This window comes from Botrytis sinoallii (genome assembly GCF_014898435.1).
Source record: "Botrytis sinoallii strain Bc 23 chromosome Unknown BSIN_014, whole genome shotgun sequence".
NCBI lineage: Eukaryota > Fungi > Ascomycota > Leotiomycetes > Helotiales > Sclerotiniaceae > Botrytis > Botrytis sinoallii.
The window spans coordinates 1,263,568-1,324,515 of NW_024066041.1; the positions used below are offsets into that span (position 1 = coordinate 1,263,568).

Below are 60,948 nucleotides of genomic sequence, written 5' to 3' on the forward strand. Positions count from 1 at the left end.
ATATAAATAAAAAAAATAAATAAATAAATTGTATTGTTGATCAAGGATCTGATAATAATATAATCTCCCCAGCACTTGTCAATCATTTAGATCTACTATAATACCAGATTGCCTCGAAAAACACCATTTCTATGGGAACAGCCAATAGCGGGAATACTGGATTGAGATAATATATTACTTTTAGCTTTATAATTGAAGGTATTCAACGTATTGTATATACTTTTATTCAACCCGATAATGAGAATCACCCCAATAAGAATAAAAAGAATCTACTTCTCGGTTTATTATGACTTTATATTGTTAAAGGCTATATTGATATTTTCAATTGTACTATTTCCATTAATAATAAGGATCTTTCGGAATCTCGTATTCTTATTCAAACTTCACAACTAGTGCAATCATTTTCTCATTAATTAGTTCTTTATTTGGCAAACTCTAAATATTAGATTGCTAAACAAAAAGTTAAGATTTCCATAAAGAGTGAACTGTTGAAATCAAGCTATTTCGATATAAATACAGTATATCCTGAGGAAAAGGTTTCCTTGTCCGATTATAACAATATCAAAACTGTTGAAAAGATCTTTGAAACTGAATCCGATTTCACAGAATCCTTAACTTCATTTAATTCTTTAAACTTTTAAATCCTAAATATAACTTTAAACTACAGAAAAAGACTATTTCCCAATTACCCGAATCCTCTTTGCATACAAGAACTAGAATACTATATTCTTTAAAGAATATTATATAGATATATAAATCCGATATTCCTATTGATATACTTGAATCTATGAATTTTTCATATAAATCTTCCACTCCCCAACTCAAATTGAAATCTCTTCCCGGAAATCAGTTTCTTGCACTTTCCTCTCAAATTAAACCAAAACACCCTATTCCATCCGACCACATATATCCTACTGAGAGATAACCTATTCCTCGACCATTATCCACGGATTCGATTGAATTAGTGCAAGAATGGTTTAATATTAGCAATATACATATTGGCCCTTTAACTACAGAAAAGCTATGATAACACGTCAAGCGTCTTTTATATACTTATAGGGATTTAAATACAACCGAATTAAGATATATTCCCCCAACTACTCTTTTTACCCATCGGATATATTTAAAGAAGAGCATACTCCTATACAAATGCAAGTTTCAACCTTGATATAGTTCTCAACAAATATATTGATTGAATAAAATCATTCAAGATAATTATAAGTATTTTATATACAAATACACTATAATAGCTAATAGCAAGTTATCCGACTGGTTTGCAATACCTCTCATTATCGAAAAGCCCAGTATTATATATCCCATATTATCTCCTTACGAATCTGGTCCGGAACGATAAGTCGTTTTCGACTATTCGCAAGTGAAAGAAGAGATATCTGATAGCTACTGTATATTAGCTCAAGAAGTTCATGAATATTTATCTTACCCTAGTTATACGGTTTTTATATAATTTGATCTTAAACATATATATTAAGCAATATCTCTCCATCCCGTGGATAGATATATTTTTGCTTTCTCTATAGGAGATTCCGCTCAGATGCAATCTACCTGTATTCCATAAGGTACTCAAACTGTATGTTTTTCAATATTTGAGCTTTTATATACTATTTATAATTACATTCCCTACCTTCCAGAGAAACACTACTATTTAAAGAACGGCGTTCTTCATACTAACAAATATCCTTCTATTCTTGAATCTAACTCCCCAAACAGTTTAGCTTTAATCAAGTTCTATATGAACGATATATTTTCTGGATATAAGATAGTCAAAGATATTTACAATACCCTTACAAACCATCTCCTCTCAAAACTAACTTTCACTTAACTATATCTTTCTTTTAAGAAACTATATATATTTATAAATGAAATAGAAGTTTTAGGTATACTTTATCAAGTGGGCGATATAATAGTTACTAAGCCAGCCCGAGCTATTAAGATTAAAGACTTTTCTACTCTAAGGAATCCTATCGAAGTTTACAGTTTCCTAGTTACTATTCAGATGATCCGTCGGGGTATTAAGAATTTTGCCGAGATATCTTATCCTCTCTTCCGTTTTACCAGCAATATTAACTAGCAATAGGAACTATATAAGCAGCTTGCTTTTGAGTTTCTACAAACCAAGTGTTTTGAAATAATCGAATCATATAATATCGATTATTCCCTTTCCATTAAGATATATACGAATTCTAATGCTTTTACGTTAGATTGCTATATTATACAGAAACGATACCCCCCAAAAATTACCTTAGGACCTTTAATTACATACCCCATCTTATATAACTCATTTCTTCTTACTAAGACTTAAAGAACCTATAATATTTATAAATGTAAGCTTTTAGCAATCATTAAGTTCGTATACAAATATCACTATTACTTCCATTACCCAAGATCTTACAAGATTTTTATTGATCATATATTATTAACAAGATTTTTGTTCCCTAAAACCGAAACTCATGAAATCTATATCCACTGGGCTATAAAACTATCTGCTCTGAATATCATTATTGAATATATTAAAGGATTCCGCAACAAGGTTGCAAATATACTTTCCCGTATTATTTTCCCCGATTCGGATTACAAGCTAGATCCACTTTTAGATTCTCTCAGCTCATTCCAAGAAAACGATGGAAACCCTAAATAAATCTGGAAAAACGAAATTGATGGTTATGAAGAATTCCTTTGTTTGTATGAGACTGAATGACTTCAAGCTATTATAGATCATAATATATTATAATCTTTTGGAGATGATCTGGATATTGTAGTATTAGATCAACTTATGATTGTTGCTAACAATGTTTCTTTTGGATTAGTTTTAAGCAAGTATAAGAATGATTTCTGGTATTATGATATATTTAATTATATTTTTATTAATATATTCCTCGACAGGATTTCTACTTTCGAAAAAGTATCTTTTCTATACTATACTAAGGATTTTTTCTTGTTCGAGGGCAAACTTTTTTATATGTTCTATAGAGTTGATAAGTGTTGTGTATAAAGACATAAGGTATCTGATATTCTATTATATATATATAATTAAGAAGGACACTTCGCTACAGAATTGACTGTCAAAAAGCTTAGAAACCATTATTGGCCTTATCTAGTTTCAGATATTAAGTAATATATTTTAGATTATTTGAAGTGTATCAAATATAATATTCGATAGTATATCTTTCACTTAATATCTTTTAAGATTGATCATCCACTCACTTTTATCAGATTTGATTTTATAGAACTACTTCTATCTATATTAGTTAACAAAGCTCAGATTCTAAATATGACTTAGCCTGTAGTACAAAAACTAATAAATATGGGATTTATCACTGAAAATATAGATTATGATGATAGCATATTCGATAAAGAAGGATATCTCAATTTCACTTATATTTTATTAATTATCGACTACTTCTCTCATTATATTTGGGTATTCCCGATAGTTGGTATTATAGGAATAGAGACTATTAAATATCTAAACTGATTTTTTAATATAATTGGAATCCCTATTGAAGGAATACACAATTCCAATACATATTTTGAAAACAAGACTCTATGCAATTTTTCTAAAAAATCCGGTATACTTCTCATTTCTATAGTTGTCGGAGCGAAAAAGTTGTCCGGAATGGCCGAAAAAGGAAACGATCTACTTCAAAGAATACTTAAAAAGATCGAATCTGGTATTACTGATTAACCATTTGAGATTTAAGCTAATATTAATTCTTTTAATATACAAGAAATATCTCATTTAGGTTATTTCTCTTACAAGATCATATTCGGCTTTCAATTAGTTAACCCTTTAAAAATCGAATACCCTTTTTATAAACAAAAGGAAGTATAGAGTTACCTTTTTACTATTAAGAATGTTAACAAGAAATTCCCTCTTGAGATACACCATACTAAAGTTTTCGAATTTATGTATAATCAGGAGCTAATTAGATAGGAAGCTTTGGAACAATCTGACTGGAAGAAAGCTATTAATAAGGAAAAACACGATATGGGCATATGAGGTAATTTTACATATCAACCAGGAGATATGGTAATGCTGTATGACGGCGTCTCAGCTAAAAAGAAACTATATCCCTTTTATTATAATCCCTTTATCATTGTCGGTTTTGCAGGAGATTATCAGAAATCCTATAAATTGCAACAAATCAATGGAAAAGCTATTTGCAGATCATTTTATATTAACTATTTAAAGTTTTTCAAGTCTCGAATCGGATATCTACACATACCATTCGAGGACGATATACCGGAATATCAGAATCTACAAGCTAGCACTTATAAGTCCACTCTTCCATCTAACCTACAAGAAGGAGTTGATGCATGGCAAGTTGTACCATCTGTCTTGTAGGATCAGTCTTTTCTCTTTTCCCTTTTTAGGAAAGGATAGAATCTACATTCTAACTTTGCCCAAAATAAGTAAAGTTATATTAGAATAATAAACTATAAATACTTTAGCTATTAATTCAGCGAATTCTATTGTCTATTTAATTTAAATACAATGATAAGCTGGTATATGAGTGGATTTCCATAATGATTGTTGATTGATCAACAGAACAAAAGGACTAAGTATACTATATGGTTATTATGATATATATAAAAGGAATACGGAAATAGGACTTATTTTAGCTTAACTAGAGCATGCATGCGAGAACGCATATCTTGTAGGATCGGTCTAGAAAGCAGGCTAAACGTATTAGGCGTATTATGTAATCATCTTGATTGATATAGTCAACTGGATTGTACATAGCTTTCAATAAAATACGCACTACACTTAATACTAAAACCTTACCTACGATACACGTCTTTTCTAATACTGAACCCCCTTTGAAGATAACTTTTCGATTTGTTTCGATAAGTATTCCAATTAAAATAAATTGATTATTTCGAAAGTTCTTAATATATCAGATATCTCTTAATATAGAGTTTCTAATAGTGGCTGTTCTATATATAATGCTTATAGAATATATATTATTCATAGTTTTGACTCTTTGTAGAGTATCTCATTATACAACATTAGAGAGATTTTTAATAGAACTAGTAAAGTTGTCAGAAATAGACAGCAAGTTACACATAAAGAGTGATATATTGAAATATGTATATCAAATCTATATATCCGGGAAGTCCGAAGAAGGAGTTTTATAGTAGTGTTTATATGCTATATATATACTATACATATGATTTCCAATATCCCCCCTATAATAGGAATCTACTATCTAAATTATATAAACTCTTTATATATATATATTTGTAAAGAGCCTTATTAACTCCTACGACAGTGCCAACATTCTAGAGTTGTTTGTAGTATTTATATTTCTAATAGAATTCGATAGTTTTATAATTTAATATTGTATTGTAGTATAAGAGTATTCTTTGTCTGAATCCTATTTTCCCTGCCTATATCAGATTGGATCCAATTCATTTAATAGTTCGAATATCAATTTGCTTTTGTAAAATCCTTTTTGTATATATCAATAGATTACTTCGGATTTGTTATCTTCAAATCGTAGGGTTACCTTTTTAGTATAATAAATAACCCAAATCCAATCTCATATGAATAGATCTCCAGCTTATCTGTTATCTTATATAGTTTTCTTAAAATAATCAATTTGATCAATTTGGTCAATTTGGTTAATTTATAATAAATTGATTAATTCGATTAATTTGAACAATTTTTGATAAATTCGATAGATCTGGTGAATATAGTGAATCTGATGAATCTAATGAAATTGTTGAAATAAGTATATTTGGTGATTTTTATTAATTTGATCAATTTGGTCAATTTGGTTAATTTGGTCAATTTGGTTAATTTGGTTAATTTGGTTAATTTGAGTTAAATCAATTAAATCGATTAGGATGACTAATTTGACTAAATGTAACTATTGATTTTCTTTGATGTATTTGTATTCAATATTCCAAATCCAATTCTAGACCTTTTTTATAAATTATAAAGCCAGGGTATATAAGCTGTTTTATAAGAATATCGGCTATCTGTTTAGTTTCTGGAATCTATATAACATATAGTCTTTTGATATTAATCATATCTTTTCAAATATAGTATTATCAAATATCAATATACTTTGCTTTACTATAGAATTTATTCTTTTGTATTCAATCAACTTTATTAGTATTATTATAATATAAAGTTAGGATAAAGGATTTTTCCTTAAAGTATTTTCCTAAATCTTTCACTAGCTTTTTTATTCAAGCTAATTCTTTTGTATCTTTGTTTACTATTATAATCTTAGTTTTTATTATACAGAAAAATATCGATTTCTGTTTTGTTAAAGATTATACTATAGCTTTTCTATATCTAATAAAAGCTATTCCTTAAATAGATTTTCTGTTAACTATAAATCCCCAAATCGAATCTATATAAGCTCAATATTTATATATAAATATATTTAATTGATTTGAATAGATTGTGCTTATTGAGTATATGTTAATAAAATATTAAAACAAGTATTTTACAAGTATTAGATAATTTTCCCCTAGTATATATATAATACAAATAAGCTAACTAATAGCATATACTATATCAAATCAAATATAATTCGAGAGATAAATAATACTATTAACAATCTAAAGATATAATATTATATTATCTTAATAAAAAAATTCATTTTTGTTTACATCTTATATAGCTATATTAGAAGGTAAGGGCAAATTTTTTGTATTAATGAGATCGATCCCAAATTTTTGTAAGATCTTTTTTGTATAATTCAATTGATGTATCTTAAATAATCGATCTCGTTGATATTGTTTTATTTAAATGCCTAGGAATATATTGATTTCATCTAAGTCTTTGTATTTCCATTAACTTCCAATTATCTTTTTCATCGAATTCATATTAATGCGATTTCCTATTATTAGCAGATTATTTATATATAATAGGATATACACTCCCTTTCCTATAAAAAGATTCGGATCTGCTATCGATTCTTTAAGTCCAATCTCTTTAAGAATTTTCAAATTACAATCCATCAAACTCTTGGCACTTGTTTTAGACTATAAAATGACCTTTTCAGTTTGAAATATAGTTTGCTTTTGAGTTTGATTTTAGGGAAGATTTCTTCGAAAAATTCTAATACTTCTATAAGGATTTCTGTATCCATTAGCTTACCATTCAAGAAAGCAATATCAACATCTATATTATCAATCTCTAGATCTTTTATTACAACTTTTACCAATAAAGTGTATAATATCGAGTATCTTATTATATTAACAAAAGTCTTTTGATAATTTATTCTATATTCTTGAAGATATTCCTTAATTATTAATCTTACTTTTCTTTTAGCCAACTTATCAAAACAATCTAGTTTATTTCTCAAAATATATTTACTATTTAATAGCTTTCGGCCTGTGGGTATAGCTTTATTCATGATTTCAAAGATATTATTATTCTTAAAACTCTACAATTCATTTTTGATTGCTTTTATTTATATTTAAGCATCCCCTTGTATAATATCTTCGAACTCTATTGATTTCTCAAGTATTGAATTATAATTATTAATTGGAAGATCTTTAGAATATGCGGAGGCAGTGTGCAATATAACTATATATTGAATAATCTGATTACTAAAGATCTTTCTCAGCTATTTCTTGTAACTTTCATTTAGAGTATTTCGAACTAAAGTAGTTGTCGGAATAGGCCTAGCTCTTGAAATCTCTACAACTACTTGTACTCTTTATTTTGAAGATAGAGATATTTGCACATTTTGTGCTGAATGTTTAGTTCCCTATAATTATTGCTATTATAATATTCGTAAAGAATAGATTTGAGTTTTTTTTTGCTTATTTTGGATCTAAACTTCCTTTTGCTCATTAATATATACATTTTCTTATATATCTTTTTGTACTGCTAATTGTATTCTTCTTTTTATAGCTTTTTGCTTATCATATAAATAAGATTTCCTTTTCCTCTTTATTCCAGGTAATTCTAAAATACTTTTTTCTTTGAATTTTTTAAATAGATATCTATATTTATTAAAGTCAGTATCTACTATTCTAATAATAATTTTGGTATAAAGATTGAAAAGGCAATAAATATTATTTTTATTTATTCCAATTATAATATACTCTCCTTTAAGTATTCTAAATTTGAATTTCTTAGTTATCAAATCTGATTGCTAGGGATTTCTGGCCCACACTTTATAACCAAATATCCTAAGCTTCTTAAAATCAGATTGTCTACTATATATAGCCTCATATAACATTATCAATATAAAGAATATTTCTACCTCTCCAAAAAGTAATGTTTTAATAAATAATCTATTTTTTAAATACACAGCATATTTAATAATAAGTTTTTATATATTAGGCTTGATATTTGATTTGCTTAACAACAATTTTGCTATAATATTAATATCTTGAATCTTCTTTTCGGTTATTCTATTTATAGAATACTTTCCAGGGGATAAGGATTTGAATATCAGTTCTCTCTTTCCAATCTTTATTTGAAAGAATATCCCAAATTCATTTTTCCTATTATCTGCTTTAATAATAGTAACCTTGTAATTGAATTCTTTCTCAATCTAATTGATAAGATTTATTAATATAAATACAATAATCTCTATAGATTTATCTTTTATAAATCTAAATCAAATTCCTTTTATTACATTATCAACAATTGTAATAAAATATCTGTTTCCATTTTCAGAAGGTTCTTGAATCCCTAATAGATCCATATATAAGCATTATAGTTTTATAGATATACAAATAGCTATATGTTTGTTAAAATACTCATTCATTCTCTTTGTAAGATAAGGCTTATAAGCTTTTCGATTAGCACTTTTCTTTTTTTTAGTATAATATAATCCATTTGAAGCTTTTTTTAGCTTATTCATTTGATTATAGTTGAGATGATTTAAGTGTCGATATATAATCTCAGCTTTATTATTATTTGCATTAATCTTTTTTGTTTCTAAATCTGTATCCGCCATATATACTTATTAAATAAATAGTTATTGAATGATATAACTGCTATTGATATGTTTTACAGTTATTTCTAACTAACTATTTTTCTAGTATAATACTGAATCCCCTTTGAAGATAACTTTTCGATCTGTTTCGATAAGTGTTCCAATTGAAATGAATTGATTATTCCGAAAGTTCTTGATATACCAGATATCTCTTAGTATAAAGTTTCCAATAATAGCTATTCTATATATAGTGCTTATAGAATATATATTATTCATAGTTTTAATTCTTTATGGAATATCTTATTATATAATATTAAAAAGATTTTCAATAAAACCAATAAAGTAATGAGAGGCTTTCGAATCAAGAATCCATATATCATTTTGGATTTTGGCATATATTGCAATATTAGGATATAGGGAATTAATATATTTGTTTGCTATAACTATTTATATAAAATTATTATTCTTAATATTTTTATTTGAATATTAGACTTCTCTAACTTTATTATATTTCCAATAAGTATCTTATTAATATCCTTTCTTCTTATAGAATTTGTAAGTATAAAATCCAGTCTTAATAGTTTTACTAGAATTTGGTAAAGTATTGTTGTCTTTCTTAAATATATATTTTCTTTCATTCCTATAATATTCTTTATATCCTTTTTTGCCCCTTCTTTAAACTTTCTTATTATCTCTTTCTCTTATATTTCCTTATATAATATTAGTTATTACTAAATAACTTATTGTATTTTAAGGAATTCTCTCAGCTTGTTATAGAATATATAATACATCTTATATATTTATATTTGATAATATAATAAAGTTTCGCTATGTCTGTCAGATTTCTGTATCTAGTAATATATTTAAAAGATGAGAGTAGATCTTTATTTCGGATAGAGATTATATTGTTATAAATAATTTATATTGATAGTTGAGAAGTCGATTGAAGAAGAATTGAATTGTTTCTATTTTAGGATCGAATTACTTGCAGATAAATTGTTACCAGAGATTCTGAATATATTGAAGATTCACATTATTATTGAATATTAAGAGTTTTATCCAGATTCCTACAATATCTTCTGTATTGATTATATATATGAGTTGAAAATAATATATAAAAATAATATAGGAATTGATAATAGAGAATATAATTCCTACTTTTTTATTCTATTTAGTGATATCGGCTTGACTGCTTGCTGATTTTACACTTCTCCCTATATACAAGGATAGTGTAGATACTGTTATTATAGTAATTCGAATAGCTTTATAGAAGTTTATCTAGTTATGATTATTAAAAGTAACTAGTGTTCCCTATTTTGTTTGAATTATATTAACAATAGTCTTATTTGTTATAATATCAAGAGTGAGAATAGCTATAAAGGAATAAGAACTTGAGACTCAGAGGATATAGAGGTATAAAATGAAGCTTATAATAATATGACGCTCATAACCTATCAGAAATAAATAGTAAGTTATATATAAGGAGTTATCACGCTAAAAGTGATATCACCAAGAGCATTAAGCTAATTGGGTTTATATAGGCATATTCTCTCGTGACACACCCCCGAGATTGCTGACTAGCTGGTTGTGGGCAGTAATCTCTGTACTAGCCTCATTGAGTCATACGCAGATCTCCTTCTATTTCCATATGATGCCAAATCTAGGTTCTCTTCTGATTGGATACAACTAGTATTAGGTTCTCCCTGGATACATCTAATAGGCTGAGCGGAAAATAGTGGGGCAACAGAGCAGAGTCCTCACATTAGCTCTAATAGGCCAAGATCAGATGACTAATGTGGTTCTGTTGAAATACCCTCTTATAAGTGGGCCCACGGAAAACCACTACAAGAGAGTACGGTAAAGTGAAGAATTATGCCACTGCGCTATAAACGCATACCGGGCTCATAACTATCACGCTAAAAGTGATATCACCAAGAGCATTAAGCTAATTGGGTTTATATAGGCATATTCTCTCGTGACAGGAGTAATATATTGAAATATGTATATCAGATCTATATATCCGGGAAGTCCGAAAAAGGAGTTTTATAGTAGTGTGCATGTGCTACACACGTGCTACACATGTGATTTCCAACAAAAGTAATGAAAAACTCCCGAATCAAGAATTCATATATTATTTTGGACTTTGATATATATTATAATATTAGAATATAGAAAACCAGTATATTCGTTTGTTATAGCTACTTGCACAAAATCATTATTCTTAGTATTTTTATTTGAATACTAGGTTTTTCTAACTTTATTATACTCTCAATAAATATCTTATCAATATCCTTTCTTCTTATAGAATTTGTAAATATAAGATTCAATCTTAATAGCTTTATTAGAATTTAGTAAAGTATTGTTACCTTTTTCAGATATATATTTTCTTTCATTTTTATGATATTCTCTATATCCTTTTTTATCCCTTCCTCGAACTTTTTTATTGCCTTTTCCTTTTATATTTCCTTATACAATATTAACTATTACTAAATAACTTATTATACCTTGAGGAATTCTCTTAACTTGTTATAAAGCATATAATGTGTTTTGTGTATTCATATTTGATTGATTGATTGATTGATTGATTGATTTAGTTTAACGTCCCGTTCCAGTTCATGATTATATAAAACGGCTAGGCTCTAAAAGCTTAACAATACTAGTGAATATCTATAGTAAATATAATCAATTTTGGGGGAGTAAAAACAAATATTGGGGTGCTCTGCCCAATCTCTATTCGAAGTGCAAATAAAGATATAATGTTTTCATTCACTAGGATCTTTTCCTCTTCCTTCTTTTCCTATCCCTAATTCTATTAAAGTATTCCGATATCTAATCCTTTTTCAAACTTGGAATTCAATTTGTTATCCTTTCCTTTTATAAAAAATAAAAGTTATCCCCTCCCGAATTGTTTTAAATATAATAAAAGGTCCTCTTGCTAATAAAATGAAAATAGAAAACACCACTTTTCTTTTAACTCTATCTCTTTTAAACTAGTCCTTTATATATCTTTATAAGCTTAATATCCTTTAGTCCTTATTAGATGTATATAATCAAAACTGTTGAAAATAATGGGGTAAAATCAAACCCTAAGTCTTATAACCTATACACAAATCAATTCGAAAAATTCGAAAATTCGAAAATCGAAGGAAAAACGTTATATTATATTGATGCCTAGAGTATAGAATTAATTAAAAAGCAATAGTATTTTCTATATCGTAAAGTCGTATTCGAATAGCTGAAAGCCAAAAAGAAAGAAAGGGTTATAATTCGAAGAGAACAGCGACAAGCTCTATATTGAAAAGACTTTTTCAAAAAAAAGAAAAGGCTAACTTTCCATATTATACCTATAGAGATAATAATAAAAGGCAGATGTTGAATCTGACTAAGGCTTTTATAATCTTTATATCTATATTGTTTTGCTAGTATTTATTTTTTTGTAAGGATTGCTATTATAAAATCGTAATATAATCCTTTCTTTCCTATATCTTCTAAAACTCTTTTTCTTCTAATTCTTCCAATTCCATCTATAACTCAATCTTAGCTCTACAGACTCTTGAAAAAGAACTAGAGGTTTGTAGAATACATTGCGTACAGGTGTTAAGTCTTCGCATCCCGTGTATTCATATTTAATAATATAATAAAGTTTCATTATATCTATTAGATTTCTATATCTAATAATATTGTTGGAAATCACATGTGTAGCACATATGTAGCACATGCACACTACTATAAAACTCCTTCTTTGGACTTTCTGAATATATAGATCTGATATATATACTTCAATATATCACTCTTTATATATAACTTGCTATTTATTTCTAATAGATTATAAACACCATATTATTATAAGCTTTATTTTATATCTCTATATTCCCTGAGTCTCGAGTTCTCATTTTTCTATAGCTATTTTCACTCTTGATATTATGGTAAGCAAGATCATTATTGATATAATTCAAATAAAATGGGGAACACTAGTCACTTTTAATGGTTATAATTGGATAGACTTCTATAAAGCTATTCGAATTGCTATAATAGCAATATCTGTACTGTTCTTATACATAGGGAGAAGTGTAAGATTAGTGAGCGATCGAGCTGATATCGCTAAATGGAATAGAAAAGTAGGAATTGTATTCTCTATTATCAATTCCTATATTATTCCTATATACCACTTTCAACTTATATATATAATCGATGCAAAAAATATTATAAAAATTTGGACGAAACTTTTAACATTTAATAATAATGCAAACCTTCAATATGCTTAAAATCTCTAGCAATAATTTATTTGTAAACAATTCAATTCTAAAACAAAAACAATTCAATTCTTCTTCAATTGACTCCTCGACTATCAATATAAATTATCTATAATAATACAATTTCTATTTGAAATAAAAGTCTATTTTTATTTTTTGAATATACTACCAAATATAGAAGTCTGGCAAACATAGTGAAACTTTATTATATTATCAAATATGAATATACGAGATACACTATATACCCTATAACAAATTGAAAGAATTCCTTAAGATATAATAAGTCATTCAGTAATAGCTAATATTATATAAGGAAATATAAGAAGAAAAGGCAATAAGAAAACTCAAGAAAGGGGTAAAAAAGGATATAAAGAATATTATAGGAATGGAAGAAAATATACATTTGAAAAAAGCAATAATACTTTATTAAATTTTAGCAAAACTATTAAGGCTAGATCTTACACTTGTAAATTCTGTAAGAAGAAAGGATACTAACAAGATGCTTATTGGAAATACAATAAAATCAGAAAAGCCTAATATTCAAATAAAAATACTAAGAATGATGGTTTTATATAAATAGTTATAGCAAACAAATATATTGATTCCCTATATCCTAATATTACAATACATGCCAAAATCCAAAATGATATATAGATTCTTGATTTGAGAGCCTTTTATTACTTTATTGATTTTATTAAAAATCTCTCTAATATTATATAATGGGATATTTCATGAAAAGTCAAAACTATGAATAATATATATTCTATAAGCACTATATATAGAATAGTTATTATTAGAAACTTTATACTAAGAGATATCTAATATATTAAGGACTTTCGGAATAATCAATTCATTTCAATTGAAACACTTATTGAAACAGGTCGAAAAGTTATCTTCAAAGGGGGTTCAGTATTATACTGGAAAAATGGTTAGTTAGAGATGGCTGTAAGATACGTTAATAGTAGTTATATTATTTAATAACTATTTATTCAATAAACATATATAGTAAATACAGACTTAAAAACAGAAGAGATTAATGTGAATAATAATAAAGCTGAGATTATATATCAATATTTAGATTATTTTAATTATAATTAGATGAACAAGCTAAAGAAAGCTTCAAATAGATTGTACTACACTAAAAGAAAGAAAAATGCTAATTGAAAAGCTTGTAAACCTTGTTTTGTAAAAAGGATAAATGAGTATTTCAATAAATACATAGTTATTTATATATCTACAAAATTATAATGCTTATATATAAATCTATTAGGAATTCAAAAAACCTTCTAAAAATGGAAATAAATACTTTATTGTAATTATTGATAATGTAATAAAAGGAATTTGGCTTAGATTTATAAAAGATAAATCTATAGAAACTATTATATTTATATTAATAGATTTTATTAATTAGATTGAAAAAGAGTTTAATTGTAAGATTGCTATTATTAGAGTAAATAATAGAAAAGGTGAATTTGGGATATCTTTTTAAACAAAGATTAGAAAAAGAGAATTGATATTCGAACCTTTATCTTCTAAAAAATACTCTATAAATAAAGTAGTCAAAAAGAAAATTCAAAATATTAATATTATAGCAAGATTGCTATTAAGTGAATCAGATATTAAGTCTAATATATAGAAATTCATTATTAAATATACTATATATTTAAAAAACAGATTATCTACCAAAGTATTATCTTTTAAAAAAATAGAAACGCTTTTTATATCGATAATACTATATAAGGCTATATACAATAGATAGTCTGACTTTAAAAAGCTTAGGATATTCGATTATAAAGTATAGGCTAGAAACCTTTAGTAATTAGATTTGATAACTAAGAAATTCGAGTTTAGAATACTCAAAGAAGAGTATATTATAATTAGAATAAATGTTCATAATAAAGAAGCAGGCCAGTGGAATGCATGTAATATTGACTATGTAGATTAATAGTACTAAGGTAAAATCTAACTATGAAGTGGAAGTGATATATGCATAGTAGTATAGCACATATGCTACAACTTCCAATACTTCTTCAGAAAGCGTATTCTCTTAGTTTCTATAATTAGTTTTGAAACCCTAATATATTCTTGAATTTCTCAAATATTATTCTTGCACATAGTTTTGTTAATCCATCTGTAACCATATTACTTGTATTAACATATCTAGTATTGATTAGGCGTTTTTCTGTGAGATTTCAAATAAAATAATGATATATATCAATATACTTTGATTGCTTATATAGATATGGGTTCTTGATTAATACTAATACTCCTTGATTATCTCCAAGCATTTGAACTTCGCTATTGCTTTCGATATATTATAATCGTTTTAAATTTCTCAAAAGTTGAATTATCTATTATTCTTGTTTGGTGAATATTGTTATAGAAATATACTCAATTTTTATATTAGATATAGTTACAGATATTTGCTTTTTGTTTGTCTATAAGATTAGTTCACTATAAAATATTATTATTCTATTAGAAATACTTTTCGATTGGTTCTATTACTTGCCTAATCTGTATCGATATATATTTTGATAATTCGTTATAGAAGGTTATATTCTTTACAAATATCTAATTAAACTCCCCCAGATCCAAAACATAGTTTCTATTTGATAATCAACCTCAAATATCTCATAAGGTTTTTGAATGCAATACTGTGATATTTGACAGGATTCGACATAGCTTATGCTAATCTCCCGAAACTGAATGCAATATCCGGTTTAATATAAACCATAAGATGAATTGTATTGCCGATTGCTTATTGATATTTGTTTATATCAGTAAGCTTATTATCTGGAAGTATTGATTGCAATTAATTGTAATTCAAGATTAATATCTTCTTTGAAATATATTGACTATAGGAGATCCCGAAACAAATAAGTATTACATCCAGATACTCTTCTTGATTTATAATTAACATTCTCTTAGATCTATTATGAATAATATACACTCCTAAGATCTTATTAATCTCCCCCAGATCTTTGATATTGAATTAAACCGAAAGGTTGTAATAAAACCATTTAATATCTCGTTTTTATATAACAGCAATAACAATATCATCTATATAAACTAGAAGAAATAGCTATCACAAATGATTGGTATATAAATATAGGTCTGAAAGACTTTATACAAAATCTATTTTGATTAATTTTCCTTTTAGAAGAAGACTCCAATTTTTATTAGCTTGTTTTAGTTTATAAAGACTCCGAAATATATATAGAATATAATCGTAACAAACTTGAATATTTTGAGAAAGTGCTAAATAGATTTCTTCTTTTAAATATAATTTGATAAATATATTTTTGATATCAAAATAAGAACATTCAAGATCTTCTTTTATAATAATAACAAGGAAAAGATAAAGAATATTAAATCGAACTGTAAAAGCAAAGGTTTTATTATAATCTTTACCTAAAACTTAACTAAATTCTTTAGCCATTAATTTGGCTTTAAATCGCTTTATCTTATTATCTTTTGTTTTGATAATAAATACCCATTTTGTTGAAACTAGATTGCTTTTTTTATAATAAAATAAATTCTTCTCAAGTATCATTCTTGATCAATAAGTTTACTTCTTTTTGAATTACAGTTTACCAATCTTTTACATACCTTTTATTTATTATTACATCTTTATATATATTTGATATCCTGATCCCTAGTATTTCTATTACTAGCAAAATGGTTTCAATCTTTATTAGTATATTCTTCAAAAGAGTTAAGATCTTGGAAGCAATTCCATTATTCGTTTTCATCTTGACTTAATGAATATTTGGAATTGCAATTATAATATGCTCGATTGATTCTAACACTAGCTCATTCAAGAAGACAAGCAAAGATTAAATAATTTTGAAGATATATCCTTTTATATTGTTATCGTTATTTCTTTTTCTTTTTCTGAAATCATATCTCGAATTTGATAATGTTGAAGTAGATATAGATATAGATACTATAGATAATAAAGTTTCATAAGGTAATATAATCAAATCCAATAATATAGAATTAGAAATTGAAGTAACTTTAAATAAAATAATCTTTATTTTTTTATCGTTTTCCTCTATTAATTTTAATAAATCATTAATTACTTATCGGATATTTTCATATTCATCTTTATCAAAGTATAATATTTCAATCTTTATTTATTCTGATATTATTATTATTATTATTATTATTAGTAATTTTCAACCGGGCCGTATAGGCGAGCCTCCCAGGGGGCATTACGGTTAGGCTAACTACGGGATAATCTCTAATTTACATAATTCCCCTTTTCTAAAAATAAGGTCTCAATATTTTCAATAGTTTCCCAAGTAATAGCTAGTGCGTTTGTGCTTTTGTCTCCAATTCTCTAAACGCCTCCGTGCGCGCTTTCCGATCTTTTATATAATGTTTTGATTAAGAGCTACTTTATCCTGTAAGGGTAGTTTTTGTATATATTCTAGTGCAGCATAGTGTATTGCATATATCGATTTTGTTCTTTATAGCCTTATTATATCGATTGCTTTTTATTTTATATTTGTGTTTACCCGGATTGGTTAATCCATTTTTATTTCCTTTTTCTATTCTTCTAGTAGTATTCTAGGGTATATATTTCTGTAGAAGTCTGTTATAGCAATAAATTCAGTGAACTTGGCTAATGTGTGTATTAGCTATTTCAATAGTTATTCTTGAGCTGCTTGGTTGTAGGGTGGGTATTTAGGCCTAATATCTGGGGATCAGATTTTGTAAATCGTAAGGACTTTGTGGCAATGCATAATATACTTGGGGGATTTGTATACACCATATAAGCAATGGATTGTTGTTTCTTCATATTTAAATTGTCGGTGATAGCTTTCGAAATTATTGTGTGTTGAGCGGATTGTTAGTATGCGGTGGAAAGTAGCTTGTAAAAGTTCTAATTCATTAGGGTATTTGTTTATGCTCTTTAAATTCTATTTCTGATATTATTTGGAGAGTATTAGTTTCTATTTGATCTATTATATCTATACTATCGATTCCATAGTAGTTTTTGTTATAGAGCTAATATCACTTATTATAAATCGATTTGTATATCCTAAAACTGATTTTCTTGTTTCTTTATCAGTAAGTGTATTTGCATGTTTATTCTTTTCGATCTCTATGTGGCCTGGCGACCATTTGATTTGGATTGAGTGTATTTACATCAATTTGTAACATTTAAGAAAAGCCCATTGTGATATAATAAAGGCTGTGCCTCTCATTCCCTATATTACCAATATATTATTGATACATATATAGATTTCCATTTATTTTATACTAATGATATTTCTGATTACTACTTGAAGACCTCGGTATACCCCGATTGCTTCCGCATCGAATATATAAGAGTTATAATGCAATTCATTGTTTCTTTTGTATACTATTATTTGTTCTTTATATACAACATATCTATATCCTATTCGCTTATTATTCTTGTTAATCTATTCCGATCCATTAGAGAATATAGTAATCTGATTGTATATATACTTATTCCACCATTCCTGAAACTGCTTTGTTACTCTTTTTTTTGTAAAGCCTTTAATAGAATCTATTCAATATTCTGATGTATAGTAAGGTTTTATTAAAATCATTTCCTTAATTCAGGGAAGGCACTGACTAATTACCTAAACCTTTATTCTGACTAGCTGTAATTAGTCTTCCCTACTGCCAAAAGAGTAGGTGGCTTTTATTCCTCAATAATAAAGAGAGTGTTTTGGATTAATAGTTTAGACACAAAGAACTGCTTTTCATTTTATTTATTCTAATACTACTTCTGCTAATAGAAGAGTGCTATCCCTCATTATTATTATATTCAGGATTGTTCGCCAAACTGGGAGGACTCCTCTGATTGCTATTTATAGAATCTTGTTGATAGTTAGAATTGCTTTTTCTAATTGGGTGTTTATTATTATTAATATTCCATCTCAATACTATCTAGTGATTTTTGTTTGTTTTGTATACTATACCTTTGTCCTATAGAATAGGGCTGGGTATAAATAAGTGATTACTGTTTTTTGTAAAAATACTACTAGAGATCCGTTTATGATCCAGGCTAGCCCTTAAATATAATAAGCCAATTTCTAGCCTTTAACTACTTGTATTTCGATATACTGTTTGAATATAAATTTGTGATCAAATTATATGCCTAGCTATTATAAAGCCAATCCTAATATAATCGGAGAGATAATGCAATTGCGGTTTATTTCGTATGTCGGATTGATAGAATACTTGTGCCGTATTATATAGATCATCTTTATCTTTTTGGGTATAAAGATTATTTTGTTTCTAACTCCCCAACGGAATATACTTTTTACATTTTTTGCTAGTATTGTAATGTTTTGTTGAACATTTGCTGATAATTAGTATAAACAAATGTTATCTGCATACCCGAATCGGAGTTTAGGGTCTTACTGGAATAGCTTTGTAAGATAAAGTATATACAGGACTAACAAAAGAAATAAGCCTTATAGAATATTATATTCCATTATACTATAGCCAGTTATTGCTTTATTAAATCTAATTTTGAATTGTCTTTAGATTAAAAAGGAATTGATCAGAGTGATTAGATTTTATAGAAACCCCTGTCCCCTCATTCGTCTCAGAAGTTTGTTTTTAAATAGAATATCGAATGCTTTTTGTATATCTAATATAACCATTATAATCTTGTGATCTTTATTAAACATTACTTCTATATTATAAACAAACAATATTACTAAATCTATAGCTAATTATTTCGAAAAGGTACTATAATATTATAGATTAAGTATTTCTTATATTAAAACTATTCACACTAAATATTTTACTATAATCCTTTTAAGGCTCTTCCTAATACAAAAAAGAAGAATGATAGACTATTATAATTATAGGGATGTTCAGTCTATCTTCCCCACTTTTGATAATATAATTACCTTTACTTGCTTCTATACTATAAAGAAATAATTAAATTATAGATATTTATTGAAAATGATATATAGAACTGAATCTATTTTTGTTTAGATAGCTTTTAGTAATTTCATTGTAATCCAGTTTGTTTTTGGGAATGTATTCGAAACCCCTATAATATTACATTCCATTTCCTTTATAAAGATAGACTCCCTCCAAAATAGTTTTTTTCTATTTTGATTGTATTTGGAGTTCAAAAGATCATCAATAACTTTAAAGTATTATAGAATCTCTAAGCATAACAACTCAGCCTTTTCTTCATCCAATATAGTAATATGTTGATTGATTGATTGATTTAATTTAACGTCCCGCTTCAGTCCATGACTATATAAGACGGCTAGGCCATAAGGGCACTAGCGAGTAACTTTTGAAATACACAATGGGGATGGAATATTGGGGGAAGTGAAAACAAATACTGGGGCATATTGCCCACTATTGTATGTAGTTCATACAATAGGTTTTGAAGAGGGTTTTACTCTTCTCTTTCTTCTCTTTCATCTCTTTCCTCTCTCTCCTCTTTCCTCTTTTGTATCTCTTCTTCTATTTCTATAGTAATATGTTCACCTACTATAATTAGTAAAGAATAATATATAAGGCTTAGATTATACCATCCGATTATTTTATATAGATTTCGATCTGATTTTATTTTATTAAGGAATTTCCTTTAGTACCCTCTTTTGACCTATTATATATACAATAAGAATACTCTATATTTTATAAAGTAATTGCTATTAATTATACAGCTCCAAAAATATATATCTCAAACAATCATACAGTCAGGTATTTATTAGAAGATCAATTTTCCTGTCTTCCAATCTAATCTTCCTGTCGTTTTGATTATTTATTATAATACCTTCTATATATTTTCGATAACTCGATCCAGAGCTATACTTGTAACTACTATCTATACCTCCCGTTTGATTCCCATTATATTAGCTGATATTATTCTTTGAAATAGAAATAGATCTTCTTTCCTAATGCGATATGTATATTGAAATCTCAATACTAAGTTCATTCTTTATATAATGATAAGGAAAGTATTATAATCAGATTCACAATATATATCAGCCCTTATTTCTATATATATTCCTAGGATATTGAAAAAGACTAGATCGATCACATATCCTATTCTATATATTACTTAACCCGAGATATTCGTAAACTTGAGATCTCTGTTATTAGACTATTCTACAAGCCGATTACTATTATATACTATATTTATATCTAGCTCGAATAATATATAATAAGTATTGAAGTTTCTCCCAATAATTGTATTTCTAGTTGGTATTAGATCAAGAATTATTTTCAGAATTCTTAAGATATTCGATTTCCTATATAGATTTAGTAGTTTAATTCTATTTATAGAAAGTTATATATAGTCTTTATATTTCTCTCCTATTAATTATAGTATTTATAATCTAGTTTCAATTCTGATATATATTATTACTTATGGGTATTCCTACTCTTTCTTATATATTCCATTCTTCTTTCAGGAGGTTATTAGGGATAGATATTAATATTCATTATATATTTGAGTATGTATGTTAGATATTCAGAGCTTTTATATATATATTACATCGATCTTTTCCTCAAATGCTTATTGTAATGCTGCTACATGTAATATAAGGTTTTTCCGTATATTTATCCAGATAATAAATAGCAAATTCAATCTATTCATATAGATCTTTCATTGTTGTATTATGTTCCCTAGTTATAATCTGATTACTTAGAGTTTCAAGATTGAGATTCTTATTAATCTTTATTGCCCTACTATAGATAATATATTAACCTTGCATATCCCGCTTTTCATCTATTAAGCTCCTTGAGATATTATTCGCTTACTCTCTTCCAATATTGCTTTTCGAATTACTATTATCTTTATATCAGGAGACTATATTTATTCTAGATTTCCTTTTTCTTCTTTATATTATTACTAATATTTGAACTATTATTGTTAGTACTAAGGCAATAATAATACTAATCTCCTCTACTTATTAGATAATCTAGATCTATTTTTGATCTAGATGTATTATCTTGTTATTTACCTACTAAGGCTTAATAAGGCAGTTATCATAATCCATTAGGAAGGGCTTGCGGTATTCTGTGTATTGTATTAGGTAATTATAATTCCTAATTGGCTTATAAATAGATAGTGGGTATGCGTACTTTCTATATACTACTTTTTTTTTGTATTTTCAGCTTTTATAATATTGCTAACACCCTGGGTTATATCTTCCCAAAGCTTGTTTTCTATTTGCTAGAAATATTCGAATCTTATTAAATAGATTATAACAAAATAACTACTCCTAAAAGAATAATATCCAGGTGATCCGATTCTGCTCATCTACTCCAAACTTGAATCTCACTACCCATACTAAACATAATCCCATCTAATACCAGATTTCTTCCCTTATTTGTTTTTCCCCAATCTCTATAGGCATTCCCAGAATCCAGGTGATCCGATTCTGCTTATCTGCTCCGAGCTTGGATCTCGCTATTTGTATTGGATATAGTTCCATTTGATACCAGATTTCTTTTCTTATTTGTTTTTCCTCAATCTTTGTGGGCATTTTTAGGAGATTGGTAATAATTATTAGGATCTTTAGTGCTATATATGTATACTATAGTTTATTGATTGCAAGATCTATAGTTTTAGTAGCTGCTATAGCCTGTTGTTTGTTTGCAAAAAGGATTATACAGGCTTCTAGAGAAGCTGTAACTGCCCACCTAGTTCGAATGAATGTTATTGTCGCAATAGCTCTAGCCCTTAGAGTAGCAATCTCTGGGATTGCTTTTACTAATACCTATCTGATTCCTTATAAGGATGACTTTATCTTGATTCGTTTGTTGAGTTGGAGGAAAAGTCTTTTGTCTATGTGTTTTAATCTTAGTGCTTTATTGATCATTTGTTTGGGCCCATTTGCAGCCCCTGTTTTTACAGTTGAACTAAAGGGAGTAGCGATTGTGGTTTGGGGGTTCGAAGTATTTTTATATATATTTATATAGTTGGCTTTATACTTTCTATTGTTAGCTTCGAGTTGAAGGTTTTTTTTGTATTATTTGTAATAACTATTAATGCTTTATATACTAGTTTTCTTATTACTTGGTTTAGATTCTATTCTGCAAATTGCGCTATGAATTGTATAAGGATTGTCTCGAAGCTGGTGAGTACTAAAGCCTTGTCTGTAGTGTGCTTCCGTTGTATATCGATTTTCTTCTGAATAGCTGTTTTTATAGTTGTTTTAATGGTGTTCTGGCCGCTCTCGAATGAGCTTGAAAGGGGATCAGTGTTTTTGTTGCTAATCTGTGTTTTCTTCGGAGCGGTGGTTGAAGAACGATCATCGAGATCGATTGGGGAGTCTGCTGTCCCTGTAGGTGACAGCTGGCTCGCCGGCCCTCTTTGATTCTGCTGCGATAGCATTCTCGAGCCAAGCAGCTCGGAGCGCTATAGCGATCGTATTCTGATATTAGTAAGTATATTTCTATTGAGTTTATGATTATTCCATTTAATGATATTAATGGATCGACTAAAATAAACAATGATTCAAGGATATTCTTAAATCTGCTACAAGATCTATAATCAGATTCTATATTCTTGATATCTTATAATCCGATTATATAATTTCTGAATTTGAAATCCAGATCTCTTTTTTTATAGCTTTTGTTAATTATAATATAATAAGAGTAATAAGTATAATCTAATTCTAATAAATAAATCTTTATATGCTTGATAATATCTTTTGAGTATTTTAAGAATATCCCAACCTTTATTGTATCGCGAAATTTATTATGCCTTTATTCTATTGAAATAATTTTGGGATTGATATAAGTATAATATCGATTCCCTCAGATTTTGTATATATCGATATCTGGTAATATACTTGTAAATACTTCAAGTAGGCTTTAATCGATTTCATTTGTATTTAGATCAATACTAGTACAATTTCGAATGTATATATTGTATTCAACAATTTCATTCCAAAATTCTAATAGTAAATGAGTTTCTTTCAATATTATTCTTATATCTGTTTCTATAGTGTATATATTATATTTGGCTAGATCATTTTAATAAGACAATACAATTACTATAACCTCTAATTACATACTAATTTTCCATTCTCAAATAGCTTGAAGAAGCTCTAATATATTATCGGTTCTGATAGCAATTACAGCTATTTCTATAGTAAGTTCAATCTTTTGTTTCCAGACTTTCAATAAGGATATTGTATTGCTTTTCTATTTCAATAGAATAACCCAATTTATCCTTATAGCGTTATCTATAATAAAAAGGAAATATCTATGTTCTTGAATAGTCTTTAGGAAAGGGCTAGCAATATCGAAATAGATTAATTCCAGTCTTTTAGATTTTTGTATATTTAATTAGCTTAGAATTCTATTAATCATCTTTGTAAGAATATATACTTTACAAATATTAAGAATTAAAGGAACCTTGATTGATCTTTAGAATATAATAATTTTATATAGATTTCTGATTTTATCAGAACCGAAATAATTGAAGTATTTATATTAAAGAAGATATCTTTTTTTTCTGTTATAATTAATTCTTTAACTTCCCCTTTTGTTTTATTAATAATCTCTACAAAAAATATAAAGAATACAGAATCCTTGTATCCTGGTTTTATATATGAAATAATATATATCTTATCTTTCATTATGATTTTGATAATCTTATTATTCTTATTATTTTCTAATATGAAATATATCTCTTTGAGACTGAATATACCCTTAAGCTTTGTTTTACAAATTCTCTTAGCTGAGAATAGGTTGACCCTCAATCCTGATATATATAGTACTCTAGCTAATAATATCCTTATCCCATTCTTATATATTATATTCACTATTCCTTGTTCATCCAAATACATAATTCCCTTACTAACCATTATCCTTTGTCACAAAGTATAGATTAAACTTCTAAAGAAAGAATGTTGGTTAGATATATGTAAGGTAGCGTCGGTATTAATATACCACTATAATAGGGATATCTTATTAATGCTTTTTTTGGTAAAATAATAATACTTAGAATCAAACTTGTTATTAATAATACTCTTAATAGTATTAGAGCTTGATTCAATGATATAAATCTTATACTCTCTATGCTTTTTGTCTCTTTACAATGAAGAGGTAGATTGTTTTTTCTTTTGTTTATACTTTGAATTGGATTTCAAAAGATATTTGATGTATTAGAGCTGAAAGCATTTTAGAACTGAATAATTAGGTTTGTTATAGAGTTTGTAAATGACAATGGATATATCGGACTCCAAGCTTATACTAGTCTTGTACTAACAATGAGATGAAACATATTTCCTTCTTTTTACAAAATATACTAAATCTTTAGAGTTCTATATCTCGACTTCTTTAACCTATAAATGCTTGATCTTATTATTAATACTTAAAATAGAACTAATAATACGAATTATATTAATAATAACTTTATACTCATTAGAAAGAAATAAAATCAAGCTTTAAAAAAGTGATTTATCTATATACAAAGCACCAACTAAAGTGTTTACAGATAAAAGCTTTCTTCGAAGATTCTTAAGCTTATTCTATACACCTATAATAGTTATATCAAAGATATTATCGAAAGAAAAGATCTTAATCTTAAGGAGATACTCGTCTACTGTTATATTATCGATTCTGGAGTATTTGATAGCTAGATAATCCTAAAGTTTCTTTATTATATCATATTTGTTTATTAAAGCCTTATCATTATTAGATAATGAACAATAGATATAAGATAATACACTAGTATTATCCTTAAGAAAGATAGCCTTTTTATCGATATTGAATCGAATCTTTATTATAGTATTATTATTACCACTAAAGACTTAGAGTTTTTCAAAATCTTTGGCTAATCTATTAGCATTTACAATCTGTATATATTTCTATAATATTTTCTTGTATATATAAAACCAGCCTTTTTCTTAAAATTGAATTCTTATTTGACAAATCCAGTATTCGTGATTTTCTTAAATAAGGGAAAGGATATACTTGAAGTAATCCTTAGATTTAGTGTTTTTATTTATTTTGAGATTCTGTAAATAGGAAATTTGCATTAATAATCTAAGTATATTTTGATAATGAAATAAAAAAGTGAAAGAGGAAAGGAATTGTTTAGATTGCACTATTCCAGTTTTGGATATACTAGTATTTGTAAAGAGAAATTCTCTTCAAGGCAGAATAATTGAAAACAATGAATTTTGATTTATAAATAATGATTTTTAAAGTAATATCGAATACTATATAGTTGATAAGCTTTTTAATATCAAATTGGAATAAATAATCCTTTCAATAGTAACTCATAGTTTTCTTATTTAAAAAAAAGGCGCGATATAAATGATTACTTTGTTATCGTATTTGAGAAAAAGAATACAATATAAATAGTTATTTTGCTATCACTATTCAATAATCTGTTTACTATATACATCTCGTATATTGACATTGTATTATATAAAAGCTTTTTGTTATTAATCTTTACTTTGATAATGTAAGCTATTCAAAAGCTTTCAATCTTAATCTTATTATAAAGCTACCGGGCTTATAATCTGTTTATAATAAAGAAGCAGACTAGTGGGAATACATATAATATTGACTATATAGATTAATAATACTAAGGTAAAATCTAACTATAAAGTGAAAGTGATATATGCACAGTAACGTAGCGTATATGCCACAACTTCAACAATAAATGGAAATAAAATCTATTGTTTTCTCAATCTTTATATCAAAACTATTATTAGAACAACAAATACTGACTTTAATAAATATAAATATCTATTTAAAGAATTCAAAGAAGAAAGTATTCTAGAACTATCCGGAATAAAGAGGAAAAAGAAACCTCATTTATATAATAAGCAAAAAGCTATAAAAAGAAGTGTATAATTGATAATACAAAAAGATATACAAGAAAATATACATATTAATAAGCAAAAGAAAGCTTAGATCCAAAATGAATAAAAGAAAGCTTGAATTTATCCTTTGTGAATATTACGATAATAATAACTATAAGGAACTGGATATCCAATATAAAATATGTAAATATCTTTATCTTCAAGATAAAGAATATAAGTAGTTATAGAGATTCCAAGAGTTAGGCTTATTCTGATAGCTATTCTAATCCGAGATGCTCTAAATAAAAGTTATAAGAAATGACTAAAAAAGATCTTTAATAATCAGATTATTCAGTATATAGTTATATTACATACTGCCTTCATACACTCTGAAAATCTTCTAATTAATAATTATAATTCAATACTTAAGGAATCAATAAAGCTCGAAGATATTATATAAGAGAATACCCAAATATGAATAGAAACAATCAGAAATAAATTATAGAGTCTTAAGGATAATAATATCTTCGAAATCATAAATAAAGCTATACCTATAGACTGAAAGCTATTAAGTAGTAGATATATTCTAAGAAATAAACTAGATCGCTTTAATAAGTTAGTTAGGAGAAAAACAAGACTAATAATCAAAGGGTATTTTTAAGAATATAGAATAGATTATTAAAAGACTTTTGTTAATATAATAAAATACTCGATATTGCACATTTTACTAGCAAAAGCTATAGTAAAAGATTTAGAGATTGACAATATGGATATTGATATTGCTTTCTTAAATAGTAAGCTAATGAATATAGAAATCCTTATAGAAATACCAGAATTTTTCGAAGAAATCTTCTCTAAAATCAAACTCAAAAGTAAACTATATCTCAAATTAAAAAAATCATTTTATAGTTTAAAACAAATACTAAGAGTTTGATAAACTGTAATTCGAAAATTCTTTAAAAAAATTGAACTTGAAGAATCGATAGTAAATCCGAATCTCTTTATAGGAAAAGGAGTATATATCCTATTATATATAAATGATCTACTGATAATAGAAAATCACATCAATATAAATTTAATGAAAAAGATAATCAGAAGTCGATGGAAATACAAAGACTTAGGCGAAACCAATATGTTTTTAAATATTCAAATAAAACAATATCAACAAGATCGATTATTTAAGATATATCAATCGAATTATACAAAAAAGATCTTATAAAGATTTGGGATCAATCTTATCAATATAAAGATTTGCTCTTACCTTTTGATATAGTTGTACAAAATACAAACGAAAATGAACTCCTTTGTTAAAACGATATGATATTATATTTTTAGATTGTTGATAGTATTATTTATCTCTCGAATTATACTCGATCTGATATAGTATATACTATTAGCCAGTTTGCTCGTATTATATATACATTAGGGGAAAGTCATTTAGTGCTTGCAAAACACTTGCTTCAATATTTTGTTGGCATATATTCAGTAGGTATAGTCTATTCAAATCGATTAAATATGCTTATATATGAATATCAAGCTTATACAGATTCGACTTGGGGATCTGTAGCTAATAGGAAATCTGTTCAAGGAATAGCTCTTATCAGATATGAAAGAGCTATAGTATGGTTTTCAATAAAACAGAAATCGATATCTTTCTATATAATAAAAGCTGAGATTATAATAGCAAACAAGGATATAAAAGAATTAGCTTGAATAGAAAGCTAGTAAAAGATTTAGAAGAATACTTTAAGGAAAAGCCCTTTATCCTAACTTTATATTGCAATAACACTAGTGGAATTGATTAAATATAAAAGAATAAATTCTATAATAAGATAAAGCATATTAATATTTAATAGTATTATATTCGAAAAGATATAATTGATATCAAAAAACTATATATCATATGAATTCCAGGAACTGAATAGACAGTCAATATCCTTACAAAACAGTTCATATACTCTAGCTTTATAATTCATAAAAAAGATCTAGAATTGAATTTAGAATACTGAATACGAATATGTTAAAGAGAGTCAATAATTACATTTGATCAAATCAGTCATCTTAGTCGATTTGGTTAATTTAATTCAAATTGATCAAATTGACTAAATTGATTAAATTAACTAAATTGACCAAATTGATAAAAATCATCAAATACACCTATTTCAATAATTTCATTAGATTCATCAAATTCACTATATTCATCAGATCTATCGAATTTATCAAAAATTATTCAAATTGATCGAATTGGTCAATTTATTATGAATTGATCAAATTAACCAAATTGATCATTTTAAGAAAACTATATGGGGTAATAGATAAGCTGGAGGTCTGTTTATATGAGATTGGATTTGGGTTGTTTATTATACTAAAAGGTGACTCTATAATCCAAAAATAATGAATCCGAAGCAATCCGTTAGTATATATACGAAGAGGATTGTACAAAAGCAGATTGATATTCGAACTACTAGATAGATTGGATCCGATCTGATATGAACAGGGAAAACAGGATTCAGATAAAGAGTACTTTTATACTGCGATATAATATTAAATTGTAAAGCTATCGAACTTTAATAGAGATATAAACACTATAGGCAACTCTGGAATATTAGTATTGTTACAAGAGTTAATGAGGCTTTTCACAAATATATATATAAAGAATTTATATGATTTAGATAGTAGATTCCTATTATAAGAGGGATATTGGAAATCATATATGTAGTATATATATGGCATATGCATACCACTATAAAACTCCTTCTTCGGATTTCCCGGATATATAGATCTGATATACATACTTCAATATATCACTCCTTATGCGTAACTTGCTGTTTATTTCTGACAAATATATTCAAAAGATAAAAGTAGATCTTTATTTTAAATAAAGGTTATATTGTTATAGATAATTTATATTAATAATCGAGGAGTCAATCAAAAAAGAATTGAATTGTTTCTGTTTTAGGGTCGAATCGCTTGCAGATAAACTGTTGCCGGAGATTCTGAATATGTTGAAGGTTTGCATTATTATTGAATGTTAAGAGTTTCGCCCAGATTCCTGCAATGTTTTTTGTATTGATTATATATATAAGTTGAGAGCAGTATATAGGAATAATACAGGAATTGATGATAAAGAATGCAATTCCTACTTTTCTATTCTATTCAGCGATATTAGCTCGATCACTCACTGGTCTTACACTTCTCTTTATATATAGGGATAGTATAGATATTGTTATTATAATAGTTCGAATAGTTTTATAAAAGTCTATCCAGTTATAATTATTAAAAGTAACTAGTGTTTTCTATTTTGTTTGAATTGTATTGATAGTAATCTTGCTTGTCATAATATCAAGAGTGAGAGTAGCTATAGGGGAATGAGAACTCGAAACTCAGGGAATATAAAGATATAAAATGAAGCTTATAATAATACAACGCTTATAATCTATTAGAAATAGATAGCAAGTTATATATAAGGAGTGATATATTGAAGTATATATATCAGATTGATTGATTGATTGATTTAATTAACATCTACCTTCAGTCTATGACTATATAGGACAACTAGGCCAAATGGTCTAGCGGATAACTTTTAAAGTACAAAATTAGGAATTTTAACAATAGGGTAAATGAAAACTAATACTGGAAACTCGTTCCCGCTTACTATACGAAATGCATATAGTAAGATATAAAATAGAAAGAGTTAAACCCTTTCTTCTCTATCTTTTCTCTCCTCCTCCTCCTTCTCTTTCCATTTCCAAAATAGCTCTCTCTCCTTCTCTTATTGTCTCTTCTTCTTCCACAATTTCGTTTTATATCTCAACTCTTGATAAATACCAAATTCGAATAGCGATTTTAATAATATTGATAAATTTGATTGCTAATTCGATACCTATTTTCATATATAGCAGAAATTGTAGATTGATTTTAGAGATTAATATTTCTTTAAAGATTTCCTTTCTTTCTTTTTTATATATTAGGCAACCAATAAAGAGATATACAGCTATTTCGATATTGTTACAGATACACTTATTGTTTGAAAGTTTAAATCGATATAAATAAAACTTAATATAATCATAGCTGATTTTAAATTGAAAGAAGGTGCTAGTAGTATTTCGCTTAATACCTTTTAATAACTTGATTTTGAAGCTGATTTTCTATAGGAAGAGTTTCGAATAGGTTGTATTTGATTGATTTGATCTGGATTTGTATTGATTAAGAGTCTCTAGTTATTGATTGGAATCGTATTCCTTTATTATTATATCAAGTAGCCCTATATTAGTTTCACTTGAAGTGGCCCATATTGAAATTACTTCTTTTGCTAATTTATCAACTATTTTATTTTCTTGTATCGAAGTGTGACCTGGAACCTAATTTAAAGAAACTTCAGCTCCTTTTGCTCTAATATCCTCTGCTGCCTTGATTGCTTGTATTTGATAGGCTTACCCGGAGTAATTGGAGGGGGTTTTTAGATGATAGAGTTCAGCTTGGTTATCCGAATAGATCTTGAATTTCTATTCTTTATATACTACAATACTAATATATTCAATAGCTTTTATAACTCCCAATAATTCTCTATTATATACTAATTGATTGATATTAATATTCGAATATTTTCGATAAAAGATTGATCCATTTAATTGTATTGCAATTATCCCTACTTCTATTCCAATTCCTTTTTTGGTAGAAGATGCATCAGTATATATATAAACTGTATTTTGATCTCTGTATTTAAATATAATATTGTGAAGAGTAGCTGTATCTTCTTTCGAGGCATATATATCAGATCTATATATCCGGAAAGTCCGAAAAAGGAGTTTTATAGTAGTGTATACGTGCCACACACGTGCTATACATGTGATTTCCAACAAATTTATTAGTCTTTTTCAGTTTGGTATAATATGTAGATACTGATTGAAGGTATTAATATTAAATCTGAGGGTTCTTTGATATAAAAGTATTAAATTCTGAAAAATCCCCAGGCCAGTTAAATGGGTATAAAGCAATTATTGTGAAAGCAATATTTTAATAAGTAAAAACTATATATATCATAAAGCAAGTAGATAGGATAGAATTCTAATAATTTTATTCTAATCTGGTAAGGTTAACGTGTTTTATCACCGAGTGGATCATATCATCGAATGGATCATTTGAAAATACACCAAAATCAACTATTTTTAAATATTCTTATTTTAATAACCAATCATTATTTCTGAAAATTGAAAGATTTAAAATAATGATAATAATTTAGCTTTTTAGAAATTTAGTTTTTATATAAACATCTTTATTAAATTCGACAAAAATTCGAAAATGTCACGATTTCGTTACAAAAAAACTATTTCTATAATAATTCTTATAGTGTTTTGAATATTCAAAAAAAATTAGATTTTCATAGTACAATTTTAATTAGATTTCATATATTAAATTTTTAAAAAATTCTATCGATAAATAAAGAAAGTGCACGGTTACGCACAGACGAATTTTGTATGTAAATTGAGTGATCCATTCGGTGATATGATCCACTCGATGATAAAACACGTTATATTAATTCGAATAATAGATTCAAATTAAGGATTAAGATATAGTTCAAAGAGCTATGATACAGAATCTTCTAAGTTAAAGATATACAGGATTTTGCTAAGCGAGCTAGCCCGATCGGGCTCTAGCTCACTTGCGCTCCAGCGCGAGCGCCCAATTCGGTCCCCTCCGAGGGGACCAATATGTCACGTGATATCACACCGTGACAAATCTTATAGATTTTATATCAATATTCTATATAAAGGGTTAAACTATTTATTCTATATTGAATCGTTATATATAAAACATTATATAGTTTAGTAGCTTTTCGAATACTTAATTTTTTGTTTTTTGAATAGCTTGAATAGTTAGAATGATTTGTGCTTCTTTATTAGTCATTTTTATAATAGATTATTAATAAATTGCATATTAAAATGAAGAGATAATAATTAAGGTGAAAATGGCCCATATAATGATATAGCTCATATGATGATAAACTACGTTATAGTATATGTATACTACTACAAAACTCCTCCTTTCGAGCCTTCTACTCTAAGGAGATAATTATATATATAATATATTCTCCATATTACTCTATAGATTATATGTAACTTACTGTCTATTTCTGATAATATTAAATATAATAGTTATCAAATGATTTGGAAAAATCGAAAATCATTAATAAGGTAGTATTTGCTTTTCAGGATTTATCATTATTAATATCAAAAAAGTACAAGTTTTTTGAAAAAAGTTTCTTATTATATTTTTCTCTACTCTTTTTGTAAACTCTTCTTATTATAAAAGTATAATATATATATACTACTCAAGGGTATTTATAATGAATAACAAGATAATAAATTACATCGAATAATCAGCTTCTAATTTGATAAAGAAAAAAAAGGGAAAATAAATAGTATACCTTAAAAATAATAAACAATATTCTATATTATAACTAAATAATTTATACAATTATAATAACCCCCTGTAACAAGTATACGACACCCCAATCGATATTTCTGATAATGAAAAGAACGATAACAATAAAGAAAAAAAGAATAAGCCACCAACTGTGTGAACAAGGGAATTCACTTCAAAAGAATGACTTCAATACAATGGCTACTGTATCAAAGGTATTTAGGCGAATGCAAAGGAGACTAGCTCTTTCAGTAGTGCTTATATAAGGCCTATTACTTTCCCTTATTAGCTAGCTCTTTAGACAGAATACAATACAGATATTTAGGGGCCTACTAATGATAATGGAAACCATATTTTCTGTATTTCTAATCTCATTATTGAATTAATACTAATTAATGATATTACAAATTACTTAATTTATTTATTCAAAATATCTTCTTACTTTTATTTCTTTTATTTCCTATTATCAATATTATAACATTCCGGAAAAGTGCTAGTACTAGCTTTAAGCAAGTTGGCAAGAAACCCGATGCTAATAAGAAATCTATTCCATCTAATCAATTTACTGATATAGAAGGATTTATCGATACAATAACTAATAATACCGATTCTCTGCAATAGGAGTTCAAGACTTCTCTTTATAAAGATATAATTAATACATCTCCTTATTCTCCTACTTCTTTCAATCCCTATATTTCTAATAAAACAATAGCTAAAGAAAGAAAAACTTAGGAAACTGCTAAGAATTTGAAGTTCAAAAGAAAATCTCAGAACTATTCCTTTCCAAAAGATCTCAATAAAGTTAGACAATTCTATAAAGGATATATATTCAAAATGGGGATAAAATATTAGATTAACAAATACTTTCTTTTTCGAATAACTATATATTCGAATACAAGGATTATTAACATATTTCTTCAGAATACAGTCATATTCGATTTCAAGCTTATTCAATAAGCTTTATTTAGGAGTATTGATAAGTTGATATTATATAACTTTTATAAGATTTTGCAATATTATAGAGTTTATATTAATATAAATACAAATCTCAATAATACTTTAATAAAAATATTTCTTTACAAAGAATATTACAATTGGACTACGGATTAGCTTTTGGAATATCAGATTAATGAGGTACAACTATTCGTATCTACGAAATAGGCCTACCTTTTTATCAGACTCGGTCCGAAACCACAAGTCGAACTTTCTGCCGATCTTCCTACCAAACCTCTGAACAGTAATCCAGCTGATCACCTAACTTTACCAAATACCAGCAAAGCTATTCCATCTGCTCCTCTTGAGGCATATAAACCCCCTCTATTTTATAGCTCTGGGGATATACGAAATGCTCCTGCAGGATTACCTGATGATAATGATAATCCGGATAATGATAATAATTGGAATAGTAATCAAGATAGTAATAATGGTAGAAGCAGCGGTAATGGTAGTAAAGGCAGTGATAGAGGTGATAGGGATAGGGATTATGATATTGATCCCAAAGTAATTTTGCCAAATTCCAGTAAAATTATATTATCTCCTTCAGGAATAGTGATTATATATATAATAAATCCAAAAGAACCTCTCTTGGATTTATCCAAAAATGATTAGATATCTATATTAATATTTTTCCCGTAAGTAATTATATTTCAGATTCAAGTTTATATACAAGATTATTATTCCGAATATTTTACTGCTAATCCCAAGAATCCTATTATATATAAGAAATCTAAAAAGAAAAAGATTAATAATTGATATTATAATATTATATTAATTCTACAAGCAAAAAGAGATTATTGAAGTAATCTGGATTGATAATCCGATTAATCCGATTAATACAATAACGAAAGGAAGCTATATCAAGCTCTTACTAATCTGATTAATACAAATAAGATTGATATTAAGGTAATAAAATAAATAGAATAGAATTAAAGAAAGGGATTAGTTTTGCTAATAAGAGATTAGGGACTTTAGCCAGCAAATAAAGGATTTTTATAATTTTATAAATTTCTTTTTAACTATTATATTTGAAGTTATAAAAAAGAGTTCCGAGTATGTGAATAAGAGAATTCATTTCAAAAAAATGATTTCAATACAATAACTATTATATTAAAGGTATTTAGATGAATATAAAGAAAACTAGCTTTTTTAGTAATGCCTATATAAGGCCTACTATTTTCCCTTATTAGCTAGCTCTTTAGACAGAATACAATACAGACATTTAGGGGCCTACTAATGATAGTGGGAACCACGTCTCCCGTATTCCTGATCTCATTATTGAACCAACACCAACTATATCTTTAAAATAACGAAAAATAATAAGAAAGACAAATTATTATTATTATTATTATTAGTAATTTTCAACCGGGCCGTATAGGCAAGCCTCCCAGGGGGCATTATGGTTGGGCTAACTGTTGGATGATCTTTTAATTTATATGATCCCTTTTTCCTAGGGATAGGATCTCAATACCCTCAGTAATCTTCCAAGCGATAACTAGTGTACTTGTGTCTTTGTCTCTAATCCTCTAAGTGTTTCCGTGCGTGCTTTCCGATCTCCTATATAATATTTATTTAAAAGCTGCTTTATCCTATAAGGATAGCTTTTGTATACATTCTATTGTAACATGATATGCCGCGTGCATATAAGAAAGACAAAGGAAATAGTAATAGTGAAAAAAAAGCCTAAATCTTTAGAAATAAAAAAGCAAAAGAAAGAATAAGAATAAATTTAAAAGCAAACCATTTTTTAAAGGGAAAATGATATAACGATCTAGCCTCAGGCCTAGATTAGTCATCCATTTGCCCCACCTAGTAGGTCAAATCTCGCTTTGCTTTTGGTTTTCTCTTAGTCCCCTTCTGATTCCCTTCGGATCTATAAAAGCCTTTTACAGGTTTACTCTTTGTATAATAGTTTGTTATTCTCTAGTATCGATAATTGATTCATTTTACTATTATGTCGTGAACCTGTTGTCGTCACAAAGAGGGCATTGTATTGTATTAGTGTATATACTAGCGCTAGTACTTCTATTATATTAATTACTAGCTTCCTATAAATAATAATGATCAAGAACGAATACAACCATAATAGACTAAAGTACTTTACACTTATCAACCAAGTTGATACCAACAGTAGGATTAGTCTGATGTCGTTGGGAATTCTGATTACATAATACAATGCATTATATAAGCCTCGAGCTTTTTGTCCCACAAACTTCAAGGTTATTTATTATGCTCACGCAAGGTACTCGAGTATAGAATTTGAATTGTGAAATGATAATAACTTTGCTCATTAATTTTGAGAGAATAAATAGTAACTGTATCTACCTCGTTCTTTACACTTGATATCATACAAATCATTCACCTGCCCCCGTACCACGCCCCCTGCCGCCGCCGATCCCGTCCCTAAATCCACGATTTTGCCATACCTGTATACATTTAACGTAATATATGAATCATATTATAGACAAAATCATCCTCGTTGGGTTTGTTTCTTTTGAGCCTTTCTCATCTCTTTTTCTTTTTCCTTCTCGAGGTACTTCTTCTGTGCCTTGGCGTCAAGACCCTTCAATTCGAGATCCCTCTTCAATTTCTTGGCCTTTTCACGTTCTAGTGCACGCTCCTCGGCCTTTTCCTCTTCATCCGCTTTTTGAAGTCTCTTGATAGTATCTTCACGAGTCATGCGCACTTTACGCATGACTTCCGGTCGGAAATGAGCGCCAGATGCAAGTTGATCCGTGATTCTGATGAAGTGTTCAAAGAGAGGAAGAACCCGGGTGTAATCGTCACCAGAAGGAAGTTTCATGGATAGATAGATGCGTTTCTTTGGGACAGTATCATCAAGTCTGTGAAGATTGTAAGTAAAACGAGCTTTCAAGGTTAGGGTGTAACATGAGGGGTACTTACTTCAAAGGTCGATCAATTGGTTGATCAGTAATGATGAGATGCTCAAGTAGATCTCCAGCCAAGTCCACTGCCTCAATCAATGCGGGAGTAAGCAAAAAGTCGGTGACCTCAGCGCTCTCGCTCATGACGGTAGCCCAATTTGGAAGCTTAGGACTATCCTTAGTGCTAGTGATGGAGACATCATATCTGTCATCGCGAAGTGACTTCATTGTCTCCTTGTTCACAATAGCCCAAACGAAGTTATCATAGGTGCTCTTGGTATCTTTGCGCAGTTCATGTGCACCAGGAGCTTGACCAGGAACAGTAAGGTTCTCTCTGCCATCAAAAGGATAAAGTATAGCTTCCATGCGCTCAACAGGTGCTGCAACGGTGTCAAAGAAGAGACTGAACGCATACTCAATAGCGAGTGCGAAGGGATTGTAACGCTTGAAAAGCTTGATGTTAACATCAAGGAATGCGACATTTTGACGACCAGTCGCATAGGTTGCGTACTCTTGAGGGGATCTCTCCTTCAACAAATCCTCGGGCAATTCGAGTTGCTTAGCCAATGACTTTGCGGTTCCTTCGTCTTCGATTTCTTGAGTCGTTGGAGCGCGGCCACCGAACCCAACTAATGCAAATTCCTTGCGTAAAACTGGCGCGTGTGCAGCCATCCATTTTTTTGCCTTTTTGCGGTTTGTGCCTGTTCCGAACAAGTGGATAGAAACGAGGACAATTAACAGTCCTAAAATGATACCTTCTTGCTTAAACTCGCTCAGAGAATGTCGCTCATGAACATTGTACCATTTGGTGTAAGGAACCGCAGCGCCAGTAGGAGTAGCTACTGGTCCAGTGTAGTCAGCCGCCGAAGGGATTGCGGAGAAAGCTGGAGTTGGATCTGGAGCTCCAGCGAAATCTGCGAAATCTGTTGATAGATGAATTTAGTACATGTTAGGTACGAAGAAGCATTGAGTGCAGATTTACCAGAATCTCCAGCTTGAACGGGAGCTGCAGATGGCTCGGAGCTTCCGAAGAGACCATTCATAATGCCGCCATTGTTGGTGAAAATTGATCTTGAATTGATGGTGAGCTGGAGCTTTCGTTTCGGAGCTTGAGATTGTGGGTAAATTACTTCCGATATCCATGCTAACTGTATCAAGGTTAACGTAATGCGGTGTTGTTCTGCCGTCGAACACATTTTGACCGCCTTTTGCTCGTCTCTTGGACAACCACAATCCCGAAGTTTACCCTTTACCAAATATGGTGATATGAAGTTTTACGCAAAGCACGTTCACTCAGACAGATATTGATCCTAATGCTTCCAAGCACATATGTTGAGTATCCATATTTGAAATCGGTACTAGGGAATAAGAAACTATTGAATTAGTCACTACATTGTAAGTGTATACTATGGGCTGGGATCTAGGAACTTCTCAAGCCAAAGCCATGAACGAACTACAAGATGAGGGGACCTCGCAATGCAAAATTATAAATAGATGGTGTCTGGTAGTTCCTTGAGGCCCTATATATTTCATAAAGCTGTGGGATGTATCGTATATCTGAGAACTATTGTTTGGCGTTCATGTATCATACAGCTTTGAGAGATTTGCTGAAGTTCAAATTCCAAATCATGAACCTCCACTTTCATCAACTTGGTACTCGGCCACACTTTATATACATCTATTCGTGGTACGAAATCACAAGAAACACTCACTAACTCTAAATAGTGTCATGACACGAAAATATGGGAAAAAGCGTCCTGCTGCAAGTGCGGCAGCTGTAGCCATTTTTGGATCCACGACTCAATCAGTTGCTTCAGTAAAGACGGTTTCCACTACAACCTCCAAATCGCAATCTCCACAGAGAGATCTTGCAGAAATCACGAATCTATTAGAAAATACAAATCTCTTAGAAGATACCGACGAGGTGACTGTCCTTCTTGAGAAGACAAGTCTGGAAAGTCGTGTCAATAGTCTTAACAACTCTCTTGACCTCGAAAATATTGATCAAGACTCTTCTCCCAGAGATGCCCTAAATCCCTCAGACGAGACAACTCTGGACAGTACTATCGAAACGATCGTCAGCTTAGAGAAAACTTTAGCACCAATTGAATCTAAAATCGAAGTCTCAATTCCTCAGACACCCGTTTCCAACTCCTCTACGCCACTCCCTATCAATCCACGCCTCACAGCCTCTCTCTCGCCCCTTTTGAACGCCTACGAAAAAGACAACGGCTACCCACTAGCTACTAAAAACTGGGACGATGTTCTGGCACCAGGCTCGAGTATCCAGAAAATTGCCGAAGCATCATATGCAGAAGTGTTTCGCATAACAAACCCAGTCGGGTCCTCAATTCTCAAACTTCTACGCCTCAAAGTTCCTACAGATCCCACGTCAAAGAAATCAGATACCGCAATCAAGGTGGACACTGTCGTATCTGAGATGCGTCTTATGAACGCCCTCACAGAGATCCCCGGGTTTGTAAAGTTCAAGGACGCGCACATAGTAGAAGGTAAACCACCAGCAGCGTTCGTAACAGCATATGAAGGCCATTTAGACGCTTGTGGGGAATCGTATTTTCCACACCCGAACAAGATCTCCAAACACGCGGTTTTCTTAGCTATTGAACTTGGTGATGCGGGACATGTTTTGGAGAGATATCCAATAAAAAATGTCGATCAGCTGTGGGACATATTTTTAGGTGTCGTCATCGCTCTTGCAAGGGCAGAAATAGAACATGAATTTGAACACCGCGATCTTCACGAAAACAATATCTGTATCCTCGAACGCACACCCCCACTGTCTGCTACTAAACCGAATTCAAAATCGAAATCAAAAACCAAGCCCCAAATTCTACCATCACCCCACAAATTTGGCAACTCAGGTCTCGAAATAACAATCCTCGACTATGGTCTGTCCCGCGCCACCATTTATCCTGTTTCCTCCTCTTCAAATCCTTCTCCAGCTCCCGAAACAGTTTTCTACAACCTTGAATCCGACACTGCTGTCTTCTCTTCTTTTGAACCCTCCACTATTGCCGGAGTTCAATTCGATACCTACCGTCGAATGCGAGCCTATCTCTTTTCTGGCGGCGTGTCAAACACTAACGTCAACACACCTTCAAAAGCTATACGTGATGCTATCAAACAAAAGAAACATTCCTGGGAAGAATATATGCCATATAGCAATGTGTTGTTGTTATACTTTTTGATAGAGTATCTGACGGAGGTGGCGCCAAAGGGAGGCAGGGGGAAACCAGGAAGGCAGGCATGGGTGAGGGAGACGGAGCAGTTGAGGTGGCTTTTAGATCCAGATTGGGTACCCGGAAATGGTGGAAATGATGGCAAAGGAGAAGATGAAGGCGAAGGTGAAGAGGAAGAAGAATTAGGATTAGGCTGTGCGGGAGATGTATTACAATATGCATTTGATATGGGGTGGGTTTGTGAGGAAGATTTAGGGGATGCAGACACAAGTCGTTTAAGTTTACGAGAAGATTCGTATGTTGGATTGGAAAAGGAAAAGAAATCTACGTCGCCTCCAGAATAGCCAATTATTCGAAGTCGAGGCTCTATTTTGTTTAGACGGTTATTGTGTTGGGGCGGCGCTTTGGATGTCTAGGTATGGCATGGCTTTTGGTGGGATGGAACTGGGTGGGTGGCGAATTATTTTTGTAGTGTCGATGGCTCCAGATAGGAGGGCTTCTATGGACTGCATGGAATGGGATGGCATGATAGAATAGTTCAGTTTGGCTAGATTTGATTCCCGCTTTTGTTCATGGAAATCTATTGTCATATTGTATACGACGATGCTATTAATTGAATGATTGATGCATAAATATGGAAGCTTTCGCAGTTTTATGGTTGTGTATTGGAGATGTTCATCAAGTAAATAATCCGCGGTGGAGGGAAATTATCACGTGTGAAATATTCGCCCCTAATGCCTTGAATACATGTGTATCCAAAGGAAAGTTATCAACTAGGACTTAAGATGATTTGATGACATAATGAATATTTCACTGTACAATCAAGTTTTAATGCAGATTTCTGGAGAAACACATCAATTGAGAAAAGGCCATAAAAATACAAACCGAGGACTCTCAAGGGGGCTCATGCGGTAATCTTGAAATGTACGGAAATACTAGGCTCCTATACTTTGAATACTGACGGGCTGTCTAAAGGCTTATGCCTGCTATGAGCTACTGTCGGAGGCAATATTTCAACAAATACAGTACTTCATGTTCTGAGAAGGAGAGTTCATTTAAATATAAATTGCCACCAATCTCATCAAACAGCCACGAAACCACCCTCAGACACCTTAGCAGCGCTCGATACTTCCGCACCAGTTCCGCATAGAACAATTTGCTTCCCACCATGATACCTGTCATTCCTTCATACTACAGGGGGGACGATTTCCGTCATGCCACCGCTGGGCGTCCATACACCAGTAGTAGACTCAAGACTATAATCATCAGTAAGAAAATCTCAACACGTCTCATGGTAACCTACAAAGCCTGTTGGTAAACACCCTTTGATTTCCTAGTAGTCACCGAAAGCACGCCAGGTGATTTGATTTCTGCCTTCGGAGATGAAATAGAAGGAGCGCCGACGCATGTCCGTGTAAAAGTTCCAAGCTCATTCCCGGTCAGAGTTGCAGTACTTCGATAAACATAACCATCAAGACCGATTCCAAAGACATCAATTCGGCCAGGAGATACCGAGATGGAGGTGGGCTTCATTCAGTATGAGCTTGAATCTCTCGCTGCACTCAAGGAGACTCACATCGTTTACATAAGAGCCGCCATGATTCTGCCCAGTTCCCCAGCCAACGCCAGCAGCTCGGTGGGTCAATTGCCTCAAAGTGCGATCTGCTGCAAACACGAAGATATCGATACATGATGCTTTGGAACACACAATGGTGGGTTTACTCAAGCAATAGCCAGCTCCAGCCCGCGATTCCCAACTGTTAGCCCAGGCACCTACTATAGTCCATGTGTGCAAAAGCTCTCCTGTAGTGAGTTCAACGCCGACTACCGATATGGATTGGTCGTAGCTTCGATCCAGGGCTGCTAGAGAGTCACTTCTTCTTTGTAATGTTAATGATTTGAAAGCCGCAAAGTCTAGAGAGTTACTCACATCTTCTTAATCCCGTCACCGATGGCTGTCCAGGTGAAATCAGTACTGAAGTAAAGTTTTAGTTTCAAATTTAAATTCTCTACATTTGGTGGATGAAAATCGAGAACATACTCGGAGGTACTTATCCCTCCGTACGGGATATGGTCTAATAATGAGACAAAAAGGACAGCGAATGTATTGGCAGTAGCAGTACCATAATGTGTGACAGTAGGGGAAGAAGCAGTCTTTTTACTGGTGGAGAGCCAGCTTGACCATCCTGTTGATTGACTGTACCATTTGTGGTTCAGAGTAAAATCGGTACCGCTATCAAAGTCAAGATTAATTACTGTCTTATAGCATTCCTGCAGGGTAAGGAGACTTACACGGCAAATGCATGGACCTTGCCGTTTGGCAGAGAGATAATCACAGGATCTAGGTTTGTTAAACCTTACCAGCTACTAGTACGTAGTGTTGACTGGATTACGTTCTTACCATAAATAAAGTCCCACCACTAGTGCAAAAGAATCAGCAAGGAAATCTAGATGTGGTAAGAGACAGAGGGGAATATGCTCCAAACAGATTTCAAAATTTCGACCCATGGAATTGAAATGAAGCTTCTACTACCACCTTCCAAGGCCACAGCATTGAGATGAATGTTTCAAACGGGCATCACTAAATAAATCAACTCACGAAACACCATTAAGGTCAACATCAGACCACTTTTTCGCCTCCCAATCTAGGTTGATTAGCCACGTTAAATCGATTTATGATACAAACCAAAATCTCAGAATAATTTTGCAGGCCACATACTTTGCACCCAAAGAGCTCTGAGAGAGTTCGTTAGCCAGAGGTTTTGACATTAATATGAATGGGGATCCATCGAGATTGAAGGAGGAAAGTGAAAATGAGAGATCAGAAACAAGGAAAGAGATGGAGAGAGGCAATTCTTAATATGAAGAAGAACTCACGAATCGGTGGCGACAGACTCCACCGTATTATTCGTTGTTGCAATAGTGACTCCTTGGATAGATGAAGTAGTAGACATCTTTATCTTGTATATATATTTGGATATCTTTCAGCTTAGAAAAGTTGGAATGTGTCGATACTTTATGTCCTTCCAAGCGTCTGTTAATTGGGGTATGATAAATTAGAGTTTGAAAGGTTGAAAAGCTAAACAAGAGACCACAGAACAAGCAAGAAGTTAAACGGGATTTAACTTATATAAATTTTCTTTTCGAGGGATATTGAGTTTATCCCAACTAAAAAACATGATAAGATATAATTCGTGGAAGAAAACAAGTAATGGTGTGATGATTGACACATCATGCAACTAGTGATCGCAACCACAGATGGCAGATAATGAATCAGCTTCCTCTTTGTACTTGGTCTCATGCAATGTAGCAGATGCGTAATGCTAATGCAAGTAGCTCTTTCAGTCAAGGGATACGGGCCTTGTTCTTGTTGCCGAGTGCAACTGCAATGGTTGCATGATTGACCTGAGAATGAGTCATTTATAGCGGAGTGTAGACGCCCGCTGGAACAAAATTGGCAAAACGATGCACATCATGCCTATCTTTCTGCATGACGACAAATGCAGAGCGCAGCGGGAGAAAAGATACGAGAGCCACATATAGTCATGGGATGTTTACAAATATGCGTCTTGGTACCTATTTTAGCCGACAATTGATGCTTGTACTTAGACTACTTCCCCGCGTTACACCGATCTAGATTCCGGAACTAAGTCTTTTTGCCTTCAAATGACATCTGAGTTGCAAGGGATGTGACAGCATGGGAGTTACTACAGGACGGAAGTGAAAGCACGAAGTAATTAGTGCATGAGCACTCGTTTATGATTATGTTTCGCTTTGTGATCGCTAGGCATTTTGAGATCCTTCAGAAAGTATTGTAAAGGTTGGATTTTACTACCTCAAAAGAGACAATTTAGATTAACATGTTGCAAGAGGTCTGTGAATCATTTTTCGTATCACCAAGTCTCAAAAACCGAGAATTTAATGTATCTTATGACAAAAGTATGAAGTGGCTATTGGAAACTATGACCAAACAATATCAAAATGAAACAAAAAATTCAACGAAAGCACAGAAATAAAGCCACAAATTGAGTAAGATTCAACCCATGAAGAGATTCCCTGAATTGACCCAGGAGTGATCAAGCGTGTGAGACTCCTCGTTTCTCATCAGCCTCTGCTTGAGTAACAGTATAGGGAGTTGGATTTCGGCTGTTCGCTTTCAATTCCAACACCAAAAACGTAGTCGCACGTCCTTGCAGTGGTTTGATTGCCCTAATACCTGTCCAAACTTCATCTAGTTGCACGACATAAAGGCCGGCATTCGATTTTGTATGAACTGGTCCCTTCAGCTTCAAGTGAAAGAGCCATTTGAAGGCACTATAAACTTGGATGGCAAGCCCGTGCCATCGTGTGCAGTATCGAGGACAGTAGGAAAAATGTTTAATTGGAGCCCAGCATCGACAATGCTTGCCTTCAAGTCGAGAGTTTGGGCCATCTTTTCAGTCGCAATTGACCAAGGCTTGACAGACTGACCGCTGGAGTCCTTCACGTTCCAATGTTCCAGTCCCGTGTTAAACAAGCTTTTGCCGTCTAATACTTTCATTTTGAGGCAGACGAGGTCAATAGACTTAAAAGCTATTCCATCATTAGAGCTGTTCGAAGCAGTCAATGTTAGATCGATGGTTTTGCGCGGCGGAGTCATATGCATTAACAAGAGATGTCCAATTTAGACGCGGGTGCAGGGTTGTCACGGAGGTGTCGGTGGTATAAGTTTCTATGACAATATTGTCTCCAGCGCCCTTTGTTTCCAAGGAAGGCCAATCAACTCGACTTTCTTTTGGGCTGCGTAATTCATGACATGTAAGTGACAAATTTACTTATCAAGGGGACTTGTTGAACTTACGAGAAGTTGATAGTTGCAAATGCACTCAGATCTTCGTTGAGCATGGTTGGTCCGAATGTGAATTCGCCGTTCCCTCCATACGTGAGCTTATTGATTCCCTGAAAAATATTCAAATCGCTAGCCAGTTTGGATAAAGCTCTGCCAATGTTGACCTTCATTGCTGACCGTATCAGAACCCATTTTGGATCTGATGTGGTTCCAGTGAGATTCGTAGAGAAGTCATTGGGTATGATTATATCAAGTCCAGTGTATGGGTCTTTCTCTATCTTGCATCCCTCCAAAATAGCTTTAGGGTTGTTTAAGACTGCGAGATTACCCACCATATCCTGAGAGCCGCTGACACCAATAGTGAACGTCCAGGAAGCGATATCGCTAATAATAAGGCTTTTTTTGGTCAGTCTCTATTCGAAACAAAATTGGTGTCATACCTACCTCGAGTATTCGCTCCGACAGGTATAGCCATATTCGCCACTTACCCTCAAAGCGGTCATTTGTGGCCCGGCTTCTATTGTTATCTTCGCCGTAGATGTTGTTCTAGTCTTTCTTCCTGCAATACCCGCTAACATACGGGTACTCGCCCCCGTATTATCTTTTACTTCTTCCCAACGATACGGTTTACCAGCCGTCAAATCTGCCGAGTTACCAACCACACGAAGTCGTCGGCCAGAAGTTAGATAATTTCCACCAATTCTTGCTTCAGGTCCGAATGGTATTGTCTGCATTGCAAGACAAAGATCTTGTAGTGGCGATAACAACTGGAATGCTCCGAAAACAAGGCGGCGGTCGAGTATAAAAGTTCCCAGATACTCACTACTTGTACCTTTACTAGGCCCTGCTAAGTTTCCCTGCACCATAGAGTCAGCTGCATGATCTATTGCACAAAACAGAGAAATTTTGTCTCCAGAATCGGCCGGCCAAAGTCCTCAGGTCATCATCTTACAGTAAATGGTAGGAATTTGGTTATGGGAAGGTCGACTCTGCTTCCCACCACTTCACAAAAGCAGAGACAATTATAAGGGCTTCCATTTACACCCTTCATAACTTGCCTACTGCTTGACAATTGTATCTGTCTCTCTTCATCTATGTAAGGGTAGTTCTGCATTCGCAGCGTCCTGGCAGCTTGATTCAAAGTCAAAACGACAATATCATGAGGCGCTCAGAAGAGACTTACCGAAGGTCACCTTCCCACTACTAACTTCAAAGAGTTAGCGACAGCAACAGTCATTGCCATTGGACTAACCTTTTGCTTTCGGCACCTTCAACAACATTCCTTGTGTAAAACAAGAGGCAAGTTTGTTCTCCAGGGTCCATTCTCTCAAGCATTGCTGGACCTCGTTGTAAAGAGCGTTATTTGCGGGGTCTTTAGCCCACTGCTCGAGAGAGACTTTCTGCCTACTCGGTTGCATCATGTATGAGCGCTCCCATATGATGCTGCCCCATGGGAGATCTATATCAAAATAAATCAACTTTAGCTTCCGCCTATTTTTAGAAGCCCTCACCAGCAATAGCAGCAAATAAGCGATGGATTGAGTATTCTCCAGGACATAGCTTTGTTGGCTTGTCGGATCTAAAGACCACACTCTCTTCCGTGTCTTCCACATCCGCCGCCGCAGTAAGATCTCCGATTGTTGCATTTAGACAATCTGCGAAAGAAAGTGGCGTGAAAGCAATCACCCAGCCATCAATAGTCTGATAGGTATTTTGGCCAAGAAAAATTCTCCCCTGATCAAAGCGAAGTTGGAGCATAAACTTGGAGTTATCGCCAGATTCTACATCAAGCTCTGCAATGTCATAAATTTAGTACTCGAAAAACTGGCTGCAGTAAAAAGCTGATTCTTTGACTAGGAATGACTTTTGAGTTATGTTTTACCTATTTGAGGGGGCAGCATTGTAGCCACCAACTGTCCATCAAAAACATCTTCATTGCTCCAGTGAATTGATCGTGCTGCAAGCGGCTGCTTTTCGAAAAGCTTTACAAAGCCTCTGTTGATGGCAGCTTGAGAAATGGCACAAACTTGATCGTAATGCTGCAACCCGTCGCCATTGCCACTGGTGTCGAGTTTGAAAGGGCCGGAAGAAAGACTCAAAGACATTGTAAGATCTGTAAAGCGAAATGATTCAAAATGCAAAAGAACACTTGACTAGCTAAAAAATTGAAGGTTTTGGCATATTATTGTGTAAGAGATTTCATGACTTTTGAGCATGGAGAGATTTGTGAAATTTTCAGATTATTTCACCAGTAAGCTTGGTGAAGCAATAGCATGAAAGCAAACATAGAAAACACGTGAAAAGCTACTTGCCGACAATCGAGTCGAACAAGCATTACTGGCTTGATTTTGTCGTAAGGGATGCAAACTAGTAACCGATATCCCTACATCGTGCACGTCCCTGTATCGTGCATGTTTTTAAACTCACCCTACAACAACTTCAATATTTAATAATAAATACATTCAATAAGATATAAAGCTATAAGTTGTCTAAGAGTATAATAAGATATAATAGATTAGAAAAGAAGATTTAAAACTTCCTTATTTAAACCTTGTAGGAATCTTGATCTGTCGGTCTCGTTTCGACTGTATAACCCCTTTCCCTTCTTTTATTATTAATTCATTCACTATTATTATATTAGAGGGCTCTATAGCTTTCTTAGATATTAGATCTATAATATATGAACCTTTTTGAAGCTTTAAATCTTTTTTAATAGAAGATCCTATTGATTTATAAGTTCTTTTAATTTTCTTTTTAGTATCTCTTGTAAGTTGATGATCCACCTTCCTTTATGCTATTCTCTTTTTAGCTTCAATCATCTCCTTTTCCTTTTTAGCTTTCTTATTAGCCTTTTCCTGTATCTTAGCTTCCTTTTCCTACTCTATAGCAAGCGTTTTCTCTGATTGGAAGATCTTAGCTCTTTCAATCTGAGAGGGGGAGTATAAAAAAGCATTACTAGTCTTTTCCTCTACGAGGTTTAAATGTTTGGAACGAGTTCTTTTCTTCTTTTCCATCTTTAGAGCCTCTTTTAGACCTTTTGCTTTATATGATTGAATATCAGCTTTAGCTGTATTAGTAAAGGCAGCCTTAAAAAGCTTCGAAGTAATTTCGAGGTTCTGATTTTGTCGAAATTCTAATTTAAGTTGATATAGAGCTTTTGACATATATAGTGTTTTAAATTTATTCTCTATAAACTATATCGATATAAATAGTATAATAGCTTTTTCTGGCTTTATGCTAGGTATAGTAACCTTCTTGTTAAGTGAATAAATGCTTGCTTTTTCGAAGGATTGTAGTATATTATGGGAAGTTGCAGATTGAGCCCAAGTCATTTTAAAGATGGTCCAAAAGTTGCGTTTTGATATGCTAATTAAACTTCTGCTTTTATGTATCCAATTATTAAGTTTTATACTATAATTTGTCAAAAGAGGGAGGAAGTAGCCTATATCGAGTGGTTGTAATCGATATATAAAGTGGGAAGACAGAATCAACAATATAATTTTCAATTTATTGTATTTTGATATAAATTTTATATTGATATAACTAAAATAATTATCTACAATCAATAACTAATATCCTTTGTCTGCTTTTAGATATATATAGTGTTGAAAGACTTTTGTAAGCCAATTAAGCCCAAAAGTATTAGATAACCACCCATTATTTGAGATTCCGAAATAAACTTGATCTTTTATACCCACCTTATCAATCTATATATTTTATAGATTGCCTGATTTCACTTTATAGATTAAAATAGATGATAGAGCTGTATTGTTGGCAGCTATATATGCTAAAAGGATAATAAACTTTTTCGATTTGTTTTGTTTAGCTTTCGTAATTCTACCTCTTTTATATATATTAATATTCATTATCCTTTTTATAACTCTCCCAAGATTAATCAGAAATCCCTTCTTATTCCAATTATATATATTTTTCAATGCAATATCGTATTTTATAATCGCTTTTGTTAACTAAATAAATAAAAAAAAGAAATTAGCAAAAGCTTTTTTAAATAATATAAATCAACAACAATATAAAATAGCACCAACAAGATTATAAAAGTATTCAAACATATCCACATTATCAGCCTTGATATACAAATTATCAATGCAACAGAAATATCAACTTTGAATACAACTTTTATATTACTTAACGAAATTGGCCATCTAGTTCTTCTTTACAGAGCATCCTCTTATCTCTTCTGCTAAATTTCTAACTATAGCACTTGTAGGAGATATAGATCTTTATATTAACTTGTTAATCTGATCTAATAAAGCCTTTTTCTGTTTTAATAAAAAACATTGATATATATTGGTATAGTTTATCTTATGGGAAGTGGTTTTGCCTCTATACCATTTTGAGAGTGTAATACAATCGACTCTATATAAATAAGCTATCTGAATATATTTAGAACATTCTTGGCCTTTAATATGATCTAGCACAAGCTCTATATAGCTTTCTGAAGACATATTATCGCGATATTTAAATAGTGATATTTGTTAGAAAAGGTGCTTATACCGCATATCACGCTATGCTGTATCGGGATTAGCCTGTATGTGACTCTGTCGAGTTTATATATATATATCGTATCTCTATATAGAACTTAATAATATTAAGGCTTTTCCACCAACTCATATATGATTTTCTAATAGGTTATAAGCCCAGGTTTATGTAGCACTAGGATTAGTTTTCCGAAATTACTTGATTAATACTACAATAGATAGTGGCGACTTCATTAAATTTAGAGGCTGTTGTTTTTATAAACATAATCAAATCTAAAAGATATCCAGGTGGTATCTGGCTCAATACGATTAAGCGATTGGGGGAGCATAGCTTTGTTCGGTGAATGAATCTGGCTTCGGTACTGTTGTAAGATTCCGGTATTCTGTATAGTATTATAAAGTACACAATACTATCACAGTGAAGATTGTAATAAATATTTAGATATACAGTATTATAGCGATCTAATCTATAAAGTTGAAGATAGTGGAGACTGTACGAAATATTTAGATACGCAGTATTACAATAATTTAATTTATAGGGTTGAAGATAGTGGAGACTGTACAAAATATTCAGGTACGCAGCATCACAGTAATCCAATTTATAGGGTTAAAGAGGGCAATGAAGTTTTGATAGACAACTGCTATCTATTCTTATCTTCTTTCAACAATTTGAGAATCCTAGTTATAATACAATTCCCTCGATTTCCTATCTTTCGATTCTTTTTTTCATCTCGATCCTTGTAAGCTTTATATTGATGGTAACGATATGGTATAAGCAATCGATAGTGCTTTACAAATCAATTAAACTTTATATAGTTAAGGATTACCTATAGAAAATCTTAAAATTGAGAATATTTTGAATATAGTTTATAAAAGAACTACAAAAACCTATCTGATTTAATAAAGATTTTCTTTGTCTCAGAAATTTTCTTATTATCCCTTTTTATTTTTAACAGTTTTTCGATTATTTATATCTATAATCTAATAAGTATAATAATCATTGGATTATTGTTTTATTTAATACTAGTTTTTATAATATTAATTTGTTTCACTCACCAATTCCACTATTTTACGATATTTCAGCTTTCAATCTCATCTCCTTTCAACTTTGATCTTTTTTCACTTATTTATAGTTTGTGTAATATATTCTATTCTAATAGATTAGTGTATATTATTAAACACAGATCGATTATCTTTTTTTTCGATTATTGTCTTTATACAATTTCGACTTTGATCTTCTATGTTGATAATGGCTATACTAGTGATCAAGGGGAAGGAAGAGTATATAGGGAGCCGGAGAATCTGTAGGGATCTGAAGGTATTGAGTATAGAGAGCCGAAGGTCCCAAAGGGAACCGGAGGCGATCCGAAACTATATGTAGAGGAGGAGTGGATGATTATAATAATGGAAAAACGTATATTACTATACTTGAGGAAATACTCTAATATTTCATTATATAGGAAATAATGGAACTATTTTCTACACTCCTTATAATAAAGGAAAATAAGAATCAAGAGATTCTATATGATTAGAATAATTATATAGAATACTGTATCCCAGCTTCTCTAAGAAGTAGAGTAGGACGATATACTCTGTGAAGGACTGTCATAAAAGGATTCAATTCTACCTTAAAATCTAAAACTAAAAAAGAAAAAAAAGAATAAAAAGAGAACTGTAAGGGCTCCGGACTATATATACCAATGAGTCACATGCTAAGCTAAGATCCTAGAAGCTAAATGACTAAGAAAGGAACCTGAAAGGAACTAAATCGTCACATTACCCCCCTATCTAAAAAAAGCTTGTCTTCAAGCACTTATTCATCTCTTTATCTCCAATAACATTATTATACTCATTATTATTATCTTTATAGTGTTTCAGTCATTAAGGTAGTACCTTAAACAGGCCAGGAAGGTCTTGATTGGCTAGATAATACTCTTTGAATTTGTAAGGAAAGTATTTGAAGTTATCAGTAGTGTATCAGGTAAGGTCAATATTGTAATTATGCCATTATACTCGATAATAAATACTATTACAAGTACTCTTCAAAACTATGATTTATTCGATTTCTTATTCTTTTTTACCAGTAATATTGATTAAAGGGTTAGGATTGTTCATTTGATTAGGAAGAGGGTCATTTATAGTTTTTCGTAGCTTTTCAGTTGGGAATGTATCGAAAATTTTTATTGTATCTGGTAGCGTTAACTTGAAGGAATACCCTACCTTTTCGATAATAAGGAACTTGCTGTTTATTGGAAAATCTAGTTTTTTTTGAAGAGTGCTTGGTTCGGTAGTATTGTATATCAAGTTATACAAAATCGCCTACTTTGAAATCGACAGATTGTTGATATACGTTAGTCTTGAGCTAGACTCTTTCTTGAATATCTGTAAAATGTTTTATAACAAGTTTCCATACATTGTAATATCATTAAGCTATAATATAGGCTTTATTTATACTAAGCTTATCCTTGATTTCAATATTATAAAACTTTTAATTCTAAAAGGTTTATAAGGAATAGCTATATACAACTTCAAATAAAGAAATACTATCAAAAGAATTGTAAGGTAAGATAAGCTATACATAATCTATCATTAATAAAAGCTCTAACCAATTATTTTGATAATAGGAAACAAAGAGTCGGAGTCTCTTTTGAAGATATTAATTATAGAGTTCAGTTTGTTCATTAATTTGAGGGTAATTTGTAGTTGAATAGTTAGTATTAGTATCTAGAATCTTTTGAAATTCTTTTCAAAAACTTGATATGAATTGGGATCCACAATCGGATATTATGGAAAAAGAAGAATCGAAATAGCAATAAATATAATAAATATATAATTTAGCTATTGTAATTGAATCGATTGTTTTTTTGCAAGGAATAAAGATAGTTTGTTTACTAAATTGATTAATAATAACAAATACATTGTTATATCTATATTTGTTTTTGTTAAAATTATAATAGTTTATAGTAATATGTTCCCAGGATCGGTTTGATATTAGCAATAGGTATAGCAAACCAGGGATTTTGTTTTAGAGGATATTTATTCTACAACAAGTATTACAATTTCGATAATATTGAACTACTGTTTGAAAGATTCCTCGCTAATAATAACAATCAATTAATAATTTCAGGGTTTTTCGAATGCCTGGATGTGTGGTAGAGATATTATTGTGGGCTTTTCGGATTAAGAGGGTATGAAGATTATCTGTATCAGGAATTACTAGTTTGTTTTTATATAATAGTAGTCCATCTTCGAGGCTAAAATGATTATTGTTTTTCTACACTTATTTCCGTAAGGCTTTCAAAGAAGGAGTATAGCGATTAGCGAGTAGAATACGATCGATAATCTGTAGAGCTGGGGAAATCGGAGCTAGGTCTAGGGTTCGAATAAAAACTTCTTCGGCAGGATCTGGTCGAAGTTTGCGAGTTAGGATAAGAGGATCGATTTGATCGTCTTTCAGAAATTACTAGCAACGTTACAACTTTTTCTTTTGATTTTGGTTATCGAGTTTGTCGGTACAACGGGTAAGAGCGTTAGCTAATAGATTGTTTTTTCCTGAACAATAGCATATTACAAAATTGTAATCTGTCAGGAATTTGGCCCATTATGCTTGCCAGGAGTTTAAGGCTTTCATAATCATAAAATAGACTAATGCTTTGTGGTCGATATAGATACAAATCTGATATAGTGTATTAGTGAGTTCAGTATATCAATATTCAAAGGACTTCATAATAAAGAATATCTCTTTATTATAGACTTTGTAATTAAGTTTAATAGAAGCTATAGTTTTCGAATAGAATCCTACGGGTAGCTAGTCTTCGTTATATTTTTGTGAGAAAATATTTGCTACTATTCTATCTGAAGCATCTGTTTCCAGTATACATTCAAGGTCTTGTCAATAATATTATAGAATAAGAGAGGAGGTAAGAGAGTCCTTAAGAGTATCAAAAGTGTGTATACAATCGTTATCGAATCAAAAGGGAATATTATTTTTGGTCAGATTGATTAAAGGTTTGGTTAATATATCAAAGTTGTATATGAATTGGTAATAGAAATTATAAAATCCTAAAAGAAACTGGATTTCTTTAATTATAATCGGATACATCTAATTATATATAACAACAACTTTCTTAGGATTTATTTCAATTCCTTTTATAAAGATTATAAAACTAAGATATTTAATATAAGTGATACTAAATTCACTTTTCTTTAGATTAATTTGAAGATTAGTATCTCTTAAACATTATAAGATCTTTTTCATATAAATCTGATATTCCAAAGGATCTGAAAAGTAAATCAAGATATCGTTCAAATAGATTATACAGAAGTTATCAAGGTAATCAAAAAGAATGTCATTTATATAATGTTAATAGGTAACAGGATTATTGGTTAAGCCAAAAGGAAGAATACAGTACTTATAGACTCTATAGTGCATACAGAAAGTTGTATATTCTTCAGATTGAGAGTCCATTCTAATTCAATAGAATGCCTGATGGATATCGAGTTTGATGAAAATCTTAGTATTAGTAAAACGGCCAAGGATTTCGTTAATCAAAAAGAAAGGGTATCGATCCTTTTAGGTAAATGAATTCAATACACAAAAATCGATATAGAGTCAAAGACTTTTATTTGTTTTTTTCACAAAGAGGATAGAAACTGTAAATAGAGTTTAACTAGATTCAATAAAGTCTTTATAAAGGTTATCAGTAATATACTTCTTAACTATTTCAAACTCTTCAAGAGATATCTTATAAAAAAGGCTATATTTGAGAGTTTTTTTATTATTACCTTCAAGGATAATCTTATGATCGTATAATTGATATGGTGGTAGTATATCCAATTCGGCTTTCGAGAATATATCAGCATAATCTTCATATTCTAATGAAATAAAAGATTCTACATTCAGTACAGATAATGAAACTAATAACGAGTGTACAGCTGTACAACATTGTAATAAATTAGAACAAAGGTTTTGCAATGCAGTATCAACTAATTTGATTGATCTTTCCTCTTCAGAGCATTGATCGATTAATTCACTAATTTCGTGGAAAGAATTAATGAATAATTCATCATTTTGTTGACATATACAGATCAAATAAAATACAGGGCCTGTAATGAGAGCAATTCGATTAAACGCTTTAAAGCTATCTGAGGAATGCAGGGTAGAAAAGCACCTTTTACGAAATGTAGATATAGATAAATTATCCTTTAAGATTTCATATAATAAATTCTTCAGAATTTCGTTCATTCACTTGATACTTCTGGTTATTGATTTCTTGAAAGTATTACTAGTAATAATCAGAATCGAGGATATCTCCTTTAAAGTTTTTTCGAAGTTTTCTTTTAAAGATTTCAAGACTTTAAAGTTTTCTTGAAAAGAAACTTCTAATACTTAAATATCAGAGAATATATTGGATTCTATTGAATTATCCGAAAGAATGATTTTATAATCAAAATTAACTTGTGAAATTAGATTCAAAGAATAATGTATTTATTTATTTATTTATTTATAGTGATTAACGTCTTGTAGAGGACCTCCCGAGGGGTATGAAAGACGTGGCTAGATCTAGAGTTACAAATACAGAAAGGCGCTGATGCGCACGCTAGTAAAACCTCACAGGGTAAACCCAGTTCCTTCTATATATCCTAAACAAGCCAGTGTAATGATCGCAAATAGGGCCGTTTTTGATTAGCCCCATATTCCTAGCGCTTCCTTCTGCTCATGGAGAGGAGCGCTCTGATTGTACAATTACTTCTGTCATAGAACCATGTTTTATGGACAGGAGCGGTGTGTACAGGTGTGTCGCTTCAAAGAAGCGGGTGTGTGTGTGATGGTGCTTCAGAGGAGCGGAGGATTCGGCTATTGGGCCGCTCGAGAGGAGCAGCCGGAACGATAGTTCCGCTGAGTAGCGGAATGGCGCATAGGCGTAGTGGTGGCGGCTGGAGGGGGGATCAGTTCCCCCTCAGCATTCGATCGATCGCTTTTGCGGCCCATAATAGAAAAGCTCTATTAGGGTTAGCGGTAGATTGTCGGAGCTCAGTGGAGCTGTGTCAGGAGGTCCACACTAAGGTGGCCTATGAGGCGGCATATAGGGTGGATCCATATGGATCAGATCGCTATAGCCATAAGTCGTAGAACAGTAGGAGAGTGACCCGATCACTCTACCACTGAACCAGCCAGGCTCCTTGCGGAGGACAATGGTCTTTTTGTCAAAGAATAATGTATATTATTAAGAATAAGAGATTTTCGTCTTTTCCAATATTGATCTAACTTTCGATTTCTTCACTCAGCATCTAATTACATCGCTAAATCTAGAGGTTTAGATTTGAAATCTTCCCAAGAGAGAATACAATTAAAAGCAAAAAAAAGAATTGAAGGATAAGAACAGGGCTAAAGCAATTTCTGCTTCTTGTAATCAAAAAAAGGGAATACTCAGCTAGCCATTATTGTTCTAGAATAATATTATTATTCTAAAAAATAATAATCAGAAAAAGAGTATATAATTAAATATATTTATTAATTATAAATATAAAACGAGTATAATAAATAATTTATTTATCTACAATATCATTATACCCTTTAATAAATATCGGAGCGGGTAGTTTAGCAATAAAGATAATAAATATCGAAAAGATTTGTTGTAGAAGGGCTTCATCAATAAATATATAGCTATTAGTTTTGAAATCAATAAGGACTTGAACTTGAAAAACAGTTCCTTATTTCAAAATTGTATAAGAAATAATTATATAAGGACCTCCCATTAGCTTTTGTAGATTAAGATATCTCATATTTCTTAGATACTCTAAAAAAAAACTTTTTCTAAAATTTGTTTTTTAAAGGTTTTGTATTTATTATTTCTTCTTCCTAAGCAAAATCCATTAACTATTAGGTATCGGAAGGATTACCAGTAAGTTCGCCAACAAGTTCATCAATACCGATAATCTCTTGAATTCGAGAATCGGATTGAACTGGAATCGAATTTCTCGCTGAACTATTAGATTTCCAAGATTAGGAATTATAATAAAGATTATTCAAGATAGAAATTATATTAAATCAATAATTCGATGATAAATAGAATAGAATAGTATTCACGAAATGTTATAAGATCTTTTGACTAATCTTAAATATAAAGTATAACTGTTATAAAGCAATCATACAATTACTAGTAGGATTCGATTGGATAGTCGATATGATTGCATATTCCCTAGTTTTAATAAATCAATAATTCATATCATAAATTTAAGAAAAGCTATATAATCATTAACACTTCGAAAACTAACAAACTCCGTAATACAAGTATATACTAATCTGGTATTAATTCAGTTTCGAAAATTATTGAGAAAAGTAAAACTATCTTGAATTCCGGTAGTATTAGCTAATTGTCGAAATTTTTAATAGAATTCCCAAAATAACTGATTTGCACCTTGTCTCAATATTTCATATTGATCTAATACTATTCGTTGTTCAACCAGATCAATAGTAACTTGTACAACAGCTTTAATTAATCCTTGTATATTATATTCGGGAAAGGGATTAAAGAGCAGGGATTACAAATAATCACAAGCTATGCCTTCGATATTAGCGATAATATAAATCCTGTATTGCCTTTTGCTAATAAAAGCATATACATATTATTCCAGATTATATTTAATTAGATATTTCCATAGTTTAGGCTTCAAGGCTTTGCCATTCGAAAGCTTTTCCGTAAAATAAAGGATTTTCTTTATTTTATAGGGAATAGAGAAAGTTGTGTCTTGCTTATCAAATGTAAGTTGTTGAGGAGAGATCGAATCAGAAACAAGATAAGTATTCTTTTTGTACAAAGGATATATAATAGCTTTTGTAGGATCTACAGATTCGATTGTATTAAGGACTAATTGATATAAGATTTCCTGAGAAACAGGAGATCGATTCTGAAAGTTATTTTTAGAAGGGTGAGAAATATGAATATTGTTAATTTCTAATCTCAATTTAGTAATAATAGCATTTTGCTAAATGATAAGATTAAGAAGATTATTGATTCAGGTAGGAAACTCTTCTTTATCTGGTTCTTTGCCTTTTTGTAGTATAATTGTTTTAGAAGTAAGGGAATCCGAATCTTCTTTGTTATTATTGAGAATAATAAACTGATTTGAGATTGAAATAAAAGAGCTAGTTTCCATTTAAAAAAAAGGAATATACAATAATCCTTTGCTTTGAAAAACTATAATCGTACTGGATTTTTCGAAATCGTAAGGAAAAGCTTGGATACACTTCTTTACAACTCTTTTTGATCTTCTTGAAAAATTGATATAAGAATTAGAGGATTATTATTAGTTAATCATTTTTTAGAAATGTTTCCTTATCTTCTGATATAAATTCTTCTAGTCTATATAATATCGATATTTGAATAGTTTAAAAAAAAGTAAGATATTATTTGATATACTATCACCAGCAAAGGCTTATATAAATAAGTTTTAGATAATAGTGATTGATTGATTGATTGATTGATTGATTTAATTAACGTCCTTTTCTCAGTCCAAGACTATTTAGGACGGCTAGGCTTTAAGAACCTAACAACTGCTAGTGGATATCTATAGTAGATATATTCAATTTGGGGGAGTAAAAACGAATGCTGGGGTGCTATGCCCGATCTCTATTCGGAGTGTAAATAGAGATTAAATAGTCTTCATCCTCTGAGACACTTCCTTCCTCACTCTTCCCCTACCCCTAATCCAATTAAAGCATTCCAATATCCAATTTCTCTTTTTAAAATCCTAAATCCAATTTGCTATCCCTCCCTTTCTATAAAAGGCAAGAGTTATCCCCTCTTGAATTGCCTCCAATATAATAAAGGGTCCTCTTGCTAATGAGATAGCAGAAGAAGGTACCACTCTTCTTTGTCTTTATTTTTTTTAAACTAGCCCCTTGTATATCTTCATAAGCTTGATATCCTCCAGCTCTTATTAGATGTGTATAATCGAAACTGTTGAAAATAGTGGGGCAGGGCCGAATCCTAAGCCCTATTGCCCACACACAAATCAATTCGGAAAATTCGAAAATTCGAAAATTAAAAGAAAAACATTGTATTGTATCGATGCCCAGAGTATAGTATTAATTTGAAAGCGATGGCATTCTCTGTATTGTGTTGTCGTAGTATTCGAGTGGCTGAAAGCCAAAGGGTATAAAAAAGGGTTGTAGTATGAGTAGAGCGACAGCAAGCTCTATATCGAAAAGACTCTTCTAAAAGAAAAGACCTACTGCATATCATATTTCTATATTTGAAATAATAATCGATAGTAGATATTGAATCTAACCAGGGCTTCCGTAACCTTCGTATCCACATCTAAAGCTGGTATTCAACTCTTCATAGGTATTGCTGTTGTAAAATCGTAATATAATCCTTCGCTATATCTCTGAATCTCTCTCCTTCCAATTCTTCCAATTCCATTTGCGACTCAATCTTAGCTCTGTAGACTCTCAAGAGAGAGCTGGAGGTTTGTAGGATGCACCGCGTACAGGTGTTGAGTCTTCGCATCCCAGTTTTAGATAATATAAAGAACTATCATAAAAGGATTTAATTCTACCTTAGAATCTAAAACTAAAAAAGAAAGAAAAGAATAAAAAGAGAATTGTAAGGACTCTGGACTATATATACCAATGAGTTATATGCTAGACTAAGGTCCTAGAAGCTAAGTGACTGAGAAAGGAACCTGAAAGGGACTGAATCGTCACATACTCTATAGGGAATGCTTCCAGTACTCCATTATATAGAAATAGATATTTTCTGTACCCTTGAGAAAGAGAATGTGAATTAAGGGATCCTATATAGTCAGGATGATTATGTAGGAGATCGTATCCCAACTCCTATAAGAAATAAAATGATAGAACATACTCTATAGGGGAGTGCTTCCAGCACTCCATTATATAAGAATAGATATCTCCTATACCCTTGAAAAGGAAAATAAGAATAAGGGATTCTATATAACCAGGGTGATTATATAGGAACCTGTATCCTAGCTTTTACAAGAGGGATAAAGCTATAAGAGTATAGACTCTATAGGCCAATAGGGATTGTATCAACAGTACAATACTTACACCCTTAGAGAAATGTCTATACTAAGTATTGAATAATCCTAGGGGAAACGATTTTCTTTAAAAATTGGTTAAAAATATTGATTTCTGGAAAAGGGATTATTAGTAATCAATACTTTTATTATCAAATCACTTGTTGATCCGAGAACACTTTCTAAATACTTATTAGCAGCCCTCAAAATTTACTAAATAAGAGTGATTAAACACTACACACATACCTATACGATATAGATTATACTGCTTAGCTTGATTGAGATCAACTATAGCCCCAACTTACAATATAACACCCCATAGCTTTCGATAGACTATATAGCTTCAGATATGCGATATCAGTATAAGGGAGTGTTAGAAAAGGTACTTATACCGCATATCACATTATACTGTATCGGGATTAGCCCGCATGTGACTCTATCGAGTCCATATATATATATTATATCTCTATATAGAACTTAATAATATTAAGGCTTTTCCACCAACTCATATATGATCTTCTAACAATATTGATGTTTTTGAAAGCTAAAAAAGCGTGTACAATACAGGGACGTGCACAATGTAGGGATATCGGTTAAACCTTGAGGGTACCGATATGCAATATTACCCGTCGACATCAAGATTAATTAATCTGGCACCGATCGGGTATGACTTGCACATCTCTCGTAATGGCTAAATGATATTGATGATCGAATTAAGTGGGAAGTTTTGGCTTACATGCATAAGTCTTACAAAACTGGGATACGGAAAAGGGACCCGAAAATAACCTTATTTTTATTAATCTTACTTGCGGTTGACTGCGGCTAACCGATATCCCTACATCGTGCACGTCCCTGTATCGTGCACGCTTTTTTAGCTTTCAAAAACATCAATATCACCATCTAAATATCGCGATAATATATCTTCAGAAAGCCGTATGGAGCTTGCGCTAGATCATATTAAAGACCAAGAACGTCCTAAATACACCCAGATAGCTCATTTATACGGAGTCGATCGTACTACGCTCTCAAAACGGCATAGAGGCAAAACCACCTCCTGCAAGATAGGCTATGCCAATACATACCAATGTTTTTCATTAGAGTAGGAG

General features: G+C 30.9%; 4 protein-coding genes across 4 annotated transcripts; 1 reads left to right on the top strand and 3 right to left on the bottom strand.

Annotated features, from left to right (window-relative positions):
- Positions 1-36,856: 36,856 nt before the first annotated feature.
- On the bottom strand, positions 36,857-38,314 carry EAF02_007993 (uncharacterized protein; the record flags this gene model as incomplete). The annotated part of the gene is made up of 3 exons (XM_038904041.1): positions 36,857-37,229; positions 37,291-38,194; positions 38,254-38,314. The coding sequence occupies 3 exons, from the start codon at positions 38,312-38,314 to the stop codon at positions 36,857-36,859; spliced, it is 1,338 nt and encodes a 445-aa protein (XP_038756322.1).
- A 686-nt stretch (positions 38,315-39,000) lies between these two features.
- Positions 39,001-40,815, top strand: EAF02_007994 (uncharacterized protein; the record flags this gene model as incomplete). The annotated part of the gene is made up of 1 exon (XM_038904042.1): positions 39,001-40,815. The coding sequence occupies one exon, from the start codon at positions 39,001-39,003 to the stop codon at positions 40,813-40,815; it is 1,815 nt and encodes a 604-aa protein (XP_038756323.1).
- An 842-nt stretch (positions 40,816-41,657) lies between these two features.
- EAF02_007995 (uncharacterized protein) lies at positions 41,658-43,425 on the bottom strand (the record flags this gene model as incomplete). The annotated part of the gene is made up of 9 exons (XM_038904043.1): positions 41,658-41,727; positions 41,775-41,998; positions 42,048-42,351; positions 42,402-42,446; positions 42,513-42,704; positions 42,764-42,812; positions 43,078-43,116; positions 43,191-43,207; positions 43,349-43,425. 9 exons carry the CDS (start codon positions 43,423-43,425, stop codon positions 41,658-41,660), a joined length of 1,017 nt encoding a protein of 338 aa, XP_038756324.1.
- A 1,334-nt stretch (positions 43,426-44,759) lies between these two features.
- Positions 44,760-47,404, bottom strand: EAF02_007996 (uncharacterized protein; the record flags this gene model as incomplete). The annotated part of the gene is made up of 8 exons (XM_038904044.1): positions 44,760-45,060; positions 45,312-45,695; positions 45,744-46,156; positions 46,252-46,430; positions 46,483-46,506; positions 46,552-46,758; positions 46,811-47,092; positions 47,182-47,404. The coding sequence occupies 8 exons, from the start codon at positions 47,402-47,404 to the stop codon at positions 44,760-44,762; spliced, it is 2,013 nt and encodes a 670-aa protein (XP_038756325.1).
- Between the last annotated feature and the right edge of the window lie 13,544 nt (positions 47,405-60,948).